At 39.0% G+C, this 66,860-nt stretch overlaps 1 protein-coding gene across 1 annotated transcript; it reads left to right on the top strand.

The window, feature by feature from the left end:
- Positions 1–14,313: 14,313 nt before the first annotated feature.
- Positions 14,314–51,604, top strand: LOC129407109 (complement C5-like). Its single transcript, XM_055147317.1, has 18 exons — positions 14,314–14,403; positions 15,518–15,710; positions 16,402–16,567; positions 19,600–19,670; positions 23,056–23,147; positions 24,722–24,804; positions 25,666–25,759; positions 27,451–27,562; positions 28,264–28,381; positions 30,100–30,212; positions 30,929–31,096; positions 33,052–33,255; positions 38,776–38,985; positions 39,080–39,229; positions 43,877–44,006; positions 44,954–45,016; positions 46,289–46,480; positions 51,369–51,604. Exons 1-18 carry the CDS (start codon positions 14,339–14,341, stop codon positions 51,374–51,376), a joined length of 2,232 nt encoding a protein of 743 aa, XP_055003292.1. The 5' UTR covers positions 14,314–14,338; the 3' UTR covers positions 51,377–51,604.
- The last annotated feature ends 15,256 nt before the right edge of the window (positions 51,605–66,860 follow it).

Raw genomic sequence — 66,860 nt, forward strand, 5'->3', positions numbered from 1 at the left:
GGCATATGCTTTGCAATACAGATACTGAAAAGATTATCATGTTTATCGCTTTACCTACTCTCAGCACCTAGTGTTGGTCCAGATTGATTATTTCTGGCTATCACTGTCAAGTGGTTTTTTCTATCCTAACTACCCTCTCCCGCTGCACCATTTGTAGCAAGCTTCCCACCATGGATCAGTTTTGCTGGCCCTTGTTTTTATTGTCCTTGGGTATTAGTCTCCTACAATGTTTATGTTGTATTATCCCACAAAGAAGTGTGATTATCCTGTCTGTCCCTGTCCTTCTGTCTCATTTCACTGAGAATGATAGTCCCCATGTCCATCCATTAATAAGCCAATTTCATGATTTCATTTTTCCTGGTGCCTACATAGTATTCCGTTGTGTAGATGTACCACAGTTTCTTTATGAAGTCATCTGTGTTTGGGCACTTGGGTTGTTTCCAGATTCTGGCTATTGTGAATAGTGCTGCAATGAACATAGAACTGCAATGGCATTTCTGCGCATGTTTTTTGGTCCTCAGGGTATATTCTGAGAAGTGGTATTGCTGGGTCACATAGAAGCCCTGTTTCTAGTGTTTTGAGGAATGCCCATATTGTTATCTAAAAGGGCTAGACCAGTCAGCATTTCTGCCAACAATGAATAAAGGTCTCTTTCTCACCACATCCATACCGTGACTGGTTGTTCATGTTATTTTTGATGTGGGTCAGTCTCTGTGTTGTGAGAGGATATCTCATGCTTGTTTTGATTTGCATCTCCCTGCTGATTAGCGATGTAGAGCATGTTTTCATGTGCCTTTTGTCCAATCCTATTTCTTCTTTGAGGCAATTTCTGTTCATTTGTTCTCTCCATTTTTTGATGAGTTTGGATTTTTTCTTGTCAAGTTCTACCAGTGCCTTATATATCTTTTATATTCTCTTATTGGTATTAAGTAAATAATTTTCCCATTCTGTGGGCTGTCTTCATATTTTGTTCACTGTTTTTTTTTTTTGAGATGCAGGAGTGTTGGATAACATTGGGTTGTCCTTGCTGCTCCGGCACAGAACTTAGGTTTATTGAGCTACTCCCACAGAGTGCCATTGAGGCACGGCCAATTCCATCATACACTAATAATAATCCTCTATTGCTTTTCTATTTCCTTTATGTCATTTGCATGGTTTGGTCTTTTGTATAGACACAGGAATACAGTTGATGCTATGCTTTTGTAACATGGGAGTTAATTGACTCTAAATAATATTTACTCTTGGGCATCCATCATATTTACCTGACTTGAGCCTCAGTTTCTTTACTTCTTAATACCCCCAAAAGGAAGGTCCTGAAAAGGGGCTGGATGAAGCCACAGCAAGCTGTAAGCTACCTGGCATCAAAGCTAAGCACCATAAGTATAATAAGCATAGTCATAGAACAAACTATGCCATGATCCAAAAAAGAAGTAACTGAATAAGAACCCTGCTGGGTTAGGAAATCATAACTTGGTCTGGGATATACAGTGAGATGTTCCCAGGAACAATCAACCTTTAACCTTAATACATCTCTTACTGTGTTCACACAAAATGACTAGATAGAATATAAGAAGTAAATTTACTGTGATTGTTTAAATGGATTACTAGCTGAGGCAAGGATAAAATAATACACCCTGGATGGAATCCTGCCTTGAGCAGGTCTCCTAGTAATTTAGAGTGCTGAACCCTCAGATGAAATTTTAGTCCGTGAGTTAATCTCCTAGAGCTGCCCCAGAAAGAGTGGCTTGTTGTTATACCCATGTTCAACCCCACCTATGTGTACCCCAACCCTTCATGACTTCTATATAACTATGCTCTTCAGGGGAATAGAAGGGGACTTTGGGACTTTGAGATCTTTGAGGACTAGAGGGTCTGTGAGGACTAGAAGGAAGACAGTGACTGGAAGTAGAGAACTATGAATCTACGACAAGATGAGGAAGGAGATAATGAAGGAGAGGACTTTGAGGTCGACGAGGATGATGGAACTATGGTGACTGGGACTACGACCAAAACTATGACCACGATTGCGCCGTAAGGGGAGAGATTGGACTATGCTGGGAAAGAGAAATAAACTGACTGCCAACAGCTGGGGCCTGGACCATGTTTCTCCGTTACCCGGGTCCTTCTTCTGTCTCTCACTGCTATAGGCCGACCTGGGGAGGCAGCTCTCAGCCACCGAATTCTCAATTCCCTTGAGTGCCCCCACGCTTTTCTTGGAAACTCGCAAAGGAGTTTCAAGAGAAGGAGACTTAGGTGAAGGAAAGAGAGAAAGTGGAAAGACTGAAAATACAATGACTAGTATATCAAACAGGGCAGGTAAGTGGTGATTTAGGTTGAGATAAATGGTATATTTCCATTAAAATCAGAATAAGAAATATTTATTAGATTTTAATATATACAACAAACTTGCAGTGCAAGAATGGAGTTGGAGTAGTGTGGAATATTATTCAAGAAGTGGTTTTGTTTATTCTTTTTTAAAAAACATTGCAGGCTCAGGTAATGTACTTACAGTAGTGTTAACACATATGCTTTTGGTAAACAAAGTATTCAAGACCCTCCACCACTGTCACACCTAGTCTATCTTATCCTCCCTCAAGCTTTATTAACTAATCACTTTGTAACTTGTAAAAAACTAAAGCACACCGAGGGCCGTGTGCACTCGCGGGCTCTCCGAGAGACTCTGTCTCAACGCTCACGTTCGGTGCCCTGGAACCACTGTGTGTGGCTGTTGGGCAAGGGCAGGCGACAGAAGGAAGAAGGCCAAACTGGTTGCTCAATCATTTTATTTCATTCTCTCTCTTTGCTTCTCTCCCGGCTCTCGATCTCTCACTGGATCTCTGGATCTGGCCCCCCTACCCACTCTTACAGCCTAGTTAAATCTCCCCAGCATGAGGGGGTTGGGGTGTACACATAGGTGTGGTCACCATCAATAGGGGTGAGGTTCCTTTCCCTCAAGCGATGCTTCTCCTAGGACTGACTCCCTTTCAGCAGGAGGATCCACCCAAGGGTGGAGTCCCATGAGTGTGTTTCTCCTCTCCTCAGTCAGCAAACATATAAGAATTCATAATATTAATCATTTTGTGTGGACACAATAAGAAAAGCTTATAGAAATTAAAGCTTATAGAATTACTCTTCAGGGGCCATCTCGATCTCAGACTACAGTGCTCAGGCCAGATCAGTCTTTTTTATCCCTAGCAGGGTCCTAGTCTCATCATTACTTTTGGATCATGACAGCATTTGTCTATGATCAAGCTTTTAACTTATAGTTAAGAATTAGACACTTTGGCCAGGTCCATCTCGATGCCAGGGTAACACATAACTCACCATTTGCTCTGGATCCGTCCAGTCCCTCATCGGGACCCTGCTTTTGGGGTGCTAGGAACTGAGGGCAACTGAGGCTTAAGTGAAGAAATCAGATGCCCGGGAGGGAATAATATTCGAAGTCAATTAAGTCCCAAGTTACAAAAACATAATATTGTCTTCTTGTGTCTATACAAAAAAGACATAGTTTTAAAGTAAATTATTCAAAAGGCATAAAGAGGGGAGAAAGGCATTGTTATAATATTCAGTGTCCTAGGAAGGTCTGACATTACAAATTAGCAGAGTCAGATTAAGGGAAAGCGAATTAACTGTTTTGGGAAAGAGAGCATAGAGAAGTGATTATAAGCTAAACAAAGGGATGGGAGTGATTCAGGAACACCTTGATGGGTGAGACTGGGGTATGCCTAAACTCCGGGAAAAACCGGGACAAGCTCCGTGTGGCAAGGGGGCAGAGGACAAAGTAATGTCATCCTCGGGGAGAAAGGGACCCTTCTTCACTGCTGGTGGGAATGCCGACTGGTTCAGCCCTTCTGGAAAACAATTTGGACGACTCTCAAAAAATTAGATATTGAATTCCCATTTGACCCAGCAATACCACTGCTGGGAATATATCCCAGAGAGGCAAAAAAGTACAATCGAAACAACATCTGCACATGTATGTTCATCGCAGCACTGTTTACAATAGCCAGAATCTGGAAAAAACCCGAATGCCCCAGAACGGATGACTGGTTGAGGAAACTTTGGTACATCTATACAATGGAATACTATGCAGCTGTTAGAAAAAAGGAGGTCAGGAATTTTGTAGTCAAGTGGATGGGCATGAAAAGTTTCATGCTGAGTGAAATGAGTCAGAAAGAGAGAGACAGACATAGAAAGATTGCACTCATCTATGGTATATAGAATAACAGAGTGGGAGACTAACACCCAAGAACTGTAGAAATAAGTACCAGGAGGTTGACTCCATGGCTTCGAGGCTGGCCTCACGTTCCGGGGAAAGGTCAACTCAGAGAAGCGATCACCAACTACATTGTAGTCGAAGGCCATGTTGGGGAAGGGAGTTGCGGGCTGAATGAGGGCTAGAGACTGAGCACAGCGGCCACTCAACACCTTTATTGCAAACCACAACAGCTAATTAGAGAGAGAAAACAGAAGGGAATGCCTTGCCACAGTGGCAGGGTGGGGTGGGGGGGAGATGGGATTGGGGAGGGTGGGAGGGACACTGGGTTTACGGGTGGTGGAGAATGGGCACTGGTGAAGGGATGGGTTCCAAACTTTGTATGAGGGAAGTGTAAGCACAAAAGTGTATAAATCTGTAACTGTACCCTCACGGTGATTCTCTAATTAAAAATAAATAAATTTAATAAAAATAAATAAATAAATTAATTAATTAAAAAAAAAAACAAAGTAATGTCATCCTGCAGTAACTTCACCTGAAGAAGATATTTTATATATTCTCCTCTTACAAGAATTGCAATTTTGTAAGGGGAAATTAAAGCATATATCAAAAAGTAATGTTTTCCAGGAATAAACACCTTGAAGCAAGGGTGGGGATAAAACATACCTTGACATGGAGCTGGGGTCCAAGCCAAACAGTGTGATTCTTGGTCAAAAAGGGAAGAATTATATAATTTATAATGATTTTTATAAGTTTTACATTTTATTAAAATGTTCTGTATCAAAAATGATGATCTTACAAAGTCAGGATAATATTTCTAAATATTAAATACTCAATATTCATGATTTTTAAAGGCAAAATATGAAAACAATATGTGTCATAAATATCTGGCTAACCTAGTATAATCTCTTCCTTATTTTAAGAATCTCAATTTTAGCCTGCCATATTGCCACCATTCTTGGTCATGAAATTGGGTAGAGATAAGTTATGAGACTCCTGTAGGATCGAAATTACGTGATGCTTCTAGGAAGGAGAGTTGATTCATAGGAGAGGGTCCTTTTCTTATCCTTCTGTTTTGCAGCCCTAAACCAAAGTGACTTGGAACTTGGAGCTCCAGCAGTCATCTAAGAGGCAACAGTGAAATTGGAAGATTGATGCTACCATGGAGGAACAAAAAATAATAGTTCCTATCTCTGATGACCCGTGGAGATGCCATCCCAGATTTTTATTTCTTTCATGTGAAAAATAAACTTTGATCTCATTTCAGCAACACTTTGTCGATCATCTGTTACAAACAAGAAGACCTAGTTCTAAGTGTAAATCGTTTTCCTTCCTCAACCTAGTTTCCCTTCACAATGTTCATCACGGATTGCTCTGTTCTCAACCCTAGACATGGGTACCTTGAGCCTCAGTCTGCTTCACTGCTACCCAACCCCAAGCTCAGTGTCTGCTGTATGTGAAGTGCCCATGAACATTTGTGAATTCATGATGACAGGACCATTTAAACAGCATTTCCCTCATATCTTTGCCCTTCTCTCTGCTGTATATATTACCCCATATGCCAATTTTTTAATCTGATTAACTCATCCTTTTCCTCTATCCTTAGTGACAACTCAATCCTCTCCCACCTTGATCCATCACCTCATCCGCCCCTCACGACCCCTTATGCCTTTCCACAGTATGCCTAATTCCCAAGCCAAGGATGCCTGGGATATACTCCACCAGTTTCTCAAAGATCAAGAACCTGACCCTAAGAGGAGAATGAAACAGAAACTCAGGTCTTTTTTCTCTGGCCACACTTGAAGCAGGGTCCCACATGGTACCTAAGGTGGGATTCTGCAGGTTCCAGGGGATTTTGAGAGGCAAGTTCATACTTAACACATGATATTGTGGCATTGTGACTCCAGAGATCTTCTAACTGTGACCAGCCTGGCATTGGTATGAGGGACCTCCCTCTGACATGGCAGTATTTGATCCCCCACCTTGCTCAAACACTTTGGGCTTCTGATCATGTCCCACCCAAGGACCCTGGACAGCAGCTTCTCACAGCAGGGAATCTGCTCAGCAATCAAAAAACCCACCAAAGAGAGGTGCCCACATCAAGCTTCTTTGTTTCCTCCCCACAAAGAGGATGAGGAAGAATTTAGTCCTGCATCCCCATTCAGATCTCAGCTATTGCCTCCAGAATTTGATTTTCATCTTTTTTCCTTTTAAACCTTTTCTTTGGTGGGGGCGGGGGGCAACACACCAGTGATGCTTAGGGCTTATCCCCAGCTCTGTGTCAAGGAACCACTCCTGGCAGGACTAGGGGCAGCGAATAGGGTGTCAGGAATTGAACCCAGGTTGGTGTTGTGCAAAGAAAACTATGTGCTGCATTATCTCTCCACTCCTGAGGTTTTGATTTTCTTGAGGGAAACAGGCATAGTTCCTAGGTGATTCTGTATCATCTCAAATCGATTGTTAGTAAGATTCTGAGTACGTGTGATGTGGAATTTGACATCCATTTCATCTTCCAAATAATAGCAATGTCATCCCTTTGTTCATCAATTTACTTGAGCGGACACCAGTAACATCTCCATTGTGAGACTTGTTGTTACTGTTTTTGGCATAGCGAATATGCCATGGGTAGCTTGCCAGACTGAGGAATCAAATCTGGGTCGGCTACATGCAAGGCAAATGCTCTACCCTCTGTGCTGTCACTCCAGTCCCTTCACTTCAGGAGCACATACACTAAAATTGGAACTTCCTAATAATATATGCAAAAATTCTAATTTTTTAACTTTTCTATGCATCATCTGGCAAATTTCATAGCACAGCTTGTTTCCCATTTTCCTTTTTCCAGGTTAAAAAATGCATTGAAATGGAATTCTGGTGGGTGGAAGAGAGCATGCCATTCATGTCTGAGACCCCAAATCTGAGCTTCAGTATCTCTCTCACACACACAAACACACACTTGCACATTGTAGTATAATAAATATAACATTATGTTGACTTTTCAGTACACACATATATGCATGATGCGATGCAACAAACACCACCATTTATATCCCACATTTATACCCCACATTTCCTGTTATCTACAACAAAACTTTGTACCATTAAACAAGGAATCCCCATACATCTGCTTCTCTGTCAGAAATGGGCCTCTGTCTTGTTTCTAGGTCCTATCTGCTTCCCTATGTAGGGCTCCATGATATGACCTGATGTGGACCTGATGTGGCTCTGAGGAATGACCCCAGGATAGCCAACCATATGTGACTTCACTTTGTTAAACCCATGGTACTAGCCAACTCTTTGGCCTTTTCTTTCTTGGGAAACATCTATACTTGCTATACATAATAGTTCCACAAGTGCTCAAAACCCTCTACAGATTAGAACTTTCTCTGTCCTTGGGGGACTGCTCCTTTTAGGCCATAACTCCCATCCATTGATGAGTCTATTGAAGTCTCTGGATAGTTCTGTCCTCTGATCACCCTCTCCTTGTCTAGTGAGTCTAACCACTCCTTATTCTCCTCCCATATTTTAGCCCCTACACCCTTTCCATTCTGATAGTCTCCCATCTTTCAATCTCTTTCATGACATCTCTAACTACCCAGTCCCAGGCCAGTAGTTCTCGGTTACTTTCATAGCCTCTGAGAAGTGTCTCATATTTCTGATATTGTCTACTTGCTCTGTAGGTCCCATGTCCATTGTTATTTGGGGAGACTCCATGTGATGTTCTAAGACTCTTATTTGTGTAGTCCTAACCAGAGATATTCTAGAGCTGGATTTTTAGACAACTAATCTGTTCATTGGCACAGAACTCAGCTTTTAGAAGTCCTCATGCTTAATTTCAAGGTAAACTCTGTCTCAAAATAATTATTTTGCATATGAACTTTATAAGTGAAGTCTGATGGGACAATAGAGTATGTGAAGAAGAAGATTTACACTATTCCTGCTGCCCCACTTATACTGAGTGTTCACAATGAAATTCATCTGTGGACCCCAAAAGTGCAGACCTTCGATGAGAGTCACAGTGAGAACAAATTCAGTATACCTCAGCTACAGGCAAGCAGAGTTGCTGACACTTTCTGTTGCAAAGGAACGTTTGAAAAGATATCTGCTGTGTTTTTAGCTTCAATGTCATGGAGAGCTCTGCCTACATTTTTTTCTATGAAGCTTTTTGATTCACGTCTAATATTGAGGTATTTATTACACTTTGACCTGACTTTTGTGCCTGGCATCAGACAGAGGTCAGAGTTCATTTTTTTGCAGGTAACTATCCAGTTTTCTGCACTTCAAAAGATACAGTGACAAAAATGCAGAAAGAGCCCACAGAATGGGAAAGAATATTTACCCAATACACATCTGATAAGGAATTAATATCAAGGATACACAAGACACTAGTAGAATTGTATGAGGAAAAAAAACTCCAACCCCATCGAAAAATGGGGAGAAGAAATGAGAAGTTACCTCAAAAAGAAATACAAATGGCCAAAAGGCACATGAAAAAATGCTCCACACCGCTAGTCATCAGGGAGATGCAAATCAAAACAACAATGAGATATCATCGCACACCACAGAGACTGGCACACATTTGAAAGAACAGAAGCAACCAGTGCTGGCGTGGATGTGTGGGAAAAGGGACGCTCTGTCACTGTTGGTGGGAATGCCAACTGGTCCAGCCTTTCTGGAAAACAATATGGACAGGCCTTCAAAATCTAGAAATTGAACTTCCATATGACCCCGCAATACCACTTCTGGGAATATATCCCTAGGATGCAAAAAAGCACAGTTGAAATGACATCTGTACCTATATATTCATTGCAGCACTGTTCACAATAGCCAAAATTTGGAAACAACCCAAGTGCCCTAAAACAGATGACTGGTTAAAGAAACTTTGGAAATCTACACAATGGAATACTATGCAGCTGTTAGGAGAGATTAAGTCATGAAATTTGCTTATAAATGGATAGACATGGAGAGTATCATATAAGTGAAATGAGTCAGAAAAAGACAGACATAGAGGGACTGCAGTCATTTGTGGAATATGAAATAACATCACATGAAGCTGGCACCCAAGTACAGTAGATACAACGGCCAGGGGGATTTCCCCATAGCTGGAAGACTGCTTCATGAATGGAGGGGATAAGGCAGATGGAATAGAGAAGTGATCACTAAGAAAATGATGGCTGGAGGAACCAGTTGGGATGGGAGATGCATGCTGAAAGTAGATAATGGACCAAACATGATGACCTCTCAGTGTCTGTGTTGCAAGCTATAATGCCCAAAAGTAGAGAGAGAGTATGGGGAATATTGTTGGCCATAGAGGCAGGGGGAGGGTGGGAAAGGGGGGTTTTACCTGGGATATTGGGGGTGGGGAATGTGCACTGGTGGAGGGATGTGTATTTGATCATTGTGAGACTGTAACCCAAACATGAAAGCTTGTACCTATCTCATAGTGATTCAATAACATTTTAAAAAAAGAAAAGATATCTGCTGTGTTTAGAACATGCGCATGACTGAGAAACCTTTTCACTTTTTTTCCTTGCTCCCATCACTTCTCTGAATTAGTCACCCACTTACACAAAATATGTTGTGCTAGACGTAAACTGAGGGAGAAGACAGTTTTTTCGTCTTTTAGGCTTTTCTAATTTATTATAGGTAAATATAATGAGTATTGGAAGAATACACATGTACCAAGAAGTTTAATAAAACAGTTGCATGAGGGATAGAGCATTAGTACAGGAGGTAGGGCAACTGCCTTGTATGTAGCTAAACCAGGTTCAATTCCGGATACCATATATGGTCTCCTGAGCACCACGAGGAGTGATGAGTCATCCGTGAGCACAGAGTCATGAGTAGACTCTGAGATTCTCCAAGTAAAAACCCTAAAATCTAAAATGTCGCTATTTGAGGGTGGTTTGGTAATACACAGTAAGACCCTAAAGACTTCACCAAAAAGCTCTTTTGTAGGGGCCCACCTGGTGGTGCTCAAGGCTTACTCCTGCCTCTGCATTAGTGAATCACACCTGGCTACTACTAAAAATCTATTTTTAAATAACCATAAAAATAAAGTATTAGGTTATAAAAGAGATATAAAAATCCACTTTAGTTGAAGGGCTGGAGCATTAGTACAGCAGTTAAGGCAGTTGCCTTGCAAGTGGACGTCCCTGGTTTGATCCCCAGCATCTGTGAGGATCTCTAAACCTGCCAGGAGTGATCTCTGCATGCAGAGCAGGTATAAGCCTTGAGCACTGCCAGGTGTGGTCCAAAATATGCCCTCCCCCCATCTATTGCATTTATATATGTAAACAGTAACTAGAAAAAGAAATAGAAATTCAACTTTATTTCAAATCACAATCCCGAAATCCCGAAATCCCGTTATTCACTGATTTCTCGGGTGGGCTCAGTAACATCTCATTTCGTCCTTTCCCTGAGATCTTAGAAATCCATCTTGACTCGGCCCTCCTAATGGTGTTGCACTGGGGGCTCTTCAGGGTCAGGGGAATGAGATCCAGCGTGTTACTGGATTTTTCATATGAATACACCATGGGAAGCTTGCAAGGCTGTCCCATGTGGGCAGGAAACTCTCAGAAGATTGCCAGTTTCTCCCAGAGGGAGAAGAAGGCTAAAGATATCGTGCTTCTAAGAGCTTGCTTTTAAGTCTCTCTCTGGATGTTGGCCGTTGATGGGATTACACACACCTGGGTTCCTCTGCTGGTACCTTCATGCATGAGGCCTGTCTGAATGTGTGGAGAGGGGCCTCCAGCATGGCTGTAGCTAGGTTCCGGTAGTCTTCGGCCACTGAGTTCTGCTCGGGGTGGGGAGGGAAGCTGGAGCCCATCCCCTCCAGGGGCCCCTGAGAAGACAGCCAGGCGTGCGGGCAAGAGACCCTCAAATAGCATTAAAAAATCTTAAGGACTTAGGAATCAACATTAAAAGGGGCGTGAAAGACTTCTACATAGAAAACTAGACGTCACTAATGAAAACAAATAAAAGCTAACACTGGAAAATTAAAAATTCATGTTCAGGAATTTGAAAAACTAATATTGTCAAAATATCCTATTCAAGCATTATTAAAATATTGATGACATTTTCAATATTTGGATGCAGAGCAAATGTAACTCAGCTTAGTACAAAATTATGGGCCTCTCTATCTATCCAATGAAATTTTTTTAAAAAGGAGATGAGAGGTATTATCTATCCTGACATAAAATTATGAAGCTATGGTAACCAAGACTGTGTGGACCTAGAATAAAGACAGACTCTCAGACCAAGGAAATAGGATTGAGAGTCCAGAGACAGACTCACGTTTGCAGACAGCTAATCTTTGGTGAAGGAGCTAGGTATATGAAGTGGAGCAAGAAAAAGCTTTTCAACAAATGGTGGGGAAAGACTGGTCAGTTACATGCAAGAAAATGAACTCAGACCCCTATCTCACAGCATACACAAAAATCTATTTAAATGGATGAAATGTCTTGTTATCAGACCTGAACCCACAACCTGAATTCAGGAAAACATAAGTAAGACTCTTCATGACATTGAACCTGGAGGCATTTACAATACTTAGCGTCATTGACCAGGCAAAACAAGGTAAAAAATAAAAATAAATAAATAAATAGGATGACATCAAATTAATAAGCATCTCAATAACTGTACAGACTGATCCTGTGTATTTGCTCACTATTCATCTAACAATGGGTAAAAATTAAGTATACATAAAGCACCTGTAAAATTTAAAAATATAAAAAACAGAAGAGAAAAATGTAGAAGAGGGGTTAAACAGACACCACTCAAAGTAGAGGTTACATACCAAGATAAAAAATCCAAGAAAATTCCCACCATCCTTTCCTCTATATCTTTTTTATTTTTCTATTCTTTTTATATCTCTCTCCCTTTCTTGTTAAAGATCTGCTAGATACCACCCTCCAATAAATTCTTCTACCACCTATCCCATGTAAACAGAGCTTTTGAATCTTCAGTCTCTTTTGTCTTCTCCTCCAGTATAAAATCAGTCATGCAAAAGATAATAATTTTGAATTTAGTATATAATAATCAAATTGTTCTTCTTGGGTACAAGGATAGCAGACTGTATTAGAATAAAATACAGTGTTGTTGAAACAAGTCAGCTTAAACAACTTCACTTAAGCATGTGCCTGACCTGAGATTAAATTCTCACACAACATGGATCTGTGAGCCTTCGGGGGCATAGCACAGGACACGCCTAAGAAACCACTGTGTGAATCTCATGTTCCCCAAGCAGTGCTGGGGTGACTCAGGTTATCCCCATCACCACAGAGGCCTGCACAGCACCAGATCCTTATTCGCTAGCATTGAACCTTCTAGCTCTGGTTCATGGAACCTTTCAGCTCACTAGGTGTGAGAATCACTAGGAGTTGTCTCAGTGCACAGTGAGCCTTGCTTGAGAGTTATCTCTCCACTAAAAGATGAGAGCACTTGAACAGTTATATCCTCCCATTTGTGAAAAGATATAGTGGCAGGGAAGCCATAATATTTCAGTGTTGGAAAATGTGGGATGTTTGTGGCCTAATAAAAAGATACCATTACTGGCAATAATATGCATTAACTCAAAGCTTTTGGGTCTCTGAATTTTTTTTCCTTTGGTGATATCTTTTGATGTCAAAGTGAGATTATGCATAGCATTGAGTACAAACCAGAGATCTGTGTCCTCTAATGGTCAAAACTGGATCCTATGTGATCATATGCTCCGCGTGGTAATTCCTTCTTCTTCAGAGCCCTTCAATGATTGAGACAATCAGCACAAAATTAAAATTCAGTCAGTCAGTCTCATCAGAGGTGATCTGATCCTGACACTCTTGGTCTGAGAATATTCTGCACTCAATTTATGGCAGATTTATGTCACCTGCTGCAAACGAAAGATTCTTTTACATTAAATCATCCTTTACAATCTACTGTTGCTTCATAATTTTCTTATCTATGATTTTGTTTGACATGGCTCAAAACTCATACATTGGTTAAATATAAGCCCATTAGTTTCAGTTCAGAATACTGTCTGAAATAGTAATCTAACCATTAGTCATCCAAAACAGATAACTTATGGTTCAGAATAAATCTATGCATGTCATTGATTTTAGACTTAAGGAAACCTAAGGCAGCAATAGCTTCAGCTCTTGTGCCCACGTTCTGAACACTGATGCGTTATTGTTGGTCCTAGAGTTCCTGGTTACACCTCAGCATTTGGAAGACTGCCTTGCGATTTCAGGTGTGTTTCAAGTGGATCTGATAAAGGCCTGGTGGATCCAAATTTAAACCCCACCTATATCAGGGAAGCTTCAGAGACTCACCACAGGCGGTCCTGGTTGACAATCTCCTCCCTTGATTATTACATGTAATAGTATCCAAGAGACAAAACCTAAGACAGCCTCTTACAAGCAGTTTAAGTGACATGTCTCTCAAGCGAGATTTGGAAGCAGTGTAGAGAGCAAACAGGGCAGAAAGGAAGGTAAAAACAAACAAACAACTCAGGTGCCCCTGTTGAGGGGGCTCAATAGATTGAATGATGGCGCAAGGTTGTTCCACCTTGAGATTTGTAACCTAACTGGTATGTCTCCCAGAGTAGGTTAACTGTTCACTGAGGCCAAATTATAGTGTGAGGACAAGACTTCCCAGGCTTCTCTGGGCTATCTCCAGCAGCCAAGATGACTTAATGAGAAAAACAAAGCAATAAGGAAACTAGCCATCAGCCCCTACATCTGTAGGATCGATGCACTGGAACCAGTAAAGGCAATGGTTCGGGGCATTCACTTCATAGTCCACTCCCAGAAATTGTGGAAGCTAAGACAGCCTTTAAGAACTTTGTGCCTGTGTCCAGTTTTGAAACATTTTCTAAGAGACTTTTATTTGGGTGTCATTTCTGTTTGATTCATCATAGTCAAACACATTCATCACAAACAAACAGATGAGCAAACAGCACTCGCTTCAGATTCCAAAATTGCTGATAGACACTAAGAGGTTATCCCGTAAACAATTGGGTTTCTTACTTAAGTTTACAAACTCTCAGACATTAATTATTAACCTGAACACTCATTTAAATAAAACGTTTAAGTAGAGCTCACAAAAAGAGACACCTTACAAGCACAATTTGATACTATTCCAGCCATGGATATCTTAAGCATAATATGTATATTTTTCTACTTGGGAAGAAGTTGGGGACAGGAGCAAACGTAAGTGAAGGATTCCATATTTCATTTGCAAATGTTTGTGTAGTAGTTACAGAGGAAGCCAAATTTAGTTCGTGCCCTAAAATGTTAACTTCCTACTTCTAAAAATTAACCTCCTAACATCCTACTTATGAAAATGTCCACTTGTATATATTGATCAATGCTGTTACTGGCCTGGCATGATTTGTGTCCTAATATTCAGGTATCCAGGTATTCTAGAGGTATAACTTGCTGATTAGTATTTTGATTTTAAATGTTTCATGGAGATGGGAAGGAGTGGCCTGTTCCCGGTCCCTTGAGACCTGAAGTTAGCAGTCACTGGTCCCATGTACCGGGATTTTTTCATTGGGTTCTGGAAGTTTGTGGCTGCCGGGACTCAAAGGGGACAGGTGGAGGGCCAATGCCTGCTCCCATCTGAGGCACCCAGGTGAAATCGTCCTGGTGCAAGGTCCAGAGGCATTTCTGTGTCATTATGAACTCATGCTCATGAGCCGCCCAGATCATAATCCCTATCTGCAGCATCTTTAGGGGACTCTATTAAACATTCCCCTGGAGATAGGGAGCCAAATGCCTTTTATCTGCTTCTATATAAAAGCATCTTAGGATGCTCTCTGGAGTCTCCTAGTTTTAACATAGAAAAGTTACATTTTGAGAAATAAAATATGTACTGCTAAGTACATGAACCATTGATTAAGTGTCTTGCTTCTCTTAGGTAAAAAAATAAATATTGTTTTTTATTAAAAGAATATCTCTATATATGCGAACCGAAGGTAGACTATAGATCAAACACAATGGCACTCAATGCCTCCAGTGCAAACTACAACACCCAAAAGGAAAGAGAGAACAGAAGGGAATTCCCTGCCACAGAGGCAGAGTGGGGTGGGGGATAAGGAGTGGGGGTGGTGGGAGGGATACTGGAATCATTGGTGGTGGAGAATGGGCACTGATAGAGGGATAAGTACTCGATCATTGTATGACTGAAATGCAAGCATGAAAGTTTGCAAATCTGTAACTGTACGCCACGGTAATTCACTAGTAAAAAATTTAAAAATATTAAGAAAAAGAAAGGAAGTTTGGAGACTTAAAAAAAATGTCTATAATTTTGCTCTTTCAACAGGTATGTTGTCTTCGCACCTAAAGCTTTCTGTGTTGGTGCCTCTGAGAAAGTAGTGATTCAAGCTCATGGATATACAGAACCGTTTTCTGTGTCTGTTGCTATTAAAAGTTATCCTGACAAAAATTTCATATATTCCCTTGGGCAAGTTAATTTATCTCCAGAAAATAAATTCCAAGACTCTGCAAGCTTAATCGTATGTATATTTTCTCATCATGTCTAATTTCTCCTTGTAAAGCACATGCATCACTAATGCACTCATCTGTTGTACATATAGATAAAGATATGATACACAGTACAAAAGTGTGTGCAATCGTTGATGAGTTGAAAAATCCCATGTTTGTATATTCAGGTCAGAATAAAATGTTAGGAAACTTGCTTTTGATTTGTGGTTAATGTGAATATACACAAGTCAGAATGTGTCAGATAAAAATTATTGATGAGAAAAGATTTGGCGACTTGAAAACAAAACCAGTTTTGAAACTGTCTCAAAGTTACATGATGAATTTTAGGGAAAGATTATTTATATAATGAAATTTTAACTAATATTAGAAGGAAAATACATCTGGAGAGAGATATATATTGGTGTATCACTTGTTCCAAAATATTTATAGAATGGAGAACATTCCATTCTGAACATATGTTTTACTAAATTATGCTTATATTTTAGAAAATATACCTGATTCTCAAAAATAATTATTTTGCTAAAATATATATCAAAGCAAGTGAACTTTTTCTCAGACAAATATGTGAACCATATGTTCAAGGAATACGAAAAAATATCCATGAACCTAGTAGTACAGTTTTCTGACCTTATCAATATGTCTGAAAAGGGCCACATATATTATATTTCTACAATTAATATTAAAATATTGATATTTTAACAGATAGAACGAAAAGATTTGCCTGGAGAACCAAATGCAATTTCATATGTGTACTTAGAAGTTGTATGTGCTCATTTTTCAAAAACAACAAAAATTCCACTGCGTTATGACAATGGATTCATCTTTATTCAGACAGATAAATCTATTTACACTCCAGATGAAACATCAGGTATGAGATGGGATTTTTAAAAAATTATACTTGGGGTAATATAATTATAATAAGCGCAAATATCTATGATTTTGGTGGCAGAGTTATTGCACCTCTACCAGCACCAAAGTGCCAAAGACATGACCTCTCCCCCACACACCTCCCCCCCACCGTGCCACCACCACCAGTGACCTAATGTGACTTGTGGACCATTTCTTCCTTCCATCCAAGCCTTTCCTCACAACTGATTGGTAATTTCAGTTCCGTAGTTGAACTTAAGAGTTTGTAATTAGAATGTACTCTCTATTCCATTGCTTCTCTTCCTTACAAAACATTGTAAATAAAATGATTTATCATTGTCCTTCTCCCTATGACTTATTGAATATGAGACTCTACTTCCAATCATTCTGTAAATAAAGAAAAATTTCATGTTTCATTATAGTTGAGAGAATTTAAGAACTGGAGTGATAGCACAGCGGCTAGGGCATTTGCCTTACACGTGGCCGACCAGGGTTTGATTCTTCCGTCCCTTTCAGAGAACCCGACAAGCTACTGAGAGTATCCAGCCCACATGGCAGAGCCTGGCAAGCTATTTATGGTGTATTACATATGCCAACAAGTTACAAGAAGTCTCACAATAGAGACGTTACTGGTCCCCACTCAAACAAATCAATGAGCAATGGGACAACAGTGCAACAGTGCTACAGAGAGAATTTCACTGTATCACTGTCATCCCGCTGCTCATCGAGTTGCTCAAGCGGGCACCAATAACATCTCTATTGTGAGACTTGTTACTGTTGGTGGCATATCCAATACGCCACGGGGAGCTTGCCAGGCTCTGCCTGTGGGTGAGATACTCTCGGTGGCTTGCTGGACTCTCCAAGAGAGGTGGAGGAATCGAACTCAGGTTGGCCTCGTGCAAGGCAAACGCCCAAGCCGCTAGGTTATCACTCCAACCTTTTATCACATATAAATGCCACAACTTATTGCTGTTCTTTGGGCCACACTCAGAAGGGCTCAGGCCTCACTCCTCACTTTGTGCTCTGGAATTATTCCTCATTGTGCCAGGAGATTACAGAAAGTGTGTTGCTATAGAAAACCCACAAAATTTTTTCCTAAATTTTATTTTAGGCATGGGGGCTTACAATATTGTTAATGATGATGATTGTATATAAACATCACCCCTACCCCTGAGTGTCTGCTCCCTCCTCTGTTGTCCAAGCATTCTCCCTTCCCCACCTTCCCCACCCAATTCCCCCTGAAGACCAGTTCTGAGTTTCTGTTACTCGCTGGATACTTGCTATACTATTGTCACTCCTTATATTCCACACATGAGAGAGATCATTCTGTGTCAGTCCCGTTCTCTCAGACTTTGTTCAGTAGGATACTCTCTAGGTCCATCCACATAGCAGAAAATTTCATGATGCAATCTTTTCTTATAGCTGAATAGTTTACTGCTACCACATTTTAAATCATTGACTGTTGCTGGATATTTGGGTTCTTTCTGAATCTCAGCTATCTTAAATATTGCTGCTTTGGGCAAAAGTATTCATATAACGTTTATGTGTTCTTGGGATAGGAGCCAAAGAGTGGAATCACTGGGTTATATGAGAGTTTTCTTTTTAATTTCATGAGAAGTCTCTAAACTGTTTTTCATAGAAACAACCTGATCACAACATTCCCACCAACACTGGTTAAAGTTTCCTCTTTCACTATATCCTCCGTTTTGATAGGGATTGCACAGACTTTGTATAATGCTTTGGGAAGAATAGTCGTTTTAATTTTGTTAACTGTTCCAATACAAAAACATGGGAATTCTCTTCCTTTTCCATGTGTTCTCTGCTATGTCTTTTAAATGTGTCTAAAGCTGTTTATGTATAAGTCTTGTATCTTCTTCAGGGGTCGGGGCTCCTATGCAGTGCTTAGGGGTGCTGGGTCCACTCCAGGTGATAGTCAGGCGAGTGGTACAGTGCTAGTGTCCAGGGATGTGGGTGCTTGGACGCTGCCATGCAGGTTACTCTGGCCATGTTCAGTGGCCTCAAATGCCTCTCATCAGTATCAGAGTGTCACTTTTTTTGTAAATTGATTCTTAAGTACTTGATTCTTCACCACCATTAAGCTGATTTTGTTGTTGTTTGTTTCTTTTCAAGTACTTTATTTGCATATAGAATGCTACGTATTTTGTGCGCTGATTTTTCCAACCTATTATTTTGCTTTGTTTATTGTTTTTAATGCTGGAGCAATAGAACAGCAGGCAGGGCGTTTGCCTTGCACACCGCCGACCCTGGTTTGATTCCTCCATCTCTCTCGAAGAGCGCGGCAAGCTACTGAAAGTATCCCGCCTGCACGGCAGAGCCTGGCAAGCTCCCTGTGGCATATTCTATATGCCAAAAACAGTAACAACAATTCTCACAATGGTGACGTTACTGATGCCCGCTCAAGCAAATCGATGAACATCGGGATAACAGGGATAAAGTGAATAATTATTTTATTGGAGACTTTTAAGGTTTAAGAGTAAATTTTAATCTGGGGTATGGTGGTGGGAGAAAGATAGTTGATCAATGGATAAATCAAGACAATGACTTATTTTTGTATTCTCCCCTGCCCCCATCAATGAAGTTAATTCTCAACTTATACCATATAGAATGGTTAAGAATTGATAAACCAAAGGTTAAGTTATAAATGATAAAAGCAAAATATGAGAAACATATCAGTTTAAAATATAAAAAACTTTAGGATCGTGTCCATTTCTTTTTCCAAAATGTTTTAAAAACTTTTTTAAATGTTTTTAAAAATTTTTCTTTTTTTTAATTAATTTATTCTTTTATTGAATCACCATGTGGAAAGTTACAAAGCTTTCAGGTTTAAGTCTCAGTTATACAGTGCTCGAACATCCATCCCTTCACCAGTGCACATATTCCACCACCAAGAATCACAGTATACCTCCCCCTCTTCCCCCCACCTCCCAAGCCCTCTACCCTGCCTGTGTAACTGGTAAATTTCACTTTACTTTCACTTTAAAAAAGTTTTCTATTGTGACTTTTCTTTTTCAGTAAAAGTTAGAGCTTATACATTTGACGAAGATCTAAAACCAGCTCAAAGAGAAGTTATGTTAACTTTTATAGTGAGTATGGCATTAATTTTAAATTTTTCTTCTTTTGAGATTTTATTTGGGACCCAGGATATATAATACTGTTAATAACTTAGTTTCAGGCATACAAATGTTCCAAGTCTATAGCCAGAGTGACAGTATCCTTCCACCAAGGTTTCAAGATCTACACTACCCCTCACCCCAACACACACACATACACACATACACACACATACACAGACACACACACTCCCTCCTGGACTGCACATTACACTATTGGCAAACTTAAAAAAATACTTTATTACTATACTTGGGTCACATATTGCAACAGTGTCAACACTAATGGTTTTAATGGATAAGTATCTTACCTAATCACTACCAGAGTCATTATGTTACGTTCAGTCCATTTTATCTGTCTCTCCCTAGTATGTCTCCCCACTTACTTGACATTTTTAGTTTTGTCATCAGGGGTAAGGGTCTACCATCATCTGATACTTGAGGGTCCCCTGTCCTGCTTCTTTATATACCACAAAAGAGGTATCATCCAGTATTTATTCTGCTCCTTCTGACTTACTTTCCTGATCAAGAAACCCTAGTTTCATCCAAGTTGCAATGAACTGCCTGTGGTTAAAATCAAAATTTAACCTTGATGTAGCACTTTCGCACTGTCCTCCCTTTTTTCATCGATTTGCTCGAGCAGGCACCAGTAACGTCTCCATTGTAAGAGGGACGGAACAATCAAACCCGGGTCAGCTGCATGCAAGGCAAACACCCTACCTGCTGTGCTATAACTGGCTTAAATACAAAAATAATTTATGATAAGCTGAATCATAGTTTTAGTACATATGTATATATAAACACATATATGCTACAGAGCCAAACATACTGCAAGTAAGAGATTGGGACTACAGCAACCAAGTAAAAAAAAATGTGCCTGTCCGGAACAATAGTATAGTGGATAGGGCATTCTCCTTGTGTGAAGCCACCTGGGTTCTATCCCCAGCACCACATAGTGTTCCTCAGGCTTCCAGGAATGATCCTGAGCACAGACACAAGAGTACATCCTGAGCACCACTGGGTATAGCCCCAAACAAACAAACAAACAAGACAGTGCCTGTCAAGGAGGTAGGCTGGTGGAAACTTGGGGACATTGGCAGAGGGAAGTCAGCACTGGCGGTGGGATTGGTGTTGGAATATAGAATGCCTGAAATGTAATCACAAGTTACGTTGTAATTAACATGACTGAATATTTAGTATTTTTAATTTTAAATAAAAAAATTTCACTTGGATTTTTTTATCATATTAATAAAGAGTTTTCATTCTTTTATCTCTGGTCAAATGTGACAAAACTTATTTCAAAGCTACAATAGTACATCAATTATGTGTACAAGGTACCAATTTAAATGTTTGTGTATTTATTTTGGTTTGGGGACCATACTTGGCTGTGCTCAGGGCTTATTCCTGGCTCTGTGCTCTGGGATCACTCCTGATGCCATGGGATCAAGCCCAGGTTATTTGGGTGCAAGGCAAACACCTTACTTGCTGCTCTATACCTCTGCCCCCAATTTTAGTATTATCTTATCCAATTGGCAACCTTTTTTTAAAATAAATTATTTTTTTTATTGAATCATTGTGAGATACATGGTTCCAAAGCTGTTCATGGTTGAGTTTCAGTTGTATCTAAATATTAGACCTGAATCCATAAGCTCCATGGAGGAAAATGTAGGTAGAACCCTCCTTGACATTGAAGCTAAAGGCATCTTCAAAGATGAAACAGCAGCTACCATGCAAGTGAAAGCGAAGATAAACAAATGAAACTCCATTAAACTAAGAAGCTTCTGCATCTCAAAAGAAATGGTGACCAAAATACAGAGACAGACCTCTGAATGGGAAACATTAGTCACCCAATAACCATCAAATAGGGGTGTATATCCAAGATATATCTGTCACTGGTAGAAATTCCTAAAAAAAAAAGCATCCCACCCCATCAAAAAATGGAGAGAAAAAAATGAACCTCAAAGAAGAATTACCTCAAAGAAGAATTACAAATGGCCAAAAGGCAGATGATAAAATGCTCTACATTTTATCTACAGGGAGATGCAAATAAAAACAACAATGAGATATCAACTCACAGAGACTGGCACACATAAAAAAGAACAAGACAACCAGAGCTGACATGCATGTGGAGAAAGGAACTCTTTCATTGTTGGTGAGAATGTCGACTGGTCTAACTTTTTGGAAAACAATATGGACATTCCTCAAGAAACTAGAAATTGAGTTCTCATTTCACACAGTAATTCCACTTCTGGGAATAAAGGTATCTCAGAAGTGGAACAAAGTAGAAGACTCTATGCAATTCTGTTAAATGTGTGTGTCCTCTTGGTAACTGTGAATCATGGACAGGTAAAGCAAGTGTGTGTGTGTTATGTAAGATGACCATGACATGCATTGTCATGACAACCTTACAATGATTTTCACCTCTCCTTCTACATGAGAAAGTGGAAGTTTAGAAAACTTGAGTCACTACCATGATCATACAGATAATAACTGATTTTTCAGTTGAATATAATAAACCACGTAAAGAAAATACAGGACCAATCGAAGAACAGATCTAAGAAAAGATAGCTACTAATTATTCTGGAAGAAAGTGCTGAAGAATGAAGGCAGATTCTGATCTTGGTCTTTTAGAATACCACTGGGAAGATTGACAGGTAGAAGCTGGACTATGTCTTGGCATCTGAGAAGAAGCAGAGGTTTGAAGACATGAAAAATCAAGGTATAGGACTGGACCAAATAATGGCTTGATCACAAAGAAATGTCTCAGAAACACTCCAGAATGATAGAGTCAAAACTTTGATATGTTACTTTGCATCAAGAGACACTGTCTGGGACAGACAGGTTTGGGTTCAGGTAGTCTTGATGGAAAGGTAAATGGCTCCACACAGCCTTGTGGATCCTTGTTAGGAGTCTCCATGGAGAGGAGATATTGAAGAGGTCAGAGGACATTGCTATGACATTTCCTGATGTATTGTGAGTTGATCCTGAATATGACAGGAAATCAAGAAAACCTTTTGAGTATAGCATGGAGACTTTGCCTGAAAATTATCCTAGAAGTCTCACTCAGGGAGAAGGAAAGTGAGTTTAACACCCATTCATCATTCTGTTTATGATTATTCTAAATATAAGCCTTTCTAATCGCCTTACTCTGTTATGTGTTATTAATATTTGCTAACTAACTTGAATGGCTGACAGTCTCAGACTCTATACCTGGCCAATGTTGCTGTACCTAGTTTCAACATAGTTTCTTAGACAATATATATCTATTGAGACAATCCATCACATGCTATTTTGTATATATGAATTCATGTTTTATAGGTTGTCTGAAAAATAAAACTCACTTTTTTCTTCTTACTTGTAGGACCCAAAAGGGAAAGAAACTGACATGGTAGGAAGTACTACAAATCCTGGAATTGTAACTTTCCCTGATTTCAACATTCCATCAGATGCTAAGTATTTAAAAATATTTGTTGTTGAAATTATTTTGTTTATAATCAGTAGATGTGGCAGGAGTTATGGCATGGATTTTTGGAGACATTTATATATGACAAAAAATAACTGATGTAAAGAAAGTTTGTTTCCTACTATTTCTCAGAGCCAGTGAGTGTCCTTTGTCCTCTTCCTATAGGGACATCGGCATGGGCTTCTCTGCAGCAAGGACAGGGCCTGACAACATGGCCAGCACCAGCACCAAGCCAGTCTGCTCTGTCTGATTCAGAGAAAAAGACAGGCCCGGGACACTGTGAGACAGACACTGCCCCCAAGTTTCTAAGAGTTTCATAGAATAGAAAAATGTTGCAAATGCACTAAGTCTACTAGTATGTATTTCAGAGTCTGCAAAAACATTCAAATTGCATCAAACAATAATTCCTAGGACATTCTGAGATATACATGGATAATTTCATATTGCACAGTGTTTTGAAACTCTTCCACATATAGAGAAAATGAACATTTATGAATTCTTGTGTGCCAAGAACTCAGCTCATTAATTTTTCTCTTTTCCAGTTAAGAATATTAAGTATTAGAGAAATGTATAGCCCTTTTCAGGCAATGCAGATCTAAAAAAGTTAGTTGAAATAAGAACCCAGATCTACCTGATGACTAGATGCTCCTTCGCTCTTTCCTTTCTCCATATAGCCCCTCTAAAATTATTTTGGGGGCTGGAGATATGGCTCATGGATAGAGTCAATGCTTTGCATGTGTGAAGTCTCATATTTCATTCCTGACACTGAAAAAAAATTCACACTAGCTTTGAGTTGTCTTCAAAACTGCATTTGATCATTTCGAGCTTCATCTTATCAAGTGGTCCTAAACACATAATCCATATTTCTGTCCTATGCTATATTCTGTGTTATCTAATAATATGATAGAACTTCATATTGGTTGGTTGACCACTGCCTTTAAATTTAAATATTTTCCAGCTAAATATATACTATGGTATACCAGACAGTGTACAGAAATAAAGAAGTTGCAGTATGCATACAACTCTTCTTAAAATGCATGTTTTTATCTATAATTTAAAAATCCAGCAGACATAGTATATTAGGTTATCCACTGTGGTCATTGTCCACTAGCACAGAATTTTGGCCAAGGATTTTAAGAGCCAGAAAGATCAATAAAAGTCCAAGTCTCCATTTTGTTCCTGGGCATGCTAATTAATCTCTCTGGAAGAGATTTTTTCTGATGATAAAATCGAGATAATAATGTAATCACTTGTATCACTTGTCATCCCTTTGTATATCGATTTGTTCAAGTGGGCACCAGTAATGTCTCCCTTCATCCCTGTTGCGTGCTAGTGTAGCCCAACCGCGTCTGCTCTCTCCAATAAAGTAATTGGATAACCCAACCCAATAATATAATGTATTCTTGAATACTTATGTGGGGATTGAATGACTTAACACACAAATCAATGAGCACAGTGCTTAACCCTTACTAAGAGCCCATTTGAAGAGTAGACATAATCAATGGGTGAATTAGATATATGATTTGATGGGACCTACATATTTTGAATGTTTTTTTTTCCACAGGCTTGGTTTATGGACAATTAATGCTAAGCACAGGGAGAATTTCACAACAACAGGAACTACGCAATTTGAGATTAAGATGGATGGTAATGTCTGGAAAAAGACTTGCAACAGAATACCCCCTGACATGATTGAAGTCGATATTTGGAGTTACTAATTAAGTGTCTTGGAGTCCAGTCAAATCATAAGCTTCTTTCTCTACTTATCTTTAGAGAGAAGCAGCCTGAAGATATACTTGCTTTGCCTTTTGCCACCTGCTCTGCTCACCTTGGTACCAAATTTGCCTTCACTCCCTTGGTTTAGTTCTCATTTAAAAATTAATTTACGGGGGGCTGGAGCAATAGCACAACGGGTAGGGCATTTGCCTAGCATACAGCCCACCCGGGTTCAATTCCCAGCATCCCATATCGTCCCCTGAGCACCAACAGGGGTGATTCCTGAGTGGAGAGCCAGGAGTGACCCCTGTGCATCACTAGGTGTGACCCAAAAAGCAAAAAAAAAAAAATTAATTGATGCTCTACAAATACTAATGTCTTGCTGTGGTGAGAGTATGAGATTGTTGTTTGGATCTTGGATAGAGTGAAAGAGAATCGCTAAACACCATGGATACTAATGAATCAACTTCTTTTCAATTTCATGAATACCTGGGAGATCATCAAACCCTCTATAAAAGTCATAGGAACAGACCTTTACACAATAAGCAAAACTGAACCTTGGTCTTATCAGACTTCTGATAGTAGCACATGCGCTTCAGTGAAGATAGCATTGCTAGAGGAAAGATGAGGTTCGTCTCTGTGAGGTGATAAAGAGGCTCCCTGTGTGTGAACAGTGGGTATGACAAGGGGAAGGACATTAATGTTATTGATATTTATCATCCCCTTGAAGAAAAAATTTCTCCTTTAATAGCACTTATACTAATAAATGTATTATTTCTTTCTTATATTTAGTTTTAGAAAGACGAAAGCATGTCTTAATAGAACCAGAAAACAATGTTATCAGCTATAAAAATCTAGAGGACTTCAAGATTAATATAAAAGTTAGGTAAGAAAATTTTATTTTCTAATTCATCAAGTACGCAAAAGTATTTAATTTTGGGAGTGAGTCAATTATGATTTCCAGCGGGTTTTGTGTTGAAAAAGACTGATTCAAAATTTAAAATAATATAATTTAAAATAACTGCCATAGTTACTGCAGGTGAGTTTAATACTTATCAGAAGTATACTTGGTTTGGTACTTAGAGGTGTTTTATAACTTTGTAATAAATAATCAAAAATATGGAACATTACACTGACTATTTAGGTGACTCCAATTACTCAGGTAGTAAAATATGATGTTAAAAATATAGTTCCTTTTATTTGTGGCAATTGATATTAATAACTGGCAGGAGCGGGTAGGGCGTTTGCCTTGGATGCGGCCAACCTAGGTTCGATTCCTCCATCCCTCTCGGAGAGCCCGGCAAGCTATCAAGAGTATCCCAACCGCACGGCAGAGCCTGGAAAGCTACCCATGGCCTATTCAATATGCCAAAACAGTAACAAGTCTCACAATGGAGACATTACTGGTGAAAGCTCAAGCAAATAGATGAACATGGGACAACAGTGCTACAAGTGCTAATATTAATAAATGGCACGAGAGTGATACAGTGATTCTAGAATTTATTGAATAGATCAGAAATTATACTTGCATATGAACTGGTACGAACACCGGTTTGCTGCTTTATATTTAAAAAGAGAGAGTTCATGTTTTTCTTTTAATGGAAAGGTATAAATGTGACTAATTGCAGTATAACATTGAGGGAGGGATCTTACATCTATTGACTTTATGACAACACCTATGTGTAATTGCTACCCTAGCCCTCTTATGATTTGGGAGATAACTAGGCTGAAAGAGGGGCAGAGAGAGGTGGAGGAAAAGAGATTGGGCAAGGGGAGAATGAAGGAGAATCCAAGAGAGGAATTAAGGAGAATCCCAGGGGAGAATCAAGGAGGACCTGGGGAAGGGGAATCAGGAGAGAATGAGACGAGATTGGAGTAAACTGCAATTGATACCAACCAGCCTGGCCCTCGGTTCCTCCTTTGTCCACCCATTGCCATCGGTCTTCCAGGGTGGGAGAAGCTGCTTGAGACCACCAAATGCAGGCTTTGAGAGACTTTCGGGCTTTGTATTCGTTTTTGGAATACACAGCTAACATACAAACAATTTGCCTCCAGTACCCTTGGGATCAATGTGATATTAATTCTTTTATTAAATGGGCAGCAGAAGTTTAAGGATTCTATAGACAGACACGTGGGTCGAAACACAGTTCTGTGCCAACTTATTATGAACTTAAAATATATGGAAGTGGAATAAGTTCTTTCTGTCATCATGAGACTCAACTTCCTCATTTGTCAATAATAGAAATTGCTACTTCAGCACTGGTGGACTCTGAATGAAATACAAACAGACTCTGAACATCAAGTCTGTTTCCAGAGAGAAGCAAATGTCTAGTGATTACGTTAGATTTTAATAAAAAATTACTATTTAAAAAGGAGTTAAGGGCTGGAAAGATGGTAAGGCATTACGGCACTTGCTTTGCACAGAGCTGGCTTCTGTTTAATTCCCAGGCACTGTGTGTGGTCCCTGCGCATAAGTCAGGAGATAACCCTGAAAACTGCTGGTGATTTCTCCCCAAGGATCCAAATGCCCCAAAAATAACAAAGCCCAAAAGGAAGTTAACCATATTTTTTTAACAGATATTTCAATAGGATTATTCCTGAAGGGGATGTTTTTGTCTTTTTTGCAATAAAAGAAGATTTACATGATGATGAAAAAGAAATGTTGCTTGCAGAAATACAAACGACAAAGGTAAGAAGAGATAAATCAGTCTTTACAGAAATGGAGAATTGGGGCAAGCTAACCAGAATGTATAGAATAAAAGTGGGCTTTCCTCTTTAAGGGTTTACAGAACTAAGCCAAACCAATAAGCCATTGGGCTTTGGAAATATATGATTTCAGTTTTCAAAACCTGCTTTCTAAAGAAGCCTCATCATTTTGTGGACCTGATATTATGCACTTTAAATTTGGATCCAGCAGATATGGTGGTACCCAATTACAGCCTCAAATTTTTAACATGATTAGACATCAGAGATTTTCAGTGCCACCAAAATCTTCTTTCCTAGGAAGGAAGAACATGACCTGAAGCTGAAGGCTTACATGGAATGATCCAAATAATATCTACAATGTTCTTTTTTGGTGGTGGGGGGGGGAAGGCAGTTGGGGGAAGTGCCGGGAGGATAGACCACACTCTGCGAAGCTACGAGGTGACTCCTGGCTCTGCACTCAGGAGTGACTGCTGGCGATGCTGGGGGACCATATGAAATGTGGAAAGTTGAACCCTAGTGGGCCATGTGCAAGGCAAAAGCCATACCTGCCCCAAACAATGCTATTTTCAAGTGAAGGATTTGCAGATTGATGAAAGGAGAACTTGTTTCTCTGTGAGTTTGTTTCTCAGAGTTCTATAAATTATTGACTCTCCTTTTTTGCCCTTTTATTTAAAAAAAAAACAGCTGGTTGATGGTGTTGCACAAATCAGTTTTAATACTACAGAGGAAATTAAAAAATTAAATATAAGTCCAGGAGATTTAAATAACAAGTACCTTAATATTTTCGTGGACGTAAGTGCAGGTAAGTTCCAACAGTACTGTATAAATTCATTTCTAATTCCTTTTCCTTGTTTCCCCCTTTATTTCTCTTCGTTTCTTTTGCCCTGACCTAGGTCACAGGTATGGTTGTGTTGTGGTTCTGCAAACTTGATTGCAACCCACACCAGAAATCACTTCTGGTTTTGACGTGAATGTGCTTATCCTTGGGGCTAACTCTCCTTCAAACATATTAATTTCGGCAGAAACTTGTGCAATTTCTGATAATAGGTAGTGGCAATAATATGACCCCAGGGGTCATCTTACAGTTCTTTCACATTTCAAAGTTTACATTTTAATCAGTAACTGATATTGATTCAGTATTTGGCAAGCACAGTCGCTCTATCAAAATACTATCCATGAGCTCCATGGAAATGGAGTGTTTGTTATTGTGAACTACCTTATAAAATAAAAAAATATTTAAATTTAAAATAAAAGTTTCTGTCTCTAATTGTGACCCACCAAATTATGCCTGGAAAAGATAACCTTTTATCATAAAGAATAAGTGGTGGTGCTACCAGGAAATTTTACTTGCACAATTATAGTAAATTATAGAAAAAGTAATAAAATTATGAAAACTTCACTGACATTTGGAGGTCCTTTTAAATTTTTTAATGAATTATCACAAGTTTTTTTTTTTATCACGCTGTCACAGGTGAGGCAGAAGCAGTGATGGCAGGTCTCCGTGTTCCTTCACTATTCTCGGGTTAGTCAATATTTTCAAGAATGAAAATATTGAATAATAAAGATGTTCAGAGTTGGAAAGTAGAAAACTTTATTGGAATGGAGAAGAGAAAAGAAAAGGAGCTCCCCAAGTAGGGAAGAATTTCGTATTGTACTAAAAAGGGAGTTTTGTATAGCCCCTTCTAAAGGCTCTCTGGTCAATTGAATTTCTTTTGGTATTCAATTGATAAATATTACAGAGGATGCAAAAAAGTTACAGGTAAAGTTACAGGAAGATAAAGGTTCTTCCTGTAGACCCTTTTAGAAGGAAACTGGGATTTTTATGCTTCTTATTAATTAAAGAGTTTACTGGATTAGCTTTCTTGCCATTTGCCTCAGTCATTGTGAGTTCCCTATTAGCCTAAACTCCAGGGCAGAATTTTATGGTCCTGGGTAATTCCGGGAATGTTAAGTCAGAACCCTGGGGATGATGAAGCATGTGTTAGGTGGATGGAGAGTGGCAAGAGAAAACTGTGACACTCTCTCTCACTGGCAAGGGGAAACTGAGGCTGCCCTCTTTTACACTGCGTGGAAATGCTTTAACTGTGGCCTTGGAAATAATAACAAGCTGTGAGAACATACATGCATAAATCTTCCCACAGGAAAGTATACTTTATACTTTAGGACATGAGACTATTTCTATTTTCTATTTCAATTATTCAATGAGAAAATGAGATAAATGATCTGATAATTCAAATGATCTAGACAAGAACACAGTTATTGCAAGTGATGAATGGAAGTCTGGCCAACCTCCTGACAACCACACTTTATTGACTCAAGGAGGAGTCAGGTTCTTTCAGGATGAGCAGAGAAATCATCCAAATATAGATTTGTAATTCTTTATTAAGTGACCAGAGAATAAATGAATGACGTATTCTTAATCAAATACGTTCTTGGTTCTCACAGAGTGGGAACCAAGGAACATGGAGATGTTACATCGTGTGTGCCATATTTTCAGAGTAATGCATATTATTCTACCAGGTTCTTTCAAGGAAAACAAAATAACTGATATCAAATACAGCTTCTCACCCTACACTCTGGATTTGGTTGCCACTCCTCTTTTCCTGAAGCCTGGAAATCCATTTCCCATCAAGGTGAGATGACCAGAAAATCAAATATGGTAGAGTCTGTGGTGGGCAGAGAATCTCTGAAAGCTATTGCTCCTTTGTGGACTACAGGGTACATAATAAAAAGAAGAAGAGATTGTGGAGACAAAGAGTAAGACAAGGCAATCATAAAGCCTATAATGCAAAGAGGAGAACAAAAGTGATAACAACAAACAATTGTCTAGTTACTGGTCTGGCAATAATTTAACAATCCATGTCAAACACTAATCTAACAATTCAGTCACTAGACTTTGAACTGAATGCAATTATTATATATATATGAAATTCTTAAAATACAAGCATAGTAGAAATGCACCTGATTACTAGCTTAAATCCAGCAAGTTAGTGCCTGGTAGTGAAAGAGGGAATTTATTTAAGGTTTGCTGTATAAGAATCAATTGTGGAGATAGAGGGGAGGTGTAGGGGTTCCTGGAACATTCTTGGGGGGAGCAGACTTACCTATGGAGGGTGATATTGGGAAAATGTGTGCAGGAAACTATCACTGATAGTACTATAAATCATAGTTCATAAAAGATGGGAAAAATTTTAATAGAAAAATCATGACTGTATAAAGGATATGCGTGTTATTTTCTACCATAAAATATAGACTGATCTATTAAAAATCAATGCTAGCTATTGTACAATGTGCTATATTGTTACAGTTAATAGTATTATCTAGCTATTGAAATGGATTATTCCATTAGGTACAGGTGAATGCTCCTGGCCACGTTACAGGAGGGGTTGCAGTAATACTGGAAGGAATATTTGATAAATCCCTGAATCTGGGAACAATGCAAAGTACCACAAATTCTGATGGAGTAGCCTCATTTATCATTAACATTCCCTCTGATGCGGCAACACTGGATTTTCATGTGAGCAGAATTATGATGTGTTGTACTTCAAATGTATTTAAGCCTGTGGAGTAATTAGTGTGCTAGATAGAAGGGAACGTTTTATTTCATGTCTCATGAACTTCTCAGGAATATTTGACCCATCATCACAGGAGTACAATTTCACATAATGAACATTCCATGAAGGGCATGATCCTATTAGTTTTGTATCTAGGAGTTAACTTTTTACGTCTTTTTCTAAACATTGTACTATTTAAAGTGACAAATTTAAATTTATTATTTATTGCCTTCTGTACTGCACTTGCTTTTGAGCTTTGTTATTCATTTTTGTCCTTTTTGGAAACACCTACTGGTTCTTGGGGGTCTCCCTTAGTGACATTTGGGGGACCAGGATGAAACATAGACACACGTGTATTCTGTTATACTCTCAGTACAATTTTATTTGTTCCTTACTTTAAAACTTTTCTTCTTTCCTCTTTTCTTCTAGCCTTCACTTTTGATCAGTAATCCCTTGTTCACTGGATATTTTGGGGTGATTCTCAGGTTATGTTCGCCCTATCTTTTCTTCTTATATGAAACATTTTAGTTGAAATATTTCTGTGATTCAGTTTTCTCTTAAATCTAATATTAAAGTTATTCTATGCAGTCAAGACATTTCTATGGATTAATATTTTCCTATCTTTTCATTTTGGGGGGCCATACCTGGCAATTTACACCTGGCTCTGATCTCAGGGATCACTTCTTAGTGACTCAGGGGATCATATGTAGTGCCAGAAAAATAAGCCCTGGTCAGCCAGTGAAGGCAGCTACCTCACCCATTGTACGATCTCTCTGGCCCCACTTTTTCTCATATTTTTTCAAAAGTATAGGACTTATTTTCTTTATTTTTCAGTCACACTCATCTAAGTACCAAGAGTAAGGTACTCAGTACTTACTCTTGGATCTGTGGTCAGGGTGCATTCCTGGTGGGGCTCAGGGACCAAATGGGGTGCTGGGGAGTAAACCCAGGTTGGTCGCATACCAACCAAGCAACCCACATGCTGTACTAACATTCTGGCTCCCATAAGACTCAGTTTGTATAAAACTACACGCCTCCTTCCACCTCCAGTCTAGATCTCCTCCAGGGTGCCTTGTTTTAGCAAACGGTCTGCAACCATCCTACTTCTCTATCAACAAGTGCCAGAGAGTTGGAGTGTACTCTCTGTCACCGCTGATCTCAACTGACCCTGTCCTAGATCCCCTCCATAGACATTGCGTACTGCCCGCCCATGCTACCTCAAATTCAGTCATCTGAGGTAGTTTTCAGGTTCCAAATGTCCTGTTCTCTACTGTTGAGAGGTCTTTGAAACTCTACCTTCGACTCTCCCTGTTTTTCAGTCCTTAATGCCTTACTTTGGGGCCAATGGTGGATGTCTGTTTTTTCTTCCTTGTCAGTACCGGCCCTTTCAGTCCAGGGAGTTAACACTGGTGTCACGCAGACAAAGCTTATATTTTTTCACTGAGCCTTGACTCAAGCCTCAGGAGCATCAACATTGATGCAGATCTTAGAAATTTCAAGTGCCCTCAAATTTCTCAAAAATATATCCTCATCACTTTTGTGTCTGTCAATTAGTATACACACTGACAAAGTAGGAACAAGAAAATATTAGTTGCCAGAATGGATATATATATTTCTAATACTAAAAAATGGTTAAAATAGATGTTTCTTCTCTCTCAGAGTATTTTCCCCATTGTATTTCACTGTTTCCAAGTTACCTCCACAATAATATCTTCAGCAAATAGCATCCAATTCTTCAGCTTCAAGAAAAACATCAATGGGCCAAATATGTGTGGGTTAAAGGATGGGTATAGAGTGGCACTTATATTTGCAAGAATTCACCATGACCTTACTCTTAAACAGATTATCTTTACTTCCCTTCTTCCTGTATCTCCCCAAGAAGAGAGCACTTGACGTGTTTGTCTCTTATCTTCCTTAGGTCAGAACTGCTATCCCAGACCTTCCAGCCAAATACCAAGCCAGCAAGGACTATGAAGCGGTGGCTTACTCATCCCACAGTCACAGTTTCCTTTCACTCAGCTGGCCAGACAGTCACAAGACTTTGTTTGTGGGGAAAACTCTGAGCATAACCGTCACCCCTGAAAGTCCTTACGTTGACAGTATTACACACTACAACTACCTGGTAAGATTGATAATATCTAACATACCTAGAAACCTACTACGCAAAAAATATTTGAAAGAGTTCCTTACCTGAGACAAGGTTGTGCTCAATTGTTAGTGAATGAGTGTGTGCACTTTGAGATTCCTTTAACGTCTTCTAACTCTTGGAGTGATAGCCTATGGCATGGTGCAAGAGGTTAAAATTATTGTTTATTGATTGAGAGCTCATGGTTTTCCGTGCTATTAATAGTTTTTCATGCACATAATTCCAGTATCACATACATCACCAGTGTATGCATCCCCCTCCCCAAGAACCCCATCATCCCTCCTGTCACCCCTTCCCCTCCCCAACTGCATGGATCAGTTCTCCCATTATGCTGCTTTTGGACATTTGTTGCTACATTGCTATGTGTCTTTAAGTCCCACAGATGAGAGAGATCAGTCTGTCTCTGTCCCTTTCATTCTGACTGACTTCACTCAGCATGATACCTCTAGTCCCATTCATGTTACTATGAATGATGTTGACGAAGTTTTTGTTTGTTTGTTTCCTTTTGAAAATTATTTTTTATTATTATTATTACTATTTTTTAATTAATCAGTCACCGCGAGGGTACAGTTACAGAGTTTCATGCTTGTGTTACAGTCATACATTACTCGAGTACCCATCCCTCCACCGGTGACCATTCTCCTCCAAAGATGACCCCAGCGTCCCTCCCACCTCCCCATTCTGTCCCGCACACCCCAATCTGCCTTCTTCTTGTAGAGGTCAACCAGTACCTTGTATACTCTTGATATTAACTCCTTACCAATGGGGATTGGGTGAATATCCTTTCCCATTCTGTACATTGCCTTTGTATTCTGGTCACTGTAACTTTAGTGGTGCAGAAGATTTTTAGTTTAACACAGTTCCATTTGTTTATCTCTGATTCCACTTGGTTGGTCAGTGGCGTGTCATCTTTGCAGATACCGTTAGCTTCAGTATTGTGGAGGGTTTTGCTGAACTTGTCTTCCATGTATCTTATGGATTGTGGTCTGATGCTGAGGTCTTTAATCCATTTTGACCTGATTTTTGTGCATGGTGTTAGGTTCAGGTCTAAGCCCATTTATCTGCATGTGGTTGTCCAGTTATGCCAGCATCATTTGTTGAAGAGGCTTTCCTTGCTCCACTTTACATTTCTTGCTCCCTTATCAAAGATCAAATGATCATATATTTGGGGTTGCGTGTAGGGATATTCCACTCTGTTCCATTGATCTGCGGCTCTGCCTTTGTTCCAGTACCATGCTGTTTTAATTATTACTTCTTTGTAGTAGAGTTTGAGATTGGGGAGGGTGATGCCTCCCATCATCTTTTTCCCAGGATTGCTTTAGCTATTTGTGGGCATTTATTGTTCCATATGAATTTCAGGAGTGTTTGATCAATTTCTTTGAGGAATTTCACGGGTATCCTTATAGGGATCTCATTGAATCTGTATAGTGCTTTGGGGAGTATTGCCATTGTGACAATGTTAAGTCTTCCTATCCATGATCAGGGGATATGTTTTCATTTCCTCATGTCCTCTTTTATTTCGTTGAGTAGCGTTTTGTAATTTTCTTTGTAGATATTTTTCTTTGTAGAGATCCTTTACCTCCTTAGTTAAGCTGATTCTGAGGTACTTGATTTTCTGGAGCACAATTGTGAATGGGATTTATTTTTAATGCCACTTCACTCTCTTTTTCTATTTGTGTATAGGAAGGCTATGGAATTTTGGGTATTAATTTTATAGCCTGAGACTTTGCTGTACAAGTCTATTGTTTCTAGGTGTTTCTTAGTGGAGGTTTTAGGATTCTCTAGGTGTAGAATCATGTCATCTTCAAATAGTGAGAGCTTGATTTCTTCCTTTCCTATCTGATTACCCATAATGTCTTTTGCTTGTCTAATTGGTATTGCAAGTACTTCCAGTAATATATTGAACAAAAGTGGTGAGAGTGGGCATCCTTGTCTTGTCCTTGGTCTTAGAGGGAAGGCCCTTAGTGTTTCTCCATTGAGGATAATGCTTGCCATGGGTTTGTGGTAGATGTCTTCGACTATCTTGAAGAAAGTTCCATCAAACCCCATTTTGGTGAGAGTTTTCATCATAAATGGGTGTTGGATCATATGTTGACAACGTTTTAATGAGAGCGTTTGTTCAGTCTTCAGTGTAGTCATGGCCATTACAAGGGATTTAGTCTCTAGGACTGAATTACAATAAAAAAGAATTTAACCATATATTCAAGAAAGGATGTAGCATAGTTAGGCACTAATTGCTGTTGAAAATAAAATTAAGTTGAGTGTATTCATTGTATTTTTAAAATCAATTGATGTCCTAATTTTATTTGTGCATATAAAAACAATTCTCTTCACCTGGGTACAGAGTGATAGTATAGCGGGTAGAGTACTTGCCTTGCATGTGGCCAATACCTCACATGGTCCCACATCACCAGGAGTGATTTATGAGTACAGAGCCAGGACTATGCCCTGAGCACCACTGGGTATGGTCCCCAAAACAAACAAACAAAAAAAACCAAAATAATTCTTTTTTGTCTTATTAAATAATGAATGTTGGGTTCCTGAAAAAAAAATTTTTTAGTTGGACTCAGGGATGGCTCAGTGGTAGAGCATCTGCCCTGCAGACATTAGTTCTAAAGTTTCATCTTCAACACAGTCCCATATACTAGGGCAATCTTGGCACTATTGTTCGGGATCCTAGGGCCCACCACAATGTGAGTACTAACTGTGTGTGTGATATCAGTTGCAGCACTTCCAAATGAGTGAGAGCACTACAATTAAGTTGTGAAATCCTGGCAAGTATCACAACCAAATGTGGACAACCCTAGGTCATCAGCAACAACAATAGGAAGGGAAGGGGAAAAATTTGAAAAAAAAAAAAAACCCCACTTAACCCATTGAATTGAAAAATAGCAAGATCAACAGCATGATCTATTAAAAAATAGATCATCGTGATATGGATTTTTTTTCCTAGATAAATATCTGTTTAGAAAGCAACAACTAATGCAAACAGTTCCAAGCTCTCTTTCTTTCAGTGTCTAATAACGTATTATTTACTAAGCCATTTTTTAAAAACTAGGTAAGAACCTTATTGATTCTGAGAAAAGCAGATTTAGGCTAATGGACAGGTTTTTTGTTTCTTTGTTTGTTTGTTTTTTATCAGGGCTAGAGGTTTAGTCATACCTAATGGTTCTCAGGGCTTACTCCTGTCTCTGTGCTCAGGTATCACTCCTGGTGAAGTATGGGGGACCATAGGGGGTGCCAGGAATTGAACTTTTGTGGGCCTCACTTGTGGAAAAATGCTGCACTATCACTCAGCCTGAGCAAATGAATACCTTGTATCTATACGTGAAACTTAATTTGCAACTAATCAATGAGTTTAATAAAACCATAATAATTTGATCACAATAAGTGTTTATGTTCATATATGTACCAATTTCAGAATATATGCCAAATGAATATTTGTTGGATAACTTTGAGTTGTCCTAGCTCCTCCTGCAGGGAGCTTAAGGTCTATTGAGCTACTCCCACAACAGTGCCCTGAGGCACACCCAATTCCATCAGGCACTAATAACCCTATATTGCTTTTCTCGTTCCTGTATGTCATTTGCATGGTTTATTTGCCAATGTCCTTTTTGTATAGATACATGAAGACAGTTGTGCTATGCTTTGTAACATGGGAGTTAATTGACTTCAAAATAATATTTACTCCTGGGCATCCATATTTACTTGACTTAAGCCTCAGTTGCATTTAGCTCCTTGAGCTCCAAAAGCAGGGGCCCAGTGAAGGAACTGGATGGACTAAGGGCAAGCTGTAAGCTACCCTGGCATCAAAAGCTCCATAAGTATAATAAGTTAAGAGCATGGTCATGGACAAATTTAGTCATGACTTCAAAAGAAGTAACTGAATAAGGACCCTGCTGGGGTTAGCAAAGACTAACCTGGCCTGGAATATATAGTGAAATGTCCCTAGGAAGAGCCAACCTTTAAGCCTACTTACTTACTCTTACTATGTTCATACAAAATGACTAGAAATATTATAGGAAGTAGATTTATGAAGGATCTCCGACTCTGGGCACATCTTTCTGATTCCACCATTTTTCCTGCACTAACATATGCCTCAGAGACCTGGGCCCTATGCAAACAGGATGAGAAACCGATTTGGGTATCCCAAAGAGGAATCGAAAGAGCTATGCTAGGCGTATCACGTCTCACTCAAGTGAGGGAAAGAATCCAGAGTTCCGACATCTGTAGACGGTCAAGAATCAGGCATGCTGTCTCATTTGCCGAGACATCAAAAATCAAATGGGCCAAACATGTAATGCAATTCAAGGACGACCGCTGGACTAGAGTTGTTACCGACTGTATTCCATGGGACATCAAAAGACCGTGTGGCTGCGAGATGGTCAGACTTCTTCATCAAAACCCTGAATAAACAGTTTGAGGCACTTCCTGTCCCTGGAGCCAGCAGATATCATTGGGCTATACTAGCACGCGACAGAGTCAAATGGAGATGTTACTGGTGCCCACTCAAGCAAATCGAAGATCAACAAGAAGAGAAGTGATACAAGTGATACAAGATTTACTATGATTGTTTAAATGGATCGCTAGCTAGCTGAGGCAAGGATACAGTAATACACCCTGGGTGGAATTCCACTGTTGAGTGGATCTCCTACTAATCTGGAGTGTTGAACCCTCAGATGAGACTTTGTTCTTGAGTTAGTCTCCTGAAGGACTGGCTTTACATCTCTTTGCTGTTATGATAATGTTCAACCCCACCTTTGTGTATCGCCACCTTTCATGATTTCTATATAACTATGCTGTGAGGGGTAAGAGGGGACTAGACGTTGAAGACTAGAGGAGAACGGGGACTTTGGGACTTTGGGACTCAAAGGAGGACTAGATTATGATGATGGCTGGAAGTAGAGGACTATGAGTCTACAACATGATGAGAAAGAAGAGGTAAGAAAGAGAGGACTTTGAGTCTATGAAGAGACTAGGATGAGGGAACCATGGGGACTGGGACTCTGACCAAAACTATGACTGTGGGGGTTGGAGCAATAGCACAGTGGGTAGGGCATTTACCTTGCACACGGTCAACCTGGGTTCAATTCTCAGCATCCCTTATGGTCCTCTGAGCACCGCCAGGAGTGATTCCTGAGTGCAGAGCCAGGAGTAACCCCTGTGCATCGCCAGGTGTGACCCAAAAAAGCAAAAAAAAAAAAACCTATGACTGTGACTGTGCCTTAAGGGAGAGGGAGGAGAGAGAAATCAACTGACCACCGACCACTGGGGTTGGGGCCTGTTTCTTCATTCCCGTTCGTTCCTATCCATCCACATTTGTCTGTGCCTTGTGTTGGCCAGGAAACGTCTCTCATCCACTGACCGCTCAAGTCCCACGTGCACCCATGCACTTTTTTCTTTTGAAACTCACAAATATTAATTCTTTTCCTCTTCATCAACTTCTACCCAGCTTTTAGCCCCATTTGATGTTTATTGGCTGCTGTGTATTTTTAGGTTTCTTCTAAAGGAAAAGTTGTCCACTTTGGAACAGTGGAGAAACTCCCAGGCTCATCCTCCCAAGTTTTGAACCTTTCCCTGACTCAGCACATGGCTCCTACAGCCTGTCTCCTGGTCTATTACTTTGTCACAGGAGATCAGACGACAGAATTAGTGTCTGACTCAGTCTGCCTAAAGATTCAAGAAAAATGTGGCAATCAGCTTCAGGTAAGCCACAAAGACACCTGAATTCCTCTTCATTGTTCTAACACTAAGGCTGTTTAACCTGACACTAAAATTCTTACTTTTTCAAATATTTTAGATACGTGTGTCTCCAACTAAAGATGTATATTCACCAGGTGAACATCTTTCTCTGACTGTTGAAACTCAGTCAGAATCATGGGTAGCATTATCATTAGCGGATGTTGCTACATATAACTCTGAAGAAAGAAGCAAAAGTTTCGTGGAAAGAGTTAAGTAAAATAACTGCTGTGATTACTGACACTTGACTTGACTCAGGGCTAAGTGACCACCAATGTTCTGTCTGACACTGCGGGCTGCCGGTAGAAGGGAGATTAAGGAAACACATAGATGCTCATTGGTATACCTGTAATTTAGAGTTAATTAGATTTAAGTTAGATTGAAGGATAATTCAGTAAGATTTAAGGATAGGAATACAAATAGCATTTATGACATCATTACTATTCAAAGTATCTTTGTGAAGACTTACATCTCTAATAGTTTTGGTTTGCTTGATTTGGGGACCATACCTGGCAAGATTCTAGAGTGTCTCCCAGTTGTCCTTAAGTGACCACGTATTGCAGGGGTTTAAATACAGGTTATCGGCATACAAATTGCACACAAATGCAATATCCACAACAAAACCTTGAGAAGAATATCAATAATAAGGATAATTAACATGGGGCTGGGTGATAGCTCAAAGGGCTCAAGTGCAAGTTTGATATGCACAAGATCTGGCTTTGATTTTCTGCTACTGCATAGTTCCTGAGCACTGCCAGGAGCAATCCCCAAGCACTGACTTGGAACAGCCTTGATCATCGGTTGGCTGGGTCTACATTTCAAAAATTTAAAAAAAATTTTACACTAGTACAGTTCTTATGTCATTGATGAAGAAAACTGAATTAGGAATATTTGGTGACTTATGGTCTGAGTTAAATGAGTTGAATCCCTATAAAGCTAGAGTTAAGAAAACTTTTTTGGTCAAGTTACCCCATATATTTATCCATATATATTACATATATCCAATAGGTCTATTCTCTAATTTATTTTTTGTATTATATTATCACTTTGTGTCTATCCCGGTAAAATGCCAAATATCCATTTACTCATGGAATAAGCTAAAATATAATTACATGCACTTCAGAAACAAACCAATCACAACCAATTTCATACTGTCTTCCTATCAATAATTGATGAAAACATCTTGTTTACTAACACATTTGCTGGAAAGAGCAATAATCTTACTGACTCAGATTATTCCTTTTAAATCAATTAATTTCCTCAAGTTTAAGAGACTTGGTTACATTGGTGTTAGCTTTCATGATTTTGACGTACAAAGTTGTGCCATTACCTCCTCCAGAATGTCTAAGACCCTTTATCACTATTCCTAGATCACTTCCAGTCCACCTCATCCTTTTTTCCTTTGCCCTCACAGTTTTGTAATCTTAGCCTATTCTCATTTGATGTCTTTATTACCTTGCTTTGTTTCTTTATATACAAGAAGACTAAGGTCATCTAATATTTGTTCTTCCTCTGATTATTTTACATAACATGATACCCTCAGTTTCATCCAAGTTGCAGCAATCTGCAGGATTCTATCCTGTTCTACAGAACATTACAGTATCCAACTGTGTATTGATATCACAACTTCTTTATACATTTATGAGATATGAAATTTGATTTGTTTCCATATTCTTGCTGCTATACTAAGTGCCAAATGTAGAGGTGCATACATTTAATAATTTTTTTATTAGTGAAACACCGTGAAGAACAGTTACAGACTTACAAACTTTCATGCTTGTGTTTCGGTCATACAATGCACAGTACCCATTCATCCACCAGTGCCAATACTCCATCACCAGTGATCCCAGTATCCCTCCCAAACCCCCACCCCCGCCTTTGTGTCAGGGCATTCTGTTTTATTCTCTCTCTCCTTTTGGGTGTTGTGGTTTGCAATAGAGGTCTTGAGTGGCCATCATATTCGATCTATAGTCTACTTTCAGCACACATCTCCCATCCTGAGCAGGTCCTCCAAACACCCTTTACTTGGTGTTCCCTTCTCTATCTGAGCTGCCTTTTCCTCCAGCATGTGAGGCTGGCTTCCAAACCATGCAACAAGCCTCCTAGTACTTATTATCTCTACTAATCTTGGGTGTTAGTCTCCCATTCTGTTACTTTATATTCCACAGATAAGTGCAATATTTCTATGTCTGTCCCTCTCTTTCTGACTCATTTCACTTAGTATGATACTTTTCATGTTGATCCACTTATGAAGGTGCATACATTTTTTAAAACTTAATGTTCCTCTGCTAAGTAAATGATACTTGGATGGATCACCCAGGATGGGAGATGTGTGCTGAAAGTCTTAGACTATAGATTGAACAGGATGATAATGGGCTGTTAAAGTCTCCCACTGTATGTTGCCACCTATATATTACCTCAGGGTTACCAACGTTTGCTTTATAAACTTTGCTTTTCAAACTAAACTTCACTTGGTATATTGCTGTTGATAATAGTTTAGTAATCCCTTAATCAGTATGTAATATCCATCCTTATCTTGTAATAATTTCTCTATCTTGAATGTTATTTGATCTGATATATGTATGACTGTCCTTGATTTTTTTAGCTTACTTTCATCTTGTAAGATCATTGTCCAACCATTAACTCTGATTCTGTTTATTGTGAGAGTTCCAGTGTGACTCTTTTAATCGGAAATTTGATTTTTTTTCCTGATTCAACTAACAAGTCTATGCTTTTTAATGGGAGAGTTCAACACTTAGATATTTAGAGAAATTATTGATATGAAGGAAGTATTTTGTGACAATTCCATATGAAGAATTTTGTTGTTTATACCATTGACCTTTGCTTTTTATGATGCTATTCAGTATTCCTAGCAAAGATGATTTAGATTGACAAATGACCTCGGCCATGGTTTGTCTGAGAATATTTTTTATCACTTCTTTAAATATGAATTATAATCTTTCAGGTTTGGGATTCTTAGCTAGAGAGTCTTCTCATTGAATACTTTGAATACATCATTACATTTTCTTCTTGCATATAGAATTTTAGTTACAAAATCTTGTGTGAATCATGTTTCTTCCCAGGTATATGAGGCCTTGTTTCTTTTGCCATTTTAATAAGTCTATTTATAGAGCATCTTCTAAGTTCATGTATAAAATTAGATTCCTTGCTCATTCCAAGGAATGTAGATAACTACAAACTGGTTTTCTTATGGAATGAGTATACTCGGTCCATGGGACAATGATGAAAGAGCAGCAGAAACAGGGCGATGGTGGGGAGACTAGATAGCTACACACAAAATAGCTACATCTGGGACTTGCCATTTCCTCTCTCCTGCCTCTCCTGGCACAGGCCGTTCAGTAATAGTTATCAGCACTATTCAGGAATTCTCTTGATCAAAATGACTCTCTAAGGATTTTTCTCAAATTTTTTTCTCTCTTGGGAGGTTAAAAAAAATACAAACTTTGTGTAAAAAGCGAGCCATTTCCAGAGGGAAAAAAGAAGGTGGACAGGGATTGGGTAGCAGTCATAATTTGCATTTTCTAATTTTTCTGTTGTTCAGCCACTTTGGAAATGCTTGGGGGATACTCCTGGTGGACTCAGGGGTCACAGTTAGTGGTGCTGGGGCCCCAAAATGCTGGAGCTGGAAACCAGTCCTCTCACAGAGGAATTATTCTGGTAGTAAAGGCACTGGAGTTGTGGTGATTTTTTAGCATCTTTTCATACTTTCATATCAAGTATTTTATATATTTGAGGTATTATATGGAGTAAATTTCAGTAGGAATAATTTATAAATTGATGTGGAACACTCTATGCCGGAAAAACTGTATTATGAAAAACTCTGTAAATCACAGTATTTTAGTAAAACATTTTTTTAAGTTTTTTTTTTTTTTTTTATTGAGTCACCATGTGGAAAGTTACAAAGTTTTCAGGTTTAAATCCCAGTTATACAATGGTCAAATACCCATCCCTTCACCAGTGCACATATTCCACCACCATGAATCCCAGTATAGCTCCACCCCGCACCCCCACACCCCTAACCCCCCCCACGCCCCTAGCCCCCCACCCTTAGCCCCTCGCCTGTGTAACTAATAAATTTCACTTTACTTTCACTTTGATTGCATTCAATATTTCAACAAAACTCACTATTATTGTAAAACAACATTTTTTAAAAAATTTATTCTTTTATTGAATCACCATGTGGAAAGTTACAAAGCTTTCAAATTTAAGTCTCAGTTATACAATGCTCGAACACCCATCCCTTCACCAGTGCACATATTCCACCACCAAGAATCACAGTATACCTACCCCCATGCCCCCCATCTCCCCAGCCACACTCCCCACCTGTGCAACTGATAAATTTCACTTTACTTACACTTTACATTGACTACATTCAATATTTCAACAAAAACTCACTATTATTGTTTAGTTTCTTCCCCCAAAGTTGAACCCACTGAAAAGGAAGCATTTGATAATTTGTTTTCCATTGCTCAGAATGAAGAGATATGAGGTTGAGCAGCCACACTAGCGGCCGCATGGTTTTGGATTTCTGTATTTTAATATTTTAGTAACTAATTCCAGAGAAATTTCGGCCAGAAATTGCATCATTGCAAGCTTGTACCTCTCAGCTACTTTATATTCCACATATGAGTGCAATCTTTCTATGTCTGTCTCTTTCTCTCTGACTCACTTTAAAAATTACTTTTAAAATAAAAAATGGGAAAAGGCTTGGGAAAACTGAAAACTTAGGTTTTAGCATTTAGCAAGCAACTTACAGCTACCATTATTTACAGTTCTGCTATTTCCCATAAGGGTCACTAACTGTTGTTTTTTGGGAAATGATTTCTTCTCTGAGCAGATACTTCAGTCTTCACACAAACCCGGCCAGGAGTGCGGGGCAGGCGGTGGCAGGAATAATACCGAGGTGCTCTGCTCCACGGGACTCACTGTCCTTAGCAACGTGGACACAGGCTGCTCCCAACAAGATGGTAACTCATTCCATTTGAAACTCACCGGAGAATTCTTTATCCGGGGGTGGGCTCCAAAACAATGATTAGGGGCTGCAGAGATAACTCCGCATAATGATGGACTAAATTTCAGTACTGTGGCCTGGCAAAGTTGGGCGACAACACAACCACATTCAGGCATGTTAGGGGACCTCCCTGGTTATACAAACTAGTTCTGGGGGAGGAGTGCGAGATGAGTTGCCAGGGTGGAACTCAGGCTTGTGAGTGTAAGGCGGCGTGCTCTCCTGAGTGCCTCAGCTGTCTCCAAGCTCTGACCTGGATACGATTTCAAAAGAATATATTGCTTTTGCTGACCCCACATATATTCTCCCTTAAAAAATCTTTCTAATATACATAGTATGATCTGGTTTTCATTAAAAATTTTATAGAAATGGGCTGTAGAAATAGCATAGCAGGTAGGGCCCTTGCCTCACACATGACTGACTCAGTTAGATTCCCAGCACCAGGTATGGGTCCCTGAACTCTGCCAAGAGTGAATTCTGAATGCAGAGCTAGGAATAATCCCTGAGCGCTGCTGAATATGGTGACAAAACAGAATCAAAAGGAAACCTTTTACTGAAGTAAGAGCTTATCTTCTTAACATTATTTTAAAATTAACCCTTATAATCAAAAACAAATATGTATGTGCCCAGAGATAGGCTGTCGCACATGCCTCTCATGCACAGGTTCCAGAGGTGAGATGGGAGAACCAGGATGCACTGGTAATCCCTATTCACTCTCCCCTGGTGGTGCTCAGGGGAGTTATAAAGAGCTGAGGGTCGGACTGGAGGCCTTTTGAAGTCAAAATCTGCACTCCAACCCTTTGGGAATTGTCTCTAGTCTCAGCTCTGTGACTATTTTGAGCATCGTATATAATTTAGCTGAGGGATTGGGTCTAAGTATTATTCTTGCTGTCTTTCTTTTAACAGGTGGATCATTTAAGAAAGTGCTCAGATCAAAAAGAGACTTGAAACAGAAGATTGACAAGATAGGTATTCTAAGGTTTCATTTGTTTTTATAAGTTTTTTGGAAATAACCCAGCATCTGCAATATTTTCTTTTTAGCTAATTGACATACATCAGGTTGAAAAATCTGTGGACACTGAACTTTTCCTTAGGATCAATCATACAGGATTTAAAAATTTATATTGCCTTGCTGTAAAGGAAGTAGGTCTCCATCTTATCTATTCTCTATAGTTATAATATGGTTTTTAATTGCTTAATAGATTTTACTCTATCAAATGCATGAATTTTTTTCTTTTTGGGTCACACCTGACGATGCTCAGGGGTTACTCCTGGATCATGCACTCAGAATTACTCCTAGCGGTGCTCAGGGGACCATATGGGATGCTGGGAATTGAACCTGAGCTGGCCATGTGCAAGGCAAACACGCTACTTGCTATGCTATTGCTCCAGCCCCAAATGCATGACTTTAAAAAAATAATTTTATAGAAGACTGAAATAATAGTAAATATTTGGTGAAATAATAGTAAATAATAGCTTGGAACACTTATAATGTGAGAGGCTTTTTGAAAGCCTCATAATCTGCTTCATAGTTTTCTCTTAATATTTACTCTAGTGACATGTTGAAGGTACTTTATAATTGCATTTTCCATATGACAACATATAGCACAAAGAGAAATTAGTAATAATGATGATATACGACGAGTTAGCATACCCAATGCCCTAGCATGGTGAATGGTACAGGGCAAATGTAAACCCAGGTGAGACTGAGACAGAATCCATGGCACTGGGGATCTCTACACTGTGTCCTCTGATCTCCTCTTTTCTTTGATCTATAGTTGTTTAGGACCATATAGACCATTTGAAAGATGAATCTGAAAAAACCAATTATTTCACATACCACTTAAATTTCATATGAATTATAATAATAGTGATTGGAGGAATTAGGGATACTGTGCTTTAGTAATGATGATGATCTTAGAAGTTTCTTCACCATTTCAGCAGTTACTTGCAAAACAGCATTTTGTGTCCTTTTCTGAGCAAGAGGATGAAATCTGTAGGTACTAGCAATAGAAGTTAGATCTTGGTTTAGAGGCCAAGAAGAATTTTCCAGCTTTGGAACTCTATAAAATTGAAGAGCTTTCTGGGAAGGGAGTAATTTGCCTACTCAGTGAGCTACTCCACCTGGTTCTGGTCACTGTCAGTACAAGAAGGGGAGCAGGACACCGGGGAAGAATCTGGACCAGTCCAAATCCAGGCCTCTGCATCTGTACCTGGCTGACCGTTATGTCATTGTTTCAGCATCCCAATACAAACACCCGGTGCTTCAGAAATGTTGTTATGATGGGGCCAGGGAATCTGAGGAGAGCTGCGAGGAAAGAGCTGCACGGATTAAGATTGGACCCAGTTGTTTCAAGGCTTTCTCTCGTTGTTGTGCCCAGGCAAATATTCAGCGGTTCAAGAGTCCTCATATCTCCTTATATACAGGACATGGTATGTATAAAAACTTCTCTCCATTGCAGTGAGTAACATCATGTTTAAAGAGTGTGAGCTGCCTGGGAATAAATACTTCCAAATTTGCATTAATACAGAAAAATAAGTATAGGCTACTATAACTCAGTGGGAAAATGCAGATACAGTAGCAGCAGCAATAATATTTTAGATACCACTGGACCCAGCTTAACCACTGTCTTCATGCAGTGGCTGCTGTTCATGATCCATCCTTTAAATCCTGATATGTAAAACAAAATTAGTCAAATGACTGTGATATTTATACACAGGTCATTACCCATGCATGATACTTACAATTTTCCATAAAGATATTGCCATGTTTTAAGGAATCAAAGTATCATTCCAGATCCTTTCACAAAGTACTAGTCAATAAGAGTATAAGATATAGAAGGAATTTCAATGAGGCTACATAAAAGTAATTATTCAAACAGGTCATTTTAATGCAAAACATGCAAAATAGTAATATGCGCAATTTAAAACCTTTTTATTTGTAAGGTTTACTTTTCAACATACTTTCTTTGGTTTCCTCTGAATTATATTTACATTACTATGGAGAATAAGAAAATCAAAGCAGAGGAAAACTAAAAAATATAATGCAGGTTTAGTTTATTTTGTGTGGGTTTTTTTCTTGTTGTTGTTTTTGGTGCAAACCCAGCAGTGCTAAGGGCTTACTCGTGACTCTCCATTCAGAAATTGCTCCTGGCAGTGCTTGGGGAACCATAAGGGATGCCGGGTATCTAACCTGGGTGGGCCACATGCAAGGCAAATGACATACCCACTGTACTATTGTTTCAGTCCCAGTTTATTTTACACTTTTAAGAACTTATTTTTACTTTAATTTTTAATATTTTATTTGAAATGTATTCCATTTTGTTGATATAATATAATATAATATGTAGGGTTTGCGGTAAGATTGTCATTAATGTTAATTATTAATATTAAATATTAATATTAAATATCAACCCAAGAGAAAAGACTACATTTCCATTTTCTGTATCTTCTATTTGTTTTAATAGTGATACATATTTAAATATACAAATCTTTCATTCTCTGAAATTTATTTCTAGAATTATTACTAATTGTTTTTGATGAAATTGGGAATACAGAATTATTTTCTTGATTTCTCTTTTTTTCTAATTTGTTTTTTCTATATAGAAATACAGCATTTTTTTATATTTTATTTATTTATTTATTTTTATCGATGGGTCACCATGAGGGTGCAGTTACAGAGTTTTGTGCCTGTGTTGCAGTTATACAATACTCGAGTACCCTTCCCTCCACCAGTGCCCATTCTCCTCCATGGATGGCCCAGGGTCCCTACCCCTCCCATTGCTGTCTCCCCACCCCCCTCACCCCCTGACAGGGAATTCCTTATTGTTCTCTCCCTCCTTTTGGGTTTTATGATTTGCAATGGAGATACTGGATGGCTATCATGTTCAATCTATACTCTGCTTTCAACCTGCCTTTCCCATCCTGAGTGGATTCTCCACTACACTTTAGTTGGTGTTCCCTTCTCTATCTGAGCTGCCCTCTCCCCTAGCATGTGAAGTCAGCTTCCAAGCTGTGGAGCAGGCCTCCTGGTACTTATTGCTACTATTCTTGGGTGTTAGTCTCCCATTCTGTTGTTTTATATTCCGCAAATTAGTGCAATCTTTTTGTGTCTGTCTCTTTCTTTCTGACTCATTTCACTTATCACGAATCTATTCATGTTGATCCACTTATATGCAAAGTTCATGACTTCATCTTTCTGACAGCTGCATAGTATTCCATTGTGTAGATGTACCAAAGTTTCTTTAACCAATCATCTGTTCTCAGGCATTCGGGTTTTTTCTAGATTCTGGCTATTGTAAACAGTGCTGCAGTGAACATATATGTGCAGATGTCATTTCGACTATACTTTTTTGCTTCCCTGGGATATATTCCCAGCAGTGGTATTTCTGGGTCAAATGGGAGCTCAATTTCTAATTTTTTGAGGAGTGATCATATTGTTTTCCAAAAGGGCTGAACCAGTTGGCATTCCCACCAGCAGTGTAGGAGGGTTCCTGTCTCCCCACATCCTCTCCAACAGCGGTTGCTTTTGTTCTTTTGGATGTGATCCAATTTCTGTGGTGTGAGGTGGTATCTCATAGTTGTTTTGATCTGCATCTCCCTGATGATTAGTGATGAAGATCATTTTTTCATATGCCTTTTAGTCATTCGTATTTCTTCCTTGAGAAAGTTTCTGTTCATTTCTTTGCCCCATTTTTTGATGGGGTTGGATGTTTTCTTCTTGTAGAGTTCAATCACTGCCTTGTAAATCCTTGATATCAACCCCTTATCAGATGAGTATTGGGTAAATATCGTTTCCCATTCTGTTGATTGCCTTTGTATTCTGGTCACTGTATCGTTTGTGGTGCAGAAGGTTCTTAGTTTAATATAGTCCCAATTGTTTATCATTGTTTTCAATTGGTTGTTCAGCTGCATGTCATTTTTGCAGATACCGTTAGCTTCAGTATCGTGGAGGGTTTTCCCAACCTTGTCTTCCATGTATCTTATGGATTGTGGTCTGATGCTGAGGTCATTAATCCATTTTGATCTGACTTTTGTGCATGGTGTCAGATCGAGATCTAAGCCCATTCTTTTGCATGTGGTTGTCCAGTTATGCCAGCACCATTTGTTGAAGAGGCTTTCTTTGCTCCACTTCACATTTCTTGTCCTCTTATCAAAGATTAGACGATCATACATTTGGGGTTGTGTGTTGGGATATTCCACTCTGTTCCATTGGTCTGCGGCTCTGCTTTTTTTCCAGTACCATGCTGCAAAAACAACACTTTCATGCCATTTCTGGATAATCTTCACAGTCCAGGTTTTTCCACAATCAGTAACTGCTGAAGTACTCCTGTTTTCAGATTCTTCTCTCATGAACAAAGAAGAATCACCGGCATCCATAAGTAAAATTAGAAACTTCCTCCTTCTCAAACTTCATAGATGTCCCCATAACATATGCTTGGAATATCATCCAGTCTTATATAATAAACCTGTTATCTCTTAAAATAAACCAATATCTTTTGAACCTATTTTATATACAATTATTTCAATTCTCCTTTAACAGCTCTTTTAATAGTTATTATACTTTAGATATTTTAAATCATGTTTCATGCTCTAATTTTACAACTCTTAATAAGCTCCAAAAAACACTCAAAATTTTAAAAAAAATTGGAGTAGGACTGCCACTTCTTTATTCAATCTGACTTCAATATTTAAATACTTAACACAGACAGACATACAGAAAGACAACAAAATCACATGCATGTGCATTCATACATACCTGATCCTGATTCTGACCCTCAAGAACCAGGGAAGAAAACTGACGGACAGAGAAAGGAAGGGCAGTCCCCAAGGTAAAAATTTCCCTGTCGGCTGATTGGGATTATCCCCCATTTTTCAGTTCAGCTAGCCTGTCTCCTGCTTGTAAAATTGGATCCAAAAAGAAAAGAAGAGAAGCGCTTCTGTTTTTACAAAGCCGGCAAAAATCCATGAAAAAGAAATCCATACTGCAGGTTTTTCATTTGCTATTCATTATTTACTGAGAAGCTTTAGTCTTTTTTAGTCTTTTTGTAGGACACCAAAAGTGGTTTTTGCTCGCTGAAATAAAAGCAAAACCTTGTCCCCACCTTTCCACCTGACCTGGCATCCAACTCTCAGAGAATGGGTCCCTGTAAAGGACCTTACATCTCTGATTAATTTTATCTAAATCATTTTTAATTCTATTAGAACTTATTTCTTCTGAACTAACCTGAATTTCCCAATGTTTTACTAGACTTGTTACATAAAAAACTCCATTCCACAATATTAGTTCCTTGTACCAAAATTCCAGTAGGAGAATGTGAAGTACAGAACACTATCAGATTTAAACTTTCTGAAGAGTCAATTCTATCCAGCTGAGCCTTATTAATAATATCCTCAATTATTTCTAATTCCTTTTCAGCTGCCAGGCTAAGTTGCCTTGGACTATTTAAAGAGGGATCATCTTCCAGTGTTTGAAACAAATTTTGTAGGGCATAGGTTGGAATACCCAAAGAAGGCCATAGCCAATTTATATTTCCTAATAATTTTTGAAAGTCATTTAAAGTTCTTAATTTATCTCTCTGAATTTGAACCTTTTGAGGTGCAATTCTACTTTCCCATATTATTTGTCCCAAAAATTACCAAGGAACCTGACGTTGAATTTTGTCCTGTGCAATTTTTAAACCCCATGACTCTAGTTGGTAAGTTACAGCTTCATAAACCTTTTACAAATTTATATAAGATGGAGCAGTGATAAGAATATCATCCATGTAGTGAATAATTTTGAGATCAGGGTAATGTGCCCTAGTTATATCCAATGGTTGATTAGCAAAATATTGACACATCATGGGACTATTCATCATCCCTTGAAGCAAAACAGTCCAGTGATATCTTTAGCAGGAGTTTTACCATTTAAGGAAGGCACAGTAAAGGCAAATTTTTCTCTATCCTCCTTTCTCAAAGGGATGGGATAGAAACAATCCTTTAGATCAATTATAATAATATTCCATTGTTTTAGAATAATGGCTAAATTAGGTAGACCCATTTGCAAAGGGCCCATTGGTTCCATGCAGTCATTAACTTTTCTTAGATCACTTAACACTTGCCATTTACCAGTCTTTTTCTTGATAACAAATACTGGTGAATTCCAGGGACTAGAGCTTAAAACAATATGTCACAATTCAGACCCATCAATGTTAAGGAAATTGAAACGGTAATCAAAAACCTCCCCAAAAACAAAAGCCCAGGCCCAGATGGTTTCACTGGCGAATTCTTCCAAACATTTAAAGAAGACCTATTGCCTGTTTTCCTCAAACTTTTCCAGGAAATTGAAAAAACAGGAACTCTCCCAAACAGTTTCTATGAAGCACATATCTCCCTAATACCAAAAGCAAACAAAGACACCACTAAGAAAGAAAATTACAGACCAATTTCCCTGATGAACACCGATGCGAAGATCCTCAACAAAATACTAGCAAATAGGATCCAACAACTCATCAAAAAGATCATACATCACGACCAAGTGGGATTCATCCCAGGGATGCAAGGATGGTTTAACATTCGGAAATCAATCAACATAATCCAGCATATCAACAAAAGTAAAGATAAAAACCATATGATCATATCAATAGATGCAGAGAAAGCATTTGACAAGATCCAACATCCTTTCTTGATGAAAACCCTCGCCAAAATGGGGTTTGGAGGAACTTTCCTCAAGATAGTCGAAGCCATCTATCACAAGCCTACGGCAAGCATTATCCTCAACGGGGAAAAACTAAGGGCCTTTCCTCTGAGATCAGGCACAAGACAAGGATGCCCACTCTCACCACTCCTCTTCAATATAGTACTGGAAGTACTTGCGATAGCTATTAGACAAGAAAAAGAGATTAAGGGCATCCAGATAGGAAGGGAAGAAATCAAACTCTCACTATTTGCAGACGACATGATACTATATCTAGAGAAGCCTAAAACCTCTACTAAGAAACTCTTAGAAACAATAGACTTATACAGTAAAGTTGCAGGCTACAAAATCAATACCCAAAAATCCATGGCCTTCATATATGCAAACAATGAGGCAGAGGAAAGGGGCATGAAAAAAGCAATCCCATTCACAATCGTGCCCCAGAAAATCAGGTACCTCGGAATCAGCTTAACCAAGGAAGTAAAAGACCTTTACAAAGAAAACTACATAACGCTACTCCATGAAATCAAAGAGGACATGAGGAAAAGGAAACATATACCCTGCTCGTGGATAGGGAGAATCAATGTTGTCAAAATGGCAATACTCCCTAAAGCATTATACAGATTCAATGCGATCCCTATAAATATACCCATGACATTCTTCAAAGAAATGGATCAAGCAATCCTAAAATTCATATGGAATAACAAACGTCCAAGGATAGCTAAAACAATTCTTGGGAAAAAGATGATGGGAGGCATCACCATCCCCAACCTCAAACTTTACTACAAAGCAGTAACAATTAAAACAGCATGGTACTGGAACAAAGGCAGAGCCGTAGACCAATGGAACAGGGTGGAATATCCCTACACACAACCCCAAATGTATGACCATCTAATCTTTGATAAGGGAGCAAGAGATGTGAAGTGGAGCAAGGAAAGCCTCTTTAACAAATGGTGCTGGCACAACTGGACAACCACATGCAAAAAAATGGGTTTAGACCTTGACCTGACACCATGCACAAAAGTCAGATCAAAATGGATTAAAGACCTCAACATTAGACCACAAACCATAAGGTACATTGAAGACAAGGTCGGCGAAACCCTCCACGATATTGAAGATAAAGGTATCTTCAAAGGTGACACGGAACTAAGCAATCTAGTAAAAACAGAGATCAACAAATGGGACTACATTAAACTAAAAAGCTTCTGCACCGCAAGAGATACAGTGACCAGAATACAAAGACTATCCACAGAATGGGAAAGGATATTTACACAATACCCATCAGATAAGGGGTTGATATCAATGGTATATAAAGCACTGGTTGAACTCTACAAGAAGAAAACATCCAACCCCATCAAAAAATGGGGCGAAGAAATGAACAGAAACTTTACCAAGGAAGAAATACGAATGGCCAAAAGGCACATGAAAAAGTGCTCTGCATCACTAATCATCAGAGAGATGCAGATCAAAACAACTTTGAGATACCACCTCACACCACAGAGACTAGCACACATCCAAAAGAACAAAAGCAACCGCTGTTGGAGAGGATGTGGGGAGAAAGGGACCCTTCTTCACTGCTGGTGGGAATGCCGACTGGTTCAGCCCTTCTGGAAAACAATTTGGACGACTCTCAAAAAATTAGGTATTGAATTCCCATTTGACCCAGCAATACCACTGCTGGGAATATATCCCAGAGAGGCAAAAAAGTACAATCGAAACAACATCTGCACATGTATGTTCATCGCAGCACTGTTTACAATAGCCAGAATCTGGAAAAAACCCGAATGCCCCAGAACGGATGACTGGTTGAGGAAACTTTGGTACATCTATACAATGGAATACTATGCAGCTGTTACAAAAAAGGAGGTCAAGAATTTTGTAGTCAAGTGGATGGGCATGAAAAGTTTCATGCTGAGTGAAATGAGTCAGAAAGAGAGAGACAGACATAGAAAGATGGCACTCATCTATGGTATATAGAATAACAGAGTGGGAGACTAACACCCAAGAACTGTAGAAATAAGTACCAGGAGGTTGACTCCATGGCTTCGAGGCTGGCCTCACGTTCCGGGGAAAGGTCAACTCAGAGAAGCGATCACCAACTACATTGTAGTCGAAGGCCATGTGGGGGAAGGGAGTTGCGGGCTGAATGAGGGCTAGAGACTGAGCACAGCGGTCACTCAACACCTTTATTGCAAACCACAACAGCTAATTAGAGAGAGAAAACAGAAGGGAATGCCTTGCCACAGTGGCAGGGTGGGGTGGGGGGGAGATGGGATTGGGGAGGGTGGGAGGGACACTGGGTTTACGGGTGGTGGAGAATGGGCACTGGTGAAGGGATGGGTTCCCGAACTTTGTATGAGGGAAGTATAAGCACAAAAGTGTATAAATCTGTAACTGTACCCTCACGGTGATTCTCTAATTAAAAATAAATAAATAAATAAATAAATAAATAAATAAATTAATTAATTAAAAAAAAACAATATGTCACAATTCAAACTGTTCTGTAACTTTAAATGAAGCCTTAAGTTTTTCTTTGATTAAGGGCCATTGCTCAACCCAAACAGGCTGAACCTCTTTCCAGACTATTGGGAGAGCTGTTCTTTGAGCAGCAGCCCAAATTAAAAAGGCGATTGCTGAGACACCTCTTTTTCTTTAATATATTTCACACCAAGTTTTTGCAACAAATCTCGTCCCCATAGGGTGATAGCTATTGGAACAATATATGGCTGGATGACTGCCATGTCTCCATCAGGATCACTACAACGAAGAGGTTGCACACTCTGTTGAACATCAGTGACCACGCCCATACCAGAAAAAGTAACGTCCACACAACACTTTTGCCAAACTTTAGGCCAATGATGGGAGGCGACAACAGTAACATCAGCACCTGAATTTAACATACCCTCCAGTTTTGTTCCATCCTCAAAGGTCATAACCAAAGTAGGCTTATCATCAGTAATCTTTTTTGCCCCAAATATTTCTGCATTAGTGCTTCCAAAATCACCCTTTCTTTTCATGCCTGTATTTTTTCCTAGTATACAAGGAAGCAAAAGAAGTTGAGCAATATGTTCCCCTTTTAATATTCTAATATCTGCTTGGACAGTGACTATAATTGAGATTTCATTCACAAAATCACTGTCAATGAGTCCCACTTTTACATTAACACCTCGCAGAGTCATACTACTTCTCCCTAAGATCAATCCTGCTGTTCCTTTTGGAAGGGGGCCATAAACATTAGTTGAAATTTTATAAATTTTATGAGGAGTCAGAAACAAATCCTGTAAAACTGAAATTTCAGCTGCTATTATTTGCGCCTGGTGTTCCCACTTCCCTACGTACTTTAATAAAATCATCCAGAGAGATTTTTCCCATTACCTTAGCAGTTTGAATTGCCTTTTTGCAATCTGCTGTAGCATTTTCCACTGCTAAAGTTAGCATAAGCATTTCATGAAGGCCTTCATCAGGTACAGCCTTTTCAAGAGAGTCTGGAGTCTGGCAATAAAATCTGTGTAAAGTTTATTTATTTCCTGAAAGATTTTTGTGAATGACATAGTACATTTTGCAGAGTTCTCAAGAAAATGCCACACCTTTAGGCAGGTCTTATTGACAGCTTCTAAAATGTTTGCCTCTAAACGGACTTGTTCTTCCACTAAAGCCCACTTGCCAGTGCCTAAAATCCGGTTCACAGTGTTATCAACTTGTTTTAGTGTTTCAATTCTAGCAAATTTCTCAGCCTCTTCTCTGCCCGGTCTCAGGATTTAAATTGTGCATATTAAGAATTTATATGTACATATTAAATTGTACATATTAAGAATTTTCTAATTTCTAACACTGCCTTTGCAAGAATTTGCCAATCAAACGAAATTACAGTATTAGCTTCTGCAAAATTTTCTAGAAGAGCTAGCACATAGTTAGAAGGAACACCATAGGTGGTCACAGCTTGCTTAAGCAAGGAAAGAAACTTAAAAGGAACAGGCTCATATTGCCCTGCCTGTCTTTTTCTTTGTATATCAGGATTACAAACAACTGGAAAAGTCATAAACTGAACAGGCTGTTGACTCAACTTTGCTTTATATAAAGGAGCTTCATATTTTTGCATCAGAGAATGTAACTCAGGAGTAAGCTTAAAATGGCAACACAGAGATTCCTTTTCCTTATTCTTATATAATTGAGGGGAAGGAACTGCCAAAGGGTCAGGATCAGTGATACCCTGTACAGCAGGCATTATCCTTCTTTCAGAAGGGTGGTGCATCTCAAGGTACTTCATTTGTCTAATTAATTCATCTAATTTTTCATTAACTATTCTCAACTCATGGGAGTTTACAACCTCTTTTAAAACTGAATTTTCTGTGTCTGACTTGACGCTGTCAGACTCAGATCGGGCAGGTGAATCATCAATTTGATATGATTCACCAGACTAGACAGATGCTCTTAGCTTAGCACAAAATTTTGGCAATATCAAAGATTCTTCTCCACTTTTCTCCTCTAACACAGGAGTTTCCCTGTAAATTGACTTAGAATTTGGTGAATTAGTGGAGAGAGCCGTATGAGAAGATGAGAGAGAAGGCTCCTCATACTCAAAGTCTAACTGAAAAATTCAGGGCAGCAGCAATACAATTGTACACCCTCCATTTCTTTGCTGGGATCTAATCTCCATTTTTCTGTGCATAACACAGTTCTCTCTCTATTTTTATCCATAAATCTAGATAGAATTGTTCTATATTTTTTGGCTTAAACCAATGACAGTACTTTTGTATCCTCTCAAGGAGGCATCTTATTATCTGTTCCTTTATTTTATTATTATTATTATTATTTTGCTTTTTGGATCACACCCAGCAATGCACAGGGGTTACTCCTGGCTCTGCATTCCTGGCTCTGCACTCAGGAATTACCCCTGGCGGTGCTCAAGGGACCATATGGGATGCTGGGAATCGAACCCGGGTCAGCCGCATGCAAGGCAAACGCCCTACCCCGCCCTACCGCTGTGCTATTGCTCCAGCTCCTATCTGTTCCTTTAAAGGCAGACCAGCTGCTTTTGTTAGAGAGTTCAAAATGTCAACATAGGCATCCTGCTGAGAAGTTACAGAATTGCCCATTGGCCCTTTTTCTTTTTCTTCCTTTATTTATTCTTTATTTCTTTTCTCCCTTTCTTTCTTCTTTTCTCTTTCTTTCTTTCTTCCTGCCTATCTTTCTTTCTCCCTTTCTTCCTCTTTTTTCTTCTTCCTTCCTTATCTATATTTCTTCTTTCTCCCTTTCTTCTTCCTTCCTTATTTATATTTCTTTTCTGTCCCTTTCTCTTTTTCTTCTCCCTTCCTATTTTCTTTCTTTCTTTCTTTCTTTCTTTCTTTCTTTCTTTCTTTCTTTCTTTCTTTCTTTCTATATTTATTCTTTCTCCCTTTCTTTCTTTTTCTTCTTCCTTCCTTATCTATATTTATTTCTCACTTTCTTTCTTTTTCTTCTTCCTTCCTATTTTTTTACTTCCTTTCTTCCTTTCTACCTATATTTCTTCTCTCTCCCTTTCTTTCTCTTTTTCTTCTTCCTTTCTATTTCTTTATCTCCTTCCTTCCTTTCTTTTTATCTATATTTCTTCTTTCTCCCTTTCTTTCTTTTTTCTTCTTCTCTTCTTGTCTATATTTCTTCTTTCTTTCTCTCTACTTATATTTCTTTATTCCCTTTCTCTTTTTCTTCTTTCCTTCATTTCTATCTCTATTTCTTTATTCCCTTTCTTTTTCTTCTTCTTTCCTTTCTTTCTTTCTTTCTTTCTATCTCTATTTCTTTATTCCGTTTCTTTTTCTTCTTTCCTTCCTTTCTTTCTCTCTACAAATTTCTTCTTTGTCCCTTTCTTTCTCCTTTTCTTCTTCTTCCCTCTTTTTCTTCTTTCTATCTACATTTCTCTATTCCCTTTCTCTTTTTCTTCTTCCTCCTTTCTATCTATATTTCTTTATTCCCTTTCTTTTTCTTCTTCCTCCTTTCTTCCTATCATATTTCTTTATTCGCTTTCTTTTTCTTCTTTTTTCCTTTCTTTCTATCTTTCTTAATTCCCTTTCTTTATCTCTCCCCTTTCTCTATTTCTTCCTTACCGCCGGCACTGGGCGCCATATGTTGCAACAATGTTGCAGTTTTACTTGACAGTCAAGGCATTTCACTCGCTGAAGAAATATACATTTTTGGGGAGGATCACATGACTGTCTCCGGAGGTTCTTTGTTATGGCCTGCTGGAGAGCAGCCTGTTCAACCCCCTTTTATTTACTAGGTTGATGTACTAACCAATGATATTCAGTCACATAGGCAGAATATGCAAATTAACTTAGCCAACAGAAACAGTATCAAAGTCAGTTAAAGTAACAGTAACAATAATAGAAAATGACGTTTACATTCAGGCCTAGCTAGGCCTGAAATTATGGGATGTTGTATACCAACAATAATATATATGGTTTTTATTTTTACTTTTGTTGATATGATGGATTATGTTGATTGATTTCCGACTGTTAAAAAATCCTTGCATCCTCAGGATAAATCCTACTTGGTCGTGATGTATGATCTTTTTCATGAGTTGTTGGATTCTATTTGCTAAAATTTGGTTGAGCATTCCTGTTCATCAGGGATATTGGCTTGTAGTTTTCTTTGTTAGTGGTATCTTTGTTTGCTTCTGGTATTAGGGAGATATAAGCCTCATAAAAACTGGTAGAGTCCCTGTTCCTTCAATTTCCTTAAAAAGCTTGAAGAGAACTGGCAACAGGTCCTCTTTAAATATTTGGAAGAATTCGCTAGTGAATCCATCCGGGCCTGGGCTCTTGTTTTTGGGAAGACATTTGATAATAGTTTCAATTTCCTTGATATTAATGGGTCTATTCAGGTATTCCAACTCTTCTTGAATCAGTCTTGGGAGATTGTAGGAATCAAGGAATTTGTCCATTTCTTTTAGGTTCTCTTGTTTAGTGGCATAGAGATTTTCAAAGTAGTCTCTGATGATCTTTTGAATTTCATTGGTTTCTGTTGTGATATCCCCCTTTTCATTTCTGCTTTGGTTTATTAGGGTTCTCTCTCTTTCTTTGTGAGTCTTGCTAGTGTTTATCAATCTTGCTTATTTTCTCAAAGAACCAGCACTTTGTTTCATTGATCTTTCAGATTGTTTTATGGGTTTCCATATCGTTGATTTCTGCTCTAAGTTTTATTATTTCTTTCCTTTGGTCGGGCTTGGGTTCCTTTTGGTGGTCCTTTTCTAAGATCTTGAGCTGTGAAGTCAAGCTCTCTATGCAGGCCCTTTCTTCCTTCCTGAGATATGCTCGCAGAGATATAAATTTTCCCCTTAACACAGCTTTAGCCGCGTCCCATAGGTTCTGGTAGGTTGTGTCTTCATTCTCATTTGTTTCGAGGAATCTTTTGATCTCTTCCTTGATTTCCTTCTTGACCTACTCGTTGTTCAACAGGGAGTTGTTTAATTTCCAGGTGTTCGATTTGGTGCTCCATGTCTGTGTGTGCTTAGCTTCTATTTTCAGTGCATCATGGTGTGAAAAGATCGTTGACACAATTTCTATCTTGCTGATTCTGTTGAGGTATGTTTTTGTAATGAAACATTTGTTTTGATTTGTTACTTCTAATAATTTTTATTTTTATTTATTTATTTATTTTGCTTTTTTGGGGTCACACCCGGCATTGCATAGGGATTACTACTGGCTCTGCACTCAGGAATTACTCCTGGTGGTGCTCAGGGGACCATATGAGATGCTGGGAATTGAACCCAGGTTGGTCGCATGCAAGGCAAACACCCTACCCCCTGTGCTATCATTACACCCTCATCTATGGTAACCCTTGCCACTTTAATTCATATTTGTTATGGGTTTTACTCTCTTTTTTATATATGTTCAGCAAAGGATATACTAACATATTAATTATTTTAGGAAACAAATCATATTTCATTGGTATGTTATCTTCTGTACATACTTTGGAATCAACTATTACAACTTATAATAATACAACTATTCTATCAACTATATTGTACAGTTGAACTGTTTTCACATTTAAAGCACACTCTCTTATGTTTGGCATATCCTTCCTTGCCTGTTTTTTTTGCCAATTTAAGTATGTTTTAATAAATAAATCTAATTATATTTTACCTGTTATCACATTATACATAACATAGACAATTGAGATTGTAAAATAAGTTACTCATAAAAGCAACACTTTAGATATGACATTAGTAGTTCAACATTTTTTATTCTAATTTTTTTAATTAATTTTTAATTAGTGAGTCACCGTGAGGGTACAGTTACATATTTATACATTTTCATGCTCATGTTTCCCTCATACAAAGTTCGAGAACCCATCCCTTCACCAGTGCCCATTCTCCACCACAAATAAACCCAACATCCCTCCCACCCACCCAATCCCATCTCCCCCCACCCCACCCTGCCACTGTGGCAGGGTATTCCCTTTTGTTCTCTCTCTCTAATTAGGTGTTATGGTTTGCAATAAAGGTGTTGAGTGGCCATTGTGTTCAGTCTTTAGTCTACATTCAGCACTCATCACCCTTCCCCCTCGTGGCCTCCAACCACATTTTACTTGTACATCCTTGATACCAACTCCTTATAAGATGAGTATTGGGTGAATATCCTTTCCTATTCTATAGACTGTCTTTGAATTCTGTTCACTGTTTCTTTTGAGGTACAGAAGCTTCTTAGTTTAAGATAGTCCCATTTGTTTATCTCTGTTTCTACTTGGTTGGTCAGTGGCTTGTCATTTTTTGAAGATACCTTTAATTTCAATATCGTGGAGGGTTTTGCCGGCCCTGTCTTTAACGTAACTTGTGGATTCTGGTCTGATGTTGAGGTCTTTAATCCATTTTGATCTGACTTTTGTGCATAGTGTTAGGTAGAGGTCTGAGCCCATTTTTTTGCGTGTAGCTGTCCAGTTTTGCCAGCACCATTTGTTAAAGAGGCTTTCCTTGCTCCATTTCACATTTCTTGCTCCCTTATCAAAGATTAGATAATCATATATTTGAGGTTGTGTGTCAAGCTATTAAGCCCTGTTTCATTGGACTGCGCCTCTGCTTTTGTTTCAATACCATGCTGTTTTAATTATTACCTCTTTGTAGTAGAGATTGAGGTTGGGGAAGGTGATGCCTCCCATCTTCTTTTTCCCAAGAATTGCTTTAGCTTACTTGTGGGGACTTACTGTTCCATATGAATTTCAGAAGTGTTTGATCTATTTCTTTGAGGAATGTCATGGGGTATCCGTATAGGGATTGCATTGAATTTGTACAATGCTTTGGGGAGTATTGCCATTTTGACAATGTTAATTCTCCTAATCCATGAGCAAGGGGATATGTTTCCATTTGCTTGTGTCCCCTTTTATCTCGTGGAATAGCAGTTTGTAGTTTTCTTTGGACAGGTTCTTTGCCTCCTTAGTTAAGCTGATTCCGAGGTACTTGTATTTCTGAGGCATGATTGTTAACGGATTGCTATTTTCATGTCAATTTCTTCTTTCTCATTACTTGCATATAGGAAATCCATGAACTATTGGGTATTGATTTTACAGCCTGCGACTTTACCAAACGAGTTTATTGTTTCTAGGAGCTTCTTGGTAGAGGCTTTAGCATCAAAATATTTTAGGGCCTTAATACAGTATCATATCATCTGTGAATACTGAGAATTCAAATTCTTCCTTTCCTACCTGGATGCCCTTAATATCTTTTTCTTGCCTAACCACTATTGCAAGTACTTCCAGTACTATATTGAATAGAAGTGGTGACAGTAGGCATCCTTGTCTCGTCCCTGATCTTAGAAAGAAGTCTTTTAGTTTTTCCCCATTGAGGATAACGCTTGCCATAGGCTTGTGGTAGATGACTTTGACTATATTGATGAAAGTTCCTTCAATACCCATTTTGGTGAGAGTTTTCATCATAAATGAGTGCTGGATCTTGTCAAATGCTTTCTCTGCATCTACTGATATGATCATATCGTTTTTAACTTTTATTTTGTTGATATGATGTTTATGTTGATTGATTTCCGAATGTTAAACCATCCTTGCATCCCAAGATGAATCCCACTTGGTCATGGTGTATAATCTTTTTGATGAGTTTTTGCATTCTATTCCCAAATATTTTGTTGAGGATCTTCACATCCGTGTTCATCAGGGATATCGGCCTGTAATTGTCTCTTTTTGTGTATCTTTGAGGCAAAGACATGTGTGTCATAGAAACTGTTTAGAAGAGTTTCTGTTTCTTCAATTTCCTGGAAAACCTTGAGAAGAACTGGCAATAGGTCCTCTTTAAATGTTTGGTAAAATTATCAAAAAAAAAAAAAAAAGAAAAGAAAACACTGCGCCTGATCTTTTTTGGGGGGAAGAGTTTTGATTACCATTTCAATTTCCTTGATAGTAAGAGGTCTCTTCAGGTATTCCAGATCTTCTTGGTTCAGCTTTAGGAGATTATAGGAATCCAAGAATTTATCCATTTCTTCTAGGTTTTGTTGTTTCATGGCATATAGACTTTTAAAGTAGTCTCTGATGATCTTTTGAATTTCTTTAGTTTCTGTTGTGATGTCCCCCTTTTCATTTCTGATTCAGGGGCTGGGATAGGGCAGAGGGTGTGTGAGGAGGGTGGAATCTGGTTTCCAGGGAATGGGGATGTCAGGCCGGGGTCTGTGTATAATTCTTGTATTGTACTTATGAGGCATTCTCAACTTCACCTTGCTTTGTACCATGATGATATTTTAGATATTGAAATCAATAATTTTCTTTTTAGTTTTGATATCAGAGACATTAAATGCATGATCAAATATTTTAAAGTACTTCAATAAAAGTTAGCCAAAATGCTTTTATATATTTACCTATTTTATATTATGATGATAATTACTGTTATGTTTCTAATTTACTAGCCAGACGCCCTACACTACCAAGGAGTCCTGAACAGCATTTATGGAATGTTTATCATGTTCTTAAAAGGTAATCTGAAACTTCATTTTTCTTTTTCTTAGAAAACCTGAAAAATATTAAAATGATAAGTGGTTCATTATTCTGCTAAAAGCTTCCTTGGTAACTAAGGATGGTGCTCACATTGATGAAGGTTAATTTGGTTTGTTGGTAGGTTTAGTTTGTTCAGTTTTTCTGTCAGTACCAGGACTAAGTGAAAATGTGATCATCTTTGCAGATTTCATTATCTTTGCAGGATGCCCCTTTGTTCGTTTAAATTTTATTTTAAAATATTCAACTAGTAAAGAAATTATCTAGGATCTGGGGGACGTGGCTCACAAACAAGTCTTGTTTTGTAGGCCTGAGACCCTAAATTTATCTCCTGCCACCGCCCACATCCCTGAGTGTGACCCCCGCTGCACAGTCTCTGGTGTACCACAACCAAGAGTGTAACCGTCCTGGACATGACAGTGACAGCAGTGATACAGGGAAGGGAAGAGGGGGAAAGATTTAAAGATTAGGGCCATAGGGATAGCTCAATGAAGCACGTGCTTTGCATGCAGAGATCTGGTACTGCCTTTTCCCTGAGCAACACTGGGAGTAATCCCTGAAGGCAAAGCCAGGGATAGTCCCTGAGTACCACAGGTATGCAACAACACTTTTAATTTTTATTTATTATTTTTATAATGTAGGAGCATTCCCATTTATTTAGCCATTGATTAAGCTGATTGAATTGGGCGTGAACTCCACATTCCCTTTTTTAAAATTTTATAAGTTAGTTCACAATCTTTGATTGCATTCAATATTCAAACACCCATCCCACCACTATTACACCTTCCCACCACCAAATTTGGGATGTTTCCATACCAAACCCCAATCTCAAACTGAAATAGTATATTTCGTATTGTCTGTTATGAAGAACTGCTGAACATACTTACAAAAAAGTGTTCATATAGAAACCAGTGTGAAGATTGTTCTATTTTGGCAGGAGCCATTAAGACATCCTATAGGATATCACTAACATGTTGTTAAAGTTTGGGTGATGTGAGCTTTAGTATATATATATATATATATATATATATATATATATATATATATATATATATGAAAATATGTACATATCATATATATATTTGCTTCTATGATTTGTTGCCTACTATCTGAACCCCATCAAATGTGGGTGGTAATTATGGGGAATGGGTAGGGGAGTATTTTATGATGTGTCTTTCGCGGCCACATGGTCCAGGAGCATGTTTACTCATATGTGAGGCTCAGTCAGAGCACGTGGGGAGTGGTCTTGAGCATGGCAGTGGTTGGGTTGTGGAGGCTTATGGCTGCCAGAGCTGGGTCCCTTGGGGTGGGGAGGACTCTCCCCTGCCCCCCGTCCGGGGCACCTTGGTGAAGACAGCCTGGCACGGGGTCAGGACATTCTGCGACTCTCTCTTTTAGGAGTTGGTTTATAGTCCCTGGGTCTTGGCCACTGATGAGATTACATAGTACCTGGGGTAGTCTGTGGGTGTGACTGCCAAGCAACTGGAAAACTGGTTACCTGACAGGCGGAGGACAGTCCCGATCCAAGTGGGCCTGGAGCTCTGAGTCACAGATTCCCGCCTACCTCTGTGCTACAGGCCCTAACTGCATCTTTTGATCTCTTTTGAGATTTATGGGTCTCTGAAATAAGGCCAATAAATGAGCTTTTAGAGCTAAGCCGGAGGTGGTTTCTGGGTGTATCTCCCACATATCTACCTTTTGGCCGTTTAATTTCTTGGTAAACGTGGCCCCAATTTCTTGGGGTCTGGCCAAAGGCACAGTAGCAATTTTGGGCTATCTGGAAGTCTGAAGGCACCATCAGGCTGCTGATGCACTTGCCCTACAGGTATAGGTTGACCTGCTGGTGGCACCATATGCCCTCATCTTTTATTTAAATTTTTTTCCTATTACATTTAGGCATTTATTTTTTGTTTTTTTAAATTTTTATTATTTTATTGAATTTCCCTGAAAAAAGTTACAAAGCTTTCAGTTTAAGTCTCCATCGCATAATGATCAAACCCCCATACCTTCACCATGCAGACGTTCCATGACCAAGCACCCAGTATACCCCCCCTTCCACACCCACCCCTCCACCTGCATGGCTAATGATCTCCACTTTATTCTCTCTATACCTTGAAAACAGTCAATATTTCAACAGAAAATTCACTCTTACTTTTTGGAATTTTCCCCAACAATCAAACCTGCTGAAAAGGCATCATTTGATAATTTATTTTCCATTGCTGAGAATGAAAAAATTATGGACTTGTGCAGCCACTGTCACGGCCGCGTGGTTTTGGATTTCTGATATTTTAGTGATTAAGTCCAGAGAGATTTCTGCCAGAAGTTGCCGAAAAAAAGGGAAAAAAAAAGGCCGAGAGAGAAAGACATTTCCCCTCCTGGGGTGGCATGGGGTTGTAGCTCAGCTCACAGTCTAGCTACATTTCTGTAAGAAGCCGCTGGGTTTAGGCATTTATTTTTTCTTTTTTATTTTCTTTTTTATTGAATCACCGTGAGATACAGTTGCAAAGCATTGATGTTTGAGTTTCGGTCAAACAGTGATAAAATACCCATCCCTTCACCAGTGCACGTTTTCCACCACCAAAATCCCCAGTATTCGCCCCCCATCCCAACCCTTCCCCTGCCTATGTGGCAGACAATTTCCACAATACTCTCTCTCTACTTTGTTTTTGTTCCTAATTTATTTTTTATTGAATCACCATGTGGAAAATTACAAAGCTTTCAGGCTTAAGTCTCAGTTGCATAAAACTCGAACACCTATCCCTTCACCAGTGCATATATTCCACCACCAAGAACCATGGTGAACCTCCTCCCCACCCCACCCCCTGCCTCCCAGCCCCCCATCTCGCCTGTGTAGCTGATTAATTTCACTTTACTTTCTCTTTACTTTGATTACATACAAACAAAAGAAACCACTATTATTGTTTGGAGTTCCCCCCTCCCCCAGAGTCTGACCTGCTGGAAAGCAACCATTTGACATTTCGTTTTCCATTGCTGAGAATGAAGAGATATGAGATTGCATGGCAACAGTAGCGGCCGCGAAGTTATAGATTTCTGTATTTTAGTATTATAATGCTTAAGTCTAGAGGGCTTTCTGCCAGAGGTTGCATCATTGCTAGCTCATACCCCTCTGCTACTTTATATTCCATATATGAGTGCAATCTTTCTGTGTCTGTCTCTTTCTTTCTGACTCATTTCACTCTCTCTCTACTTTGATTACATTCAATATTTTGACACCAGTTCCACCACTATTATGTGGAATTTTGCCACCACCACTCAAACCTGCCGAAAAGGCAGTGCTAAACAATCTGTTCTTTGCCTTTCTCTGGATCATGGCCATTTAGGAGCTTAATAAGTAGCTGGGGTCAGTTCTTGGGCATCATCTCAGAGTCCCATGGGGGAGGGGAAGGAGAGGGACAGGTTCCAAAAATTTGACAGCCATAAACTATTTTATGTTCTAGGTATAAGCTGGATTTGACATCACCCCGGTTTCTAACTTCCTGGGAAATTCATGGTGTTGGTGTTTCAAATAATGGTAAGTTGTATATTAAGGAGCAGCTTTTATATGTACCATTTAATTTTCAGCAGTGTATATTTTAAACTACTCTAATTAGGGTAAATATGTCACTGAAATATTTTGTTTACTCAAGGTAACCTGTGCATATTCAATATGCCCAAAAGAGTAACAACAAATCTCACAATTCAGGTGTTAACTGGTGCCTGCTTGAGCAAATAGATGAGCAATGAGATGACAGTGATACAACAATGCAGTGTTTTATTTATTGTTTGGGGGCCACACTTGACTGTGCTCAGGTATTATTGCTGGCTCAGTTCTCAAGAATCACTCCTAGTGAATCTCAGGGGACCAGCACCTGGTACCATATATGGTACCAAGGATTGAACCCCGGTGAGCTACATGCAGGACAATTGCCTCAGCTGCTGTATTATCTGTCCTGCCCGAATAAGGTTTCTACAGCACATGGTGAGGCATGCCTTCATGTTCCTATTTCCATAAAAAGTTTCTGATTTTCTAGGTGATTGATGTGGAAGCTAAAAGTAGGACTCAATGTATTTTCTCCCAATTAATATAGGTAACTGTGCAACACAGTACTACCTACAAACTGTGTTTAACCTTAAAAATTTGTTTTTTTTTAACAATGCTGCAACTTTTATTGG

The sequence above is a fragment of the Sorex araneus genome, chromosome 1 (genome assembly GCF_027595985.1).
Source record: "Sorex araneus isolate mSorAra2 chromosome 1, mSorAra2.pri, whole genome shotgun sequence".
Classification (NCBI taxonomy): domain Eukaryota; kingdom Metazoa; phylum Chordata; class Mammalia; order Eulipotyphla; family Soricidae; genus Sorex; species Sorex araneus.

What these genes read in the sequence shown, in the direction of transcription:
- LOC129407109 (XM_055147317.1), top strand. Translation starts at nt 14,339, where the DNA reads ATGGATATCTTAAGCATAATATGTATATTTTTCTACTTGGGAAGAAGT. An exon ending in CAGAAATACAAACGACAAAG is followed by an intron (nt 27,563 to 28,263) that starts GTAAGAAGAGAT and finishes AAAAAAAAACAG; the next exon opens with CTGGTTGATGGTGTTGCACA. An exon ending in CGGCAACACTGGATTTTCAT is followed by an intron (nt 31,097 to 33,051) that starts GTGAGCAGAATT and finishes TATCTTCCTTAG; the next exon opens with GTCAGAACTGCTATCCCAGA.